Here is a 60,948-nt window from a genome sequence, read left to right on the forward strand (position 1 = left end):
TCTCCTTAGAAGGTTTTGCAAGTTAATAAACGTTGACTGTTTTTGGTGGATCAGTTTCAATTGAAACGAGCTTAAAAGCACAGAACTCACGACAAAAAACAACAAAAACATTTTTAAACTCATAACCTAGCAATATGTCAGAAAATCAGAATTTGTGAAATCATATTTCTGGTAAAATTGCACATTATTTGACAAGTGGGATCCTGGCTCTGTAAAACATATTTATACCTTAACACTGGTGTTTCGATTTGTAAGGTAAATTCCTTAAATATTTTTCAGTATCGTGTTCTCCCTTTATTTTTTCCCGTGTAACAAACATAGTTCTTATATATCGAAGAAATTATTTTATGACTTATACTTATTATCCTCATTCATTCGAATGATTGCTTAGAAATTGTCGGCTTTGTCGTGACTTATATTATGAATCCTGGCTTCACTTGTTTGAAAATAGCCTTACTCTAATTGCAAATATTTTCTTTGAAATGTCAGTTTGTAATGATGTTAAATCTTTAGATTGGCAAATTATTACGCCATCTTTGACTCCTTATCCTCTGTAACAGTGGCACCTTCCCCTTTGAAGATGTTGCTTCCGAGCCATAACTTAAACAAACAATCAGATTCTAACACTTTTATAACATTTTCATAAAACTTGTAATTTGGTAGTTGTTTAAATTAGGTTATCAATTTATGGAGATTTTAACATCAACTGTGTTAATGAACATTTACTGAATACTTGTCTTGAAGCTTTTATTATTTATGGCAACGTGCATCGCAAGGTATTATTTTACTTATTTGAAATTAGCAAATTTAACAAGATGTTACGATAAATAAGTGTGAAATACGGTTACAATGTAAAACGACTGCAGGAAAATAAACACTGCAAGCCATCGGTCGCTCGAAGTCACACGGCACTGAGTAAACATAGAAAAGTATCAGGAGAAGTATCAGTGAGCATCTAAATTGCTCAAGTCAGAATTCAGTGCTCTATGCTGGAGGCGTTTCACTTTAATGGAAAGCAATAAGAGACAAGACCATATACTTATATTTAGCTACGTTTTACGAGAGTGTAAATGTGTCTCGTTATTGTATAGTAGTAGAGTGTAGATGTTTGGTAAATACTAACAGTATTTATCAGCGTGCTGACCTTGATTTAAACACAATTACAAAAACAACAACTTTGTTATTTAACTAGTATCGTACACTAAATCTATTGTCATGTCAAATATAGAAACAACAGGAAAGATCTCCGTAAATACAGTGTTTGTTTAATAGTCGCATACATTTTTGAGGTAATTGTACTTTTTTGAATTTACTTGTTTCAGTGCAAGTAAACATAGAACTAGAGATCAGTCAATGACACAAATAAAAATTCTACCTTGTATCCATTTATGCACCTGCATGACAGCAGTTAAAAGGAACAATGGTTTAAAATTCGGCTATAAGTCATTTCATTGTAATATCACTATTCAAGGTAAATATTGAAGAGTTTTTTTCTGTTTTTTTTTCATATACGATGTGTGATGTGGTATGAGATACATGATGTCATACAACATGCATGTATTGAAAACCTTTTTAGTTGGGGATTAAGTATTTATCAAAGACTTGATAGGTAGGACTATTTGCAAGAGGTGCTACATGGAAATTCAATAATAAGTTCGGAAAATGTTACTCACATCCTTAAAATGATCAAATCAATACAGTAACTTTAGTCTCATACTTGGTCTTAAATGCTGTATATACAGGTTACAACTCAAGGTTAGTTTTTTAATTGTTCTTTTTTTTGTAAATTAAAATTTTAGGTACTATCCCTAGGTCACTGCAGGGGGCATGTTTGTTTATAACATCTGTTCAAAAACATAGAAAGTGTTATCAATAATTTTGAGTAACCAGGTATTTGTTTCAACTTAGTAACTATGTACAATTAACGTTGATCTTGTTTAGGCTTTCCATTGTTCTTCATATACATATTGTAACCCACAAACCAATCCATGTAAGATAACATTCAATGACAGCATTGTTCTGAATATATAATTTGTCACAGTGTTTAGTTTATCTTTTCTTTGCTTAGCTGCAGCTTACTTTTTTTTTACTAGTAGTTATATAACTACTTTCGTACCTCTCCGACCAGTTTAGGATTACGTATGTTGTACATATCATACTGTCGTACACCCCATGTAACCGGCACCCGAAGTATAGGAACGAGTCATCAAGGGAGATTAGGCATATCCCATTGACGTGATATTTACAACCAATTCATAAACATTATCAGCTCTTTGTTCGTATATGTTTAATTATACGTCACACAATGACAGACCGCAGGTCAGCTTTCAGTTAAATCATATTGTGTTTATTTCAATATCTGATATTGTTAAGGGTAGAAAATTCAAATACTTCTTAGAAACACTAATCATTTTGTTTACATGTAAGGAAATTGTTGATATTGACCACTCCAGCAAATTTCCAAACCGTAACGGCGGAATGTTTTATCCATTAAATTTTGGCATAAATGACTTTGCTTCCTATTATAACCTGTCAGATACTGCGACGTTCTCAACAGAAATTGATTTTGTTGACCTTTATTATTTTGTTATTGATTTCGATGCAATTTTCATTAATTGGTCAGAAATGTTAATTACTTTGTTTACCTGGTCAGTATATTGTTATTGTTTACAACTTAGCAAAGTGTACTAATCCCCAACGATAACAAGGTTCCCGCCGAAACGCAAGGACGATTCTATTTCATGATAACCGATGAAATACCAACCCATAATGCTTACACATTACCTTCTAAGTAAATATTAGTATTTCTTTCATTTTAAATATACTATGATTATATGGAAACATAGCTCAGTCGGGTAAAACGCAGATAGCAATTGAATATAACAAAATCATTTTGTGGGTTCGAATCTTCGTGAGCTTGTTTTCAATTTTTGTCTTTTTGTGATTTTTTTTCTTTTCGTTTTCATTTTTACTTCCGTATTTTTTGTTTTTTTCTTTGATGGTTTGTATTTGTATGTATGCCTTTATATAACACAACAGTATGTTTATTATTTGCATGGATTAAATGCATGCATTTAGTCAATATCATCTTTAATATAATGCTAAACTTTTCTGATCTGCCATATCAGCTTAAGATACTTCTCTGTTGTGTTGACACATAGTTTATGAAGGAATCTACATGTTTATGAGAAATAAAAGGTTATTGTCGACGCTGAGTTTCGAACCCACACGGCAAAAGATCTGTTTAACATGGACTGCATGCTTTACCACTGAGCTAATTTGCAATTGGTACAAAATCTAGAAATATTTAGATTGTAACATGTTAGAAAAATGTTGAATTCCCTATGTTCCATTTTAATCTATTTATAGTCATGTTTGTAAATATCAAGTTATCGTTGGGGCATAGTATCACAGTCGAATGTTTTGTCTACTAGATTTAACATTGAATATTTTGTTTCATTCAGTACTAGTCATTTATTTACGAAAATACCCGATCGTGATTGATTCTTTGTAATGTTGTTTACTGCAGTACCTACTACAGTAGGTAAGAGCGTTGGTCTACGGATCGCGGGGTCGCGAGTTCGATCCTCGGGCGGGGCGTATGTTCTCCGTGACTATTTGATAAACGACATTGTGTCTAAAATCATTAGTCCTCCACCTCTGATTCATGTGGGGAAGTTGGCAGTTACTTGCGGAAAACAGGTTTGTATTGGTACAGAATCCAGGAACACCGGTTAGGTTAACTGCCCGCTGTTACATGACTGAAATACTGTTGAAAAACGGCGTTAAACCCAAAAACAAACAAAACAAATAATGGACGTTTTGACTGACACATATTTAAAATTGCTATGTATGTTTTGTAATACTTGCAAACATGTTTCTGCGATGCAGTTCTTGAAAAAGGTATAAATACTCAGGAAAGACTTAAGAAGAGATAAAATTGGAGGACAGTTTTTTTTTAAGAAAATGGAGACGGATAATTGAACAACAGCTCTCTCTCTCTCTGTGTGTGTGTGTGTGTGTGTGTGTGTGTGTGTGTGTTCGTGTTTAACGTCTTTTTCAACAATTTTTCAGTCATATAAATTACGGTGTCTGCTTGTAGCAGTGAGCACAATGTCCAACTTTATAATGCTGCCTCACTGCAATATCACGCCGTAGACACGTGGCATGATACCCCACCCAGTCACATTATACTGACACCGGGCTGACCAGTCCTAGCACTATCCCTTTAATGCTGAGCACCAAGCGAGGAAGCTGCTAGTACCATTTTTTACGTATTTGGTATGACGTGGCCGGGGTTCGAACCCATGACCTCCCGCACTCGAAGCGGACGCTCTACCACTAGGCTACTGAGGCGGTGAACAACAGCAGATCGGGTTAGAGAGAGGGTATAGGAGTATAGAAGATTTGGAAAGGGTTGGAGTGGTCAGTTTAATGTAACAAAACTTTTCGGCTTAGACGTATAAATTATTTAAAAGTTTGGCGTGGGACAAAGACTGTTTAAGAAGTTGCTGTGTTTATACCTAGATCGATTCTTTGTATAGTTCATCTTGTAAATAAAAACTGCGCCGCGTGGTATTACAAACATTTCATCAATCAAAACCGTTAGATATGCTTAAAGTGTCTATAAGACTTTAATGTATTTTACTTCAAATATTTATGTAAAAAGGCTAACTAAGCTGTTTTAACTAATTCGAAAATCAGATGACTTTTGTTTAAAAAGGACACATTGAATATTTAGGTTAAAAGGATTCTTAAAGTAGTCGATGCTTATTTATTTTTAAGTAGTAGTACAAGTTAATTCTTATGTTTAAGTGTGCCATAAGAAACGTGTGTAAAAGTCGTTTTTATGACCCAAACCCCCAAGGAATAAATGCAAGCGGATAGCAGTGTAATGGCCCCCTGGCTAATCTAACAGTGATCCAAAATTCGATAAATATCTAAATATCACAGAAATAAGGATTTATCCCTATGACTTTTATGGGTTTTTTCTGACGACTATACGACCAAAAGCTACTGATACAGTGATACAGTACAAATGCTATTTCATGTGAATTTAATTTATATATATATATATATATATAATTTTCATTTGTATCACCGTAACGTAATACTATATGTACTGAGGTAAAATTTAAAAAACCTTAACCAATTTTTCATCGTTTGCTACAGTTTTTGGTTCTCATATATAATTTAGATACCAATTTCAAATTGGCCATGCACTTAATATCCGGTCCGTAACATGGCGACGTACCCTATCATTGCTTAAAATAATAAAGCACATTTTGAAGAAGATCTATGTAAAATTAGAAAATATTCTGTCCATAGAAAAAATCTAGGAAATGTGCTTAAAACCAGCAGCTATTTAAGCTTTCTGTATTTCACAATCTTTTCAATAGTAATGAAAATACTAAATATTATTGTATCACATTTTCACGATTATTAGGTTAAAGGCCATCCAAATCGAATATATTTAAATTTGTATTTTTATCAGTCTGATTAAAATAATGTCTGATTAAAGTAATCTCTAATTAACGCTATGCATAGGATCTGAGAACATCCGATAGAGGGTCACGTTAATACGACCTTTAGGCTAGCCAATCAGAACCTTGCTTTCAACATTTGAAAGTGAAAGTAGAAATTAAAAAAATCTATATATTGCCTTGGATTCAAATTTTTGACATATGATTATCACGGGTTTATAATTCTTATGACGACGACATCATAGCTCCGCCCTCGTGATTTTTAACAATAATAAAGCAAAGAGAAGATAGATATGGCGATACCGATAAATGTACATTAAAGTAATGCCATCTTTGTTAATCAACTCCGTTATTTTACATTCAAATCTTATCAGAGGCGATATCTGCTGCTTGGCCTATCTAGAGGTTGATTTTATATAACTGACTCCCTCGTGTCAAATTCTAAAAAGGAATGCTGTGTTATTGTTTGGATGTCTGAAAACATTCCTTAAATTCTGTTCACTGATGTAGGTCACATAAAACTATGTTAACGAGCGAAATTACTGAAGCACCAAGGACGCAGCAGTTTTGATAAATATTGCAGCAGACGAAATATACATAATTCACTTTAAAGTTCAAGGACAAAATAGAGTAGGTGATGTCAAGGGGATTATCAGTAGTTTGTTCTGGAAAACCGTAAAATGTAATATCGGTAATTAGAAATATATATTTTAATGAAAGATCACCACATGCTTTCATTTTTAAGCTATGCTAACTTATCAGCATTATAATCGAGTCATATCTCTTATTCCTCAAAGGGATTTAAACCTTGGATAAACGTATTTGGTGCTTCCCACCAAGATTAATTATAATGTAAAAGTATGGCTGATACAAGAAGTCGTATCCAGAATTTCACCGGTTTTCAGCCTTTCCAATTTTCTTTTATCTCAAACATGTCTTCATCATGGTCAAGAAATGCTCCTGCATGCATCATAAAAGAGCAAGCAAATATGGACGCATAGTGTAAGCATAGATATAAGGTGAACCAACTCCCTAGTTTCAACGTAAAAAAGTGTTATTTTAACTTGTTGTCTCATATAGAACTTTATAGAGATTTTATCAGACTTAACAGACTTAATATGGCATGAATTAAACAGAGGCTTGTCATAACTCATAAAGTTGAAGATTTTTGCCGCTTTTGACTTCTTTATTAAAGTACGAAATAAACCTTAGAAATATTTCAAAACTTTTGATGTGTACTATATTTCAAACGATTAGTTTAATTGTAAAAGACGACTGAAATAGATAAAATGGTTTCAAGTATGAATTCACCAGTCACAATAAAGATGGAAAAGGAAATAAATTTGCACACCAGCGAGTACTTAAGTGTCACTGTGACGAAATGATATTACACATTGCTAAGATTTGTGACATCTCAATGTCATAAATTTTCCTACAACAAAATAAGCAAAGTATTTTATATAAATCATCTACTTTTCAGACATTTATTAAAAGATTACATACTTTTTCAAATATGCAACATACAGACGGTTTATACTTTATTTTGTAAACAGATTAACGAAAAGGACAGACATACGCTTTACAGTGGTTTTTACAGTACTTGGTCTGATATATAACTTTAAACAAGTTGTTCTCTCACTAATCGTTATATGTAAATCACAAGTAAGTGTTGTTTGCCACTTGTTAGATGGATACTAACCTGAGACTTAAAAAATCGTAAGGTAAATCGAAATTAGTTTAAATATAAAACATAAGCATTTGCATAATGCAGCACAAAAATATACGGTAAACCAGAAACCAAAATGCCGTCTATAGCTCCTGCTTTGTTAAACAGACCTTTACGCAAGTACAATGTAAAACAAATTTTCTTATCTCAGAAAAGAAAGCAGAACAAAAATGCACAATTAATTACTTACTTTCAACAGTTTCTGTGCACCACTACTTCAGTATTATAATCGGTGAATTTTCAAAAAGAGTTATACAGTCATTTCCGATTTTTATCGAATTATAAAACCTTTTTAATAATTTATGACTCGTGGGAAATCTACTTTTACCTTTTATTTTTTGAGGTATGGATAAAAAAAGATGTTAAGGATTAAATTTTACGAATTTAGAATGAAATGAATTGTTGATAACAACTTCTATTAAAAGACACCCTAGAGAAACAGATGAAAAGAACTGGAAAAGTCATCTCAGTTGTATTAATATAATAAAAGAAATAAATATAGTTGGAAATACCGTGCAATGCAACGAACAGGTCTTTGGAATCATTTAAGTGACATTGTTGGAAGAATACTGATTTTATAAAGAAAACAACAAATGATTGTATTTGAAAATTAAAGTGTTTTCTTTTCCAAAAGCTTAATACATGAACATTATTAAAACTGTTTAATCCACATAATTGGTAGCATTTATTCTTTTTTGAGAATTGTGGCTTCCTTCTGCAAGATCTAGATATTAACTATACATCAATTTTAAGGCATGTAATAAGGTATTTTTAATTTTCAAAATATCTTCCATAGTGTCAATTTATGGCGAAAAAGCTTTTTCTAAGATTGTAAAAATTATGCAAAGTTTCATTGTTTTTAGAAACTTTTCAAAATTTTGGATAGAAATTCTGTTTTTATGCTCATTTAGTTATCTTGAAAGTTTTATAACAATCACTTCACATCTAGAGTCAAAATTCAATTTAAAATAAATAAATAAATAAACAAACAAATTTGATGTCAGAAATGGCTGAAATTAGAAAATACGTGCACCGAATCGAGATTTGGCGATAATCTCGAAAAAGGATGATATTACAACCTTCGGAGAGTTCAGCGTAAATACCTTGTTACGGAAAATATTGGTCAAACATTGGTTATAGGGACATTCCCCTCCTTTGTTATGACTTATTCTAACTGTTAAATTTCAAAGTAACTGAGCTACGAATTTCAACTGAATTTAAAATATAACCCATTCAGGGCTATAGAACCGCTTAAAACCACTGTCATATTGAAAATATTCATATTATTTTTCTAAGGTTTATTATTTAACATATTTTGAAATTACTTGAATCAATTCCTACAGCTTTGAAGGGTGACCTAGATCTTCTGTAATAAATCTCTTTACTTGGAACTACAGAGAACCACCATAGGTATCTACTGGATATGCAAATGTACACTTTTATACCATAGAGTAATGATAAATAAACTATGAAAGTAAAAAAAATCACTGACTGGCAATTCTTTTAACCAAGTTTAGAAATAAGATGACACAAGCGTCAAAACTCAAAACCCAGTAGTTATAGTTTTGAATAGGACTCTCAGACATTGAGTTTCAAATGGTGCAAGGAAATATACACGATAACAGAACAATAACAAATTACTTGAAAATAAGTCAAGATACATTTTTTATCAGAAAATTTATCTCTTCATGTCAGACCGAAGACGAAATGAACTGAAAATAACAAAAATTCTAAATAATACTGACTTAGTCTTGCAAATAACATAGCATTCGCATCACTACTGTCAAACAATTATTTTTTATCTTCTAAGAATATTGTCCTTAGTTGTGAGCTTATAGAGGCTTATATATTTCCCAACTGGTTTATGTGCATTATTACAGAAATGAGTATCGCAATGGCCTATCTTGTGACACTTGTGATTCCCTATATGTGTTACGTTAGGTAATATACTGATCAATAAATAAATCAGTGTTCACCAGTTTAACCCCGCCTACTGTAGATATGCCAATGCTCATATTATCCTGGATACAGTAACATGACAGGGAAGAATACGGCGTATTGCATTTGCATTATGTATTTCATTGACAGGATAAACAAATTATTGAAATTGAAAAGAAAAGAAATAAAATAGGTAGGACACTATGTTTCTTAAAAACATAGAGATTACAAATGAATCTGGTAATGGAAATATATTAAACATAGAGCTGAACTTTTGGATGTTACCAACGATACATTATATGGAGATTATACATACTTTTATGCCATGAATAACACAAATACGTCATGTTTTATGAACGGAAACAACTTGTATGGAGATTATTATGAAAGTAATTTGGAAGAAACAGCGCTTAAAATAATCGAACATGGTTCTTTATTGATTTGGATAGGCTCGTTGTTGAATATTCTTATTATTTATGTTTTGATTAAAAACAGAAATTGCAATTTCTCTACATCAGTATATTTGATCGCTCTTGCCTTTGCAGACTTGGCTAACGGCTTTCACGCACTCTTAATATGGCTAGAAAGAATGGACTTTATTGAGAGGGCCTACTCAAAATTGGACTGTGTTATTCGTACAATTGCTGGAATAGGATTCATTATTGTTTCAAATTGGTTAGTGGCTGTAGTCTCGGTTGAAAGACTTATCTGTGTGGTTAGTCCGTTCCGTGTAAAAAGAATATGTACAGTCACATTATCGAGAATTATAGTCATCATTGTATGGGTAGTTGGCATGTCCGTAGAGGGCATCATTTTGAATCAAGTGTATTCAATCGAATTTGGCCAAACATTTGATTACTTACATTGCTTAGAAGGTATAGTGCTCGAACAGTCGCACACTGAATGCGATATATTCGCAATCAATGAAACGTATAGCGATTACGCTAGACTTGCAAGAAGATTTATAAGTGTCATCTTACCTTATTTTATAATTCTGTTTTCTACAGCTGGTATCATCTACGGCCTAAAGACATCAATCATGCAAAGGAAGATAAATAAAGCCTTTATGAAAATGCTGTTGATTCTAAATATTGTATATTTGTTAACAAACTTGCCTGAAATAATTGTAGACTGGATAAAAATTTGGAGTGATTGGGAAGACATTTTGTTGGAAGAAATTGCAGCACAGTTAAGGGAAATTAATTTCGTCATCAACTTTTTTGTATATTTTCTCAGTGGAACAAGGTTCAGGAACCAGCTGAACGAAGTTTGCAGAAGAAATATTCCCTGATGAATAAATGACCTGTATACCAGAAATGTATAGCGATGTTGTTTTAATATTTATTTATGTTTTTAACGGTTTATATTTTAATTTCAAGTCTGAGAAACTTTTATGGGTCAAACCAATGTATTTATTATATAATAATTTATTTCTTAGTTTTATTCATATTCCTACAAACGATAATACATGACTTTGGCCGAAATCACATACGATGAAAAATGTAAATAGGGCAAATATAAGAATACATGATATCAAACTGTTGAAAATTATCTATGACAGCTGCTACAAAGATTTCCATTTTCCTGATTTCTGTAGGAATACGCATGCTTTTCTTCGTTTTAAAATTTCTACAGAATCACAAAAAAATTGATTGCTGGGTTGAGTGTACCAACGTATACCGAGAGATTCTGCAGATGGTATAACCCGAAAAAAAAACACATATTAATATCAAAGCAGTTCTATCAAACGACATTAAAAGGCTAAACAAGAGGGCCATGATGCCCCTATATCGCTCACCTGAGTACCATTGCTCTTAATGATAAGATCAAGTTTTGACATAGATTACATAGGCATACACATTAAATATCATAAGGATATACATTTTCTTGTAACAGTTCCCTTTGACCTATATGGCTCACGTACTAGTCAGGACCAATCTTCATACCAAGTTTGAGGGTCCTAGGCTCAAATGCTGCATTTTTATACAAGCATGACTATTCCTTACCCTGGAAAACTTAAATAACATTTGAAACCAGTCTTATTAGATGCTGCTGAGGTTTATTTATTTACATAAAATTAAGGGAAATAATTTGTCATAAATTCAGTCAATAGTTATCTACTCTGATTGTCCGGGTCCATCTGATGGCATAAATGACATTTCAAATCAGTATCTTCATTGGTTACTGAGATATACCCATTTTAATTTGAAATAAAGGGAGGTAATTCGACATAAAATCAGTCCATAGTTATCTATCCTGATTGTCTCAGTCCAACAAATAACAACAATAAAGTCCTATAGATACTTACTGAGATAAATCCATTTTTATTAAAATCGGGGGAGATAAACATGCATTGGTATATGCATGTAGAAGATACAGAGTACAAGCCTTTACAACAATATATTAGAACAGTAATTAAAAGTAGCAATTTCTTACCATGGAAGACATAAATAACGTTTCAAACCAATCTCAGTAGAAGCTGCTAGGAATATTCAGTTACATAAAAATAAAGGGTGGTAATTTGTCATAAATTCAGTCAATATGTATCTTTACTGATTGTCCAAGTCCATCTGATGGCATAAATGAAAATTCAAATCAGTTTCTTCATTAGTTACGAAGATATAATTTGAAATAAAGGGAGAGGTAATTTGACATAAAATAAGTCCATAGTTTTCTACCCTGAATGTCTGACAATAATAAAATTTCAAATGAGTCCTGTAAGTACTTACTGATATAAATCCATTTTCATTAAAATCAGGGGAGGTAATCAGATTTAAAATAACTCCGGCACCTATGATTGGATCTGACAGATCCATCATGGAATCCAAGATTTATTGTTGTTGAAGATGTTTTGCAAGTTTGTATCAAATCAACCCATAAATGAAATCTCTATATGGCTGCAAAAGCTAAAATAGCAAATTCTGGACTTTAAGGGGCCATAACTCTGGAACCCATTACGAGATCTGGCCAGTTGTAGAAACGAACCGAGATATTATGCCAATACAAGTTGTGTGCAAGTTTGATTAAAGTTGACTGCAAAATGTTGTATCTATCGTGTTCACAAACCAAAAATAGCAAATTATGGCCTTTTAAGAGGCCATAACTCTTGAACCCATGATGGGATCTGGCCAGTTTTCAAAAGGAACCAAGATATTATGCCAATATAAGTTGTGTGCAAGTCTTTCTAAAGTTGATTGCAAAATGTGGTCTCTATCATGTTCACAAACCAAAAATGGCAAAGTTTGGCCCTTTAAGGGGCCATAACTCTAGAACCCATGTTGGGATTTGGCCAGTGTTCGGAAGGAATTGAGAGATTATGCCAGTACAAGTTTTGTGCAGGTTTGATTAAAATCAAATAAAAAATGCGGTCTTTATCGTGTTCACAAGGAAATTGTGGACGGACGGACGACGACGGACGAAGGGCGATCACAAAAGCTCAATCTGTCACTACATGACAGGTGAGCTTAAAAAGAATATATGGTTCATCAACGTCATTAAATGAAGTGAAATACTGTAGAACGTCACCGTTGTTTGATCACTTTGTCAACGTTGTTTCCGTTTTCACATAGTCACGGAACGCCAATATGTAACAATGAGTGTTAATATATGAAGAGCACGAGGACTCTGTTAACACACGTTTACTGTCTTGTTATAAACGGCCAATGAAAACGACAACAGCTTTATTAAAGTTATTTCAAGTTATAATCATTAAGGCACGACTTGGCCAGAGTTTTATGTAAATCTAACCATAATATGTAAAGAACTGTTTTAGCATTTCCTTTGCTACATATGCTTTTGAGACAACATATTTGAAGTCGAATTTGAAAAAAAAGGTTGCAGATTTCATACTATGTAATTTAGAAAATTGTTCAAACTCTAATACAATATTCGCTAGCCAAACAATAAAAGATGTTAGCTTTATTAAACATTTCGCTGAACGTATATGAAATTAAATCTGTAGAAAGATTGAAGTTGTAACTGATATGTTTATGACATGATTGTCAAGTTGGTTTAAGTCATGTTACTTGTTATCTCTCTTATTCTTATCATTTGAATTTCTTGAATTGACTTTTACATGTTGTGTACAGGATATCGTTAGCATTAATACTTTGTGTTTGCCCATATCTTGTATGACATGATGTGGGTGATTTATTTTGATTTGTATTTGTCAGCTTTACCATGAATTTGTATTAATTGAATGTTAAACAGGATATCTGTTTGTTTTTCGTGAATGGGGATATTATATCACCGAGGAGTGAGACAATATCAATATTTACATGAGCGCGTGGCGAGAGTGCAAATGTGAAACTTTTCTCACTTCGAGTGAGATATTTCCAATATTTACGAAAAACATCAAATGACTTTATCATTATTATACTATGCTATATGGTGCTAAATAAGAACACTTTATCATTCATGGTGTGTTAGTGATACATCTTGTAATATTATGGATATTTCTCTAATAAAACAGATTATTATTACAGACATATTCGTAGTCATTCTCATTGTTCCAAACTAAGTCACGCGACTGATGATTTTGGGTTTTGTCAAATACACAATGTCATGTTGATCACCAGCAGTGACACAACTGCGATTTGACCTTAAAGTATTTTAGGTTTGGCCGATGTAAGGATTTATGGACTTTGATAAAGTGATGTCAACTTCAAGCAACGCCTGCGATCAATATCACCTTTTGCATGTAGATAAATCCTCTGTATAGTATTGCATCATCTTGCATATAAGAAATGTCTATTTTTAATCAAATTTATATACTAATATTTGGCTGAATATGTTTTCATTACGCGTGCAAATGTTGAAAACTATAAGATATTTGAAAATTCTTTTGATATGCTGGATTTCATTTTCATCCACAGTGCAGTCAATAGAATTCATTTCTTTAGAAGCTGTCTATCTAAAATGAAATTTCCAGTTGAACAACCAAGACATCACAAATGGTAACACTATTACTTTGAATACATTTGCTTACTGTGGGATAAAATTTCACGATTTCCAAATAACTTACAAATAAACATTTCGTCAGCTCTTAATTTTCAAAACGTTTGGGAAATTCGCTCCAGTAACTGCTTGTGGATAAAAGTCATGAATCGGATTGTTTTAAAGTGATTGATCAAGGAAGAGCTACATTCCTTATCACATGCAGACAACTCATAATTATTTTCTTTGGAACACCAACGTACACAATTTTGTATAATTTAGGTCAAAAGGAAGCAACTCAAAGGGCCTCTGATTAATTGAAAATGTAAAGGGAATTCCGCGACAATTTCGGAGCTTTGAATTCGCGAGTAGTGTATTGTAAAAACGGCCGGACATTGTCGGTGACCATGACGCGATATTGTAAAATCAGATTGAACCATCAGCAATATTTCCTAATTCATAACAAATATTTTTGGATTTTGTTATAATACAGTGGAGTAATCTGTTCACTTTATTGAACTGTCAGATGGAAAAAATATATAATTTCTGATGTATAAGCTTTCAGTTATGCCGGAACAGCCAACTACAGAAAGTGACGGAAAGTGGAGATAAATACTCACAATTTACGTATGAAAAGTATTCGCGAAAATTGAAACACCGCGTACATTTTCCAATTTACAGTAAGTTGTTAAGAGACATTTGTGTCCAGTTTCTTTGAAATCCTTCAAGGGGTTCAAGAGTTACAAAGCGAACACGAAATTGCTTACGGACGGACATCGGCGTCATAACATGTTTGATAGGGATTTTCTTGATTTAAATCAATATGAAAATAATGAAATATTTGAGCATAGTACATCTTTAAAGGAACTTGTAATAAATAAAAATGTTTTGATGAAGCTATTTCTATGCCGTGTAGTAGTTAATTATAATTCAAATACAGAAACCCGTTGATATCTTAAAATAATACAATGTAATATTTTCGGACTGAAAATAATAATAAAAAAAATACTTAAAACCAAAAACACAATCACCTCGTCGGGATTTTAACGCAGACCCTTCGAAACATTGTAAATTATGATATTTTGATAATTTTCTACAAGGGGACTATTTAACGAATATTTCTGAAAGAGTAAACTTTCTCTCGTGTGAAATCTTGTCATTTTATTCAGCGCAAATGGACTCAACTATAGAATAAAAAGAATAATTAGTGTATTTTCATATGATTTCATTTTCACATTAACAGTTACTTTATACATTTGTTCCTGTTGTTGTAATATTGATATATCGGCGATACTTACCCATTTAATTTGATGTGTCGCGAAACACCTTAACAATGAAATATCGCTGTTACGTAAAATATACATTGTATCTACTGAAAAAACTGACATGATGTCTGTGGAGCAATTACAATCATTTCAGAAATGTTTAAGCCTCTGTATGAAAAATATCCGTAAATTGATTATAACATTTTATTGAAAATGTTTAATCTTCACTTGTAAAAATCTTCCTGATAATGTTGTTAGAAATAGTTTTGTTTTATATCTATAAAGATGTAGCAATATGTCTGATCACCCAAATTATAAGCCCCAGTTGCAAAACTTAGCACGGTATAGAAACTATGTATGCATATATTGATATGTTAAACGCACGGTGGCTAAATGTGTCATAGCGATTTTATACTACACTCTTTTCAACTATTCGTGAACGTATTTAATGTCATGATCATGATTTCACTGACATGGACAGACTTTGTAAAGAGATTGTGATAGAGCCGTGGGTGAAAAGTTACAAACGGTAACCGAAAAGTCTTGCATCTTAACATTTTAATATGTTTAAATTCGACAATAAAAACGCAAAATATGCCAATGCAAGTAATATCATCTACAGCTATATTCTTATAGGAAAAATGATACTCAGCCCTTACACTTACAGGATCAGTAGCAGCTACTGCTGAATATGAAGACACTCTTGTTAAGTCCATACCTATTTCTTTGCACGTTTTCTACGTTGGTTGATTCTGGGTCATTTCGCGGAAAGCAAACATGTCATGGACAGTCCCGTTCTCAACTCGCCACAGAATCATAGTACTTGACCCTTACATGCACGCAAGCATCCACAATTATACTGCAGCTGTAAGTGGTCATAGCTTTTACAAGTTGCAGTCGGTGTATCAACATTAAGAAGCACAGAGCTAAAAGACTTCTTACACGGATAATATATTAAAGTGAAGTATAACTTACCTTACAGCCCATAAAAACACCAATATATATCCAAAAACTTGTGAATGTATCTCTACAAATCTTTGATTGTATCGATCCAGAGAACTCCAAATTTTAAAATGTTGTGACAGCCTGACTTTAACGTTAGAAAAATATCCTTTTGGCAAATTGCTTGCCACAGACTGGGCAAAAATAACCGACATTATCTAAATTGATGGTAAAAAGGAAGCTATGGACAATAGAAAGTTTATTGCTCGAAAACATTATTGTTCAGTGTATTAGTTTTGAAATCCTGAAAACTATTAATCCTAACTTTTTTAAAGCCTTCTAACAAAACAAAATATATCTTCCGGGACCGAAACATTAGAAGAAAGGTAGAGGCTTATTTGCATTAATGCTAATCATTACATTTAATTAAGTGCAGATATTTGAAATCACTGTGCAGTTCAACGCGATACAAATGCTGGGCCAGCAAATTGCAATTTGGTATAGGATAATGAGGTTTGTTCAATTACAGGCTACATATATATCAAAACTGACATGTTTACATCCTTCACAGATAGTCTAAATCACACGTAAAAACTATAAACTATAACACTTTTGAAATATCATATATTTTAATCGTACATAATGTATAGTTTATACGAAACAAATATATTCAACAAGATAATAATCTGTTAAAATCAAGTGGGTGGGGAAGGTATATTTTGATTATTTCACATCATTTAATTGTTTATATACTTCCATATTGTTAATACAATACATTACAAATATTCCAGGACTGAATATCAAAGATAATGATATTACATGTAAATGTTGCTGTGTAATTTAAGTAAATTTTAAGTTAGGCAAAGTTACATTTTCAAATTTGACCACCATTTTAATGACGTCTTAGATCAATCCTGTCGCGGAACTCGTACTGGCGACATGTCTTTTCGAGACCTGCAGACATTGTCTAACAGTTCAGTATATGTCGCCATTAATCTTTTTTTCCGATCGCACAGAATTCTCGTTCTTCGTACACTAATTAAGCAATTCAAGTCTATGCGTTTTTGTAACATATATGCAGAAAGAGCATTTATTTTGGGAATGCCAATATGCTCAACATATGTGGAATAGATTAACTTAGTTCCTAAGTTTCTTAAACATTTCAATATACTTTAATTTAGAAAGAATCAGTTTCGGTCTTTTAGTAAGCGGACAAAATAGAAAGGTAATAAATTGTCTGGTCGTTTTAATGAAATATTATACTTTTTCAGGTGAAAAATAGCGAACTGTTGCCTGTCTTTGACAATTTTATTTCATATTCAAAACTAAGAAATAAAACAAGAGCTGAAACTATTGGTTACAAATCCCCCCGAAGTAGGCCCAAGAATGCCACAGTTGTATTCGCAAAAATCTAAGAGGCCTCGGTCATAAGTGTTACACATCTTCTCAATTTCTCAATATGGTTAACATTTGTGTCAAATTATTTTTAAATCCCTTGATAAATAGCAGAGTTATGGACCAGATAAGAAACACCTTTGACTTCTAAGTGTAACCTTGATCTTGGAGCTAGGGGTCTGGGACTTGCACATGACACCTCATCTCATTATAGGGAACATTTATGCCAAGTAATTTCAAAATCCCTTCATAAATGGCAGAGTTATGGACCGGACAAGAAACAGACCATGTTAACTTTTGACCTCTAAGTGTGACCTTGACCTTGGAGCTAGGGGTCTGAGTCTTGCACAAGACACGTCGTCTCATTATGGTGAACATTTATGTCAAGTAATTTCAAAATCCCTTAATGAATGGCAGAGTTATGGACCGGACACGAAACATACCCTGTTAACCTTTGACTTGTAAGTGTGACCTTGACCTTGGAGCTAGGGGTTTGGGACTTGCGCATGACACGTTGTCTCATTATGGTAAACATTTATGCCAAGTTCTTTCAAAATCCCGTCATGGATGGCAGAGTTATGGACCGGACCGGACACGAAACGGACCATGTTAACCTTTGACCTCTAAGTGTAACATTGACCTTGGAGCTACAGGTCTGGGTCTTGCTCATGACACTTTGTCTCATTATGGTGGACATTTATGCCAAGTAATTTCACAATCCTTTTATTAATGGAAGAGTTACAGCCCGGACAAGAATTTACCGAAAGCACGCACGGACGCACGCACTCACTCACGACGGACGGACAGACGGACGGACAGTGCGATTTTAATATGCCCACCTTCGGGGGCATAATAGAACAGGAAATAGCCACAATGCAAAACAAATTAAAACAGTACAGGCATAAATGGTCAGCTTTTGGGCAAAAACATTGCATTTCCCATCATTCTAGCATAAAACTGCTACTATTGTCACTTTTCGGGGATGTTTTAACAGGAGAGAAAACGTGTGTCAACAGAGAGATTCTCGAGCTCAAGTGCTGTTAAAACACCATTTTATATATGCATGTTACGTTGCAAAGCATAAACGTATTACGGCCCCAAAACGGATAATTCAAAAGGAAATGACGTCAACGTGAAAAAAACAACATAGACTTTACCGCGTATATCATGGAAATTTAATGACGCCGAGGGACAATATATAGAGAATATTAGGTTACTGTCTTATAAATTTAAATTTATTAAGTGAGTCGGAGAAAATATAAAAGTCGAAGCTCTGCCGAGACTTTTATTTTTTCGTAGACGAACTTAATAAATTTAAATTTATAAGACAGTAACCTAATGTTCTATTTATCCTACCTTCCGATCTAAATTCATTCTTTAATTAAAATTCAAAATTTACCAACTAGATCTGAGTCTGTCTTGCACAGAAATTAATATGCCCCACCATTACACAAACAGGTCTTTAAAATAAAAATATTACAAAATAAGAGCCGAAAAACAAAGGCTCACCTTGTTTTGCTTTGTGTCCGACTTCTCTGTTCTGCTGAACATTAAAGAATAATTTTAATTTGCTGCCAAGTGAAGTTTTGTCAAAAGTTCAGTTGAATGCCGGATTACCCATCTTCACCAAGCAAACGATTGACGAGACTTATATACACGCCATATCGCCGCTTGACAGAACAAATAGACAAAACGTTTCCTCGATGATTTTATTCAATAAGACTCCATTCCAGATGCAATATATTCCTAGATTAAAGTGTAGAAAGCTAAAATTCTGAACAAACGCTAGATACATGAGTCACTTTCCGTTTCTCCGAGCGTTTCCGTTATAAAAACTTTTTGTAGTAATTGCAAATACGGTATGCATACACTATACATTTGTGACATGGTCTCACGTACCTAATAAAAGCGCGTTTATGAAAATAATTGCATAAATATGTCTTTTAGCAGTTATTCTCAAAAACAAGATGGCGTCGTTTTAAAAAAAAATACAAAAAGTAGTCCGCCAAGCTTTATCTAGTCACTGACCAGATAAAGCAAAATTTATCTGACCCCTTGATTTTTGCCTTTATTTTGCATGAAGGTAGGATAAATTCATTTACATGGTTTTTACTCGTTTAATCCTAGAATAGCGTTAGCGCATGTCCTTTTCATGTGTGTCAACATGGTCCGTACTTGATTTTCAGTGTTTTATTGTTTCTAGCGTAACATAATATAGTTCATACATACCGGTGATATATTATAGCCATATTTACATTCATTCACGATAAATTTCATTGATATTTGTCTACTTACCGTGATTTATATTAGGAACCCTGGCTTCCGGCACTAAGAGCCTTATTCGTATTGCGAACATTGTATTTGAAATGTCAAAGGGAATGTTGTTTAATCTTCCAATCATTAAATTAGAATGCCGTCTATAACTCCTTATCATCTGTACCAGAGACACACTTTCGTTTGAAGATGCTGCCTCCGATCTAAACAAACAATCAGATTGTCTAACATAAACAATATAATTTGGTCGTACTTTAAATGAAACTTTAAGAACTCTGTTATAGTGGCAGTCTTAAGAATCAAAGTGTTCTCAATTTACTGAATACTTGTCTTAGAACTTTCATTTTGTAGCAACGAGCATCTTAAGTTATCATTTTATTAATTTTGAAACCAGTAAATATAATAATACAAGCTAATAGATAAATCTGCAAAATATACAACAAGAGTTAATCAGCGTGCTGGCCTTGATTTTACCACAGTAACAAAAATAACACCTTGTCATTTAACTAATTTCGTACATTAAAACTTGTGTCATGTCAAATATGGAAATAACAGGTTTACTTGTCACATACAGTTTGAGGTAAGTGTTATATACATTTAGTTGTTTCAGTGCAAGTAGACATAGTACTAGAGATCAATCAATTACACAAATAATGATCCTACTTGCATTTATCTATGCACTTGTATGACACAGGATAAACGGAACAGTAAACTAACTGTATGGTTAAAAAACTTGGTGATAAATCATTTCATTGTAATGTCAATTTTCAAGGTAAATATTGAAGAGTTTTTTCTTGTTTTTATATATGATGTGTGATATGGTATAACCTACATTTTGTCTACATTTCAGCTGAAATAGTGAATCTGAATTTATTTTATTACACTTAAAATGGCGTATACCTCGTCCGATACTATCACCTAAACATAAAATATCACGTTATAGCCTTATTGAACCCCGCCCCCAAGATTTCGCTTGAAAAAAAAACAGTGTAGAATATGTTTATTCTACTATCCCTAATGTATTGAGAATGACTTATATTTCTTATATCAAAGTAAATATTTGTGACTAAATTCGTCTTTACAGAATCATTATCCACTTTTAAAAGTGTTTTTCATTTTCAATTTCAATAAAGAAAACAACAATCGATTAGAAATGAGCGTATCCTATTGTTTTGATGTCTCCGACATTGGCATTTTAAAGTCATGATAGAAACTCTAAGCTTTTTTTTGTATTTTCACAATCCAAGATATACTTGAACTGTCTATCAATTTTGTAAGGATACGGACATCACTATATGACTGTAAAATATATAACATGTGCTTTTGTGTCTGGTGTTTACCGTATGAAGTTCTTTTGTGAACTTACACTTACAGTGAACTTACACTTACCATAGCTGTTATTGACGAAACAGGTACATATGATGCATGTTACATAATATACGAAACTTTATTTTTTTGTCAAATACTATACGTTGGTAACAGGATACGGGATATACGCTGTCGAGGAAATTTATATTAGGCGAGAGAGATATGGATAACGATTTTATCTTACCGACTACCGTTTAACTTCCATGCTATTGTCACGGTACGGACTTTGTTACGCTAAAGGAGAAGATGTGTCAGGTAGCCGGTTAGCTCGGTCGAAAGACCGAGCCACGTCAGCAAGAGGTCTGAAATGGAGAATGAAATCGCTAGAAAACACTAATTTACTCTCAGAAACAATGGCTAAAGCTGGAGCTTATAATCTGACTTGATTTAATTATGCCAGCGATGTGGCAGCCATTTTGTTTTAATCAAAATTCATATCGGAAAATTACTAGCAGGATATGGAATATCATATCTGCACGCGACGTCTACTGACCAATAGAAATGTAGGAAACTTATAGAAGGAGAGATAAAGGTCAAACTCCAACACAGTGTTACTTATCGGTACAGTAGACACTGCCACCACGTATAAATTGGGCTGAATTTCAGCCGAGTTATATTTTTAAAGTTGTACAACGTTTTGATGTCAGTAGTTGAATATTATATATTTTGTTTGTAAAACGAGCAAAAAACCCTAAAATAATGGGGTAATACTAAAATTACTTCTTTTCTGGAGTTGTGACGCGCACCTGCTAAAATATAAACAATGAAATTAGTTTACGGTATTTTGAGTTCAATAAGAGAATTTTACGAATGGCATACTGCAAAATATAGATAAATTAAATACTTGCATTATGTTCCTAAAGGTTGTGACATAAATGTCAATTTGCCTTCAGATTAGGGCAAACATTTGATTTACCAGGCGTTGCCAAGCTTGTCGACATTGCAGGGTCACATGGTTGAACCATCATCACGTGATTTGCTTGGAGGCAGGGAAAATTGTTTGAAAATATTCCTGTGCGGAGGTTGGATAAAGGTATGTGCACTGTCACCAGACTCCAAAGAAAAAAAGCCGCTGTACATGTTACACCACCCTTAGATAGACTATACCACTTGCTAAAAATGCATAGTACACATTTACCAAATTGCTCGTTTAAGGTGAAAAATATGCACGATTGAAATGGGAAAATATATTTTCCTTTCATGACCATGGCTCTTAAATTATACCTAGGGGAAGGGTATAACATGTGCGGTGGCATTTTCTTTCTGGTAGGTGCCTGTGATGTGTACCTTGTAAATTTTAGGGGCACGTATCTACTGTATATATCCTACGACTTCTAACATACGATTCCTTGTTTTTGTAGGGTCGTCATGACAACTCCAACAAGCGTTCCATCCGGTATGCTAAATGCCAGCCGAGATATTTGGAAGGTATATTCTGTGATTGACCTAAAAATGAAAAACAGAATGTATGTTTGTTTTTGCGAACTAAGAGGATTGGACGAAATAATATTACACATTGCTAAGATTTGTAACATTTTGTTTTGCTTGAGGGCATTAACCAGTGGTGTTTGATTAGTTCAGTGTTCTGAGATTTTTGGTTATAAAGTTGTTTTATTAGTAAAAATGCTTATCAAATTCTGCTGAAAGAAGTGACTATTAGTATGATCTATGTTCTATGAAAATGATTTTGTAAAATCAAGAGTATATTAGAAAATATATGGAAAAAATGTTTTCTAAAGCTCAAACAAAGAATATTTACACACCTAATATACTAACTTTTCACAACTTCGAGATTACCCCAAATAGAGAATAGGATATAAGTACAGTTATTGCTTGGCAATTACCTATACAAACTGATTGTGTGTAATCAAATACAGATCAGAAAAAAGGCAAGAAAGAAGCTCAAGCTGCAGTCAACAAAAACAGTTTAATTAAGACATCATCTAACAAAAGGCTCAACTCTTAAATGTGTAACACTAGAGCTGAAGTAGAGTTATCCCTAATGCAGAGTACATTAAATGATATGTCTATGGAAATCAAAGAAGTTAGAAGGTGTCTAAACACCCTCATGAAAAAAGGAGACATTGAATCTTCAGTAAGGAATTCCGTCAAAGATATTCTAAATGACTTTTAAATAAAAAATTTGGAATTTACAGTGAATGCCAAGGTTGAAGAACAAAGTAAAGACATTATGAAAAAGCTAGACATGATAGAAAATGAAAATGAGAGACTTAAAAAGAGCATGGTCTACAAAAAACATCAGTGGAGAAATTAAAACAATCTATTATGGAACCCTGCAACAATCGCTCAAAGCTTGAAGACCAAAAGGCCAACTACAACGAGAAATACAGCAGGAAAAATAATATAAAGTTTTATATGGACATTCCTGTACTCCTCTCAGAGAATGAACAATCATTGACAGCTAAAATCTATGAACTTGTCGAAGAGAAGGATATTACTCCGGAACCTCCAAAAATACTGGCAATCCGTAGGATACCAGGCAAACCAGGACACACAAAACCAATACCAGTTAACCTTCAGAACAACTCTGAAAAACACAAAATTATGCAAAAAAAGTTCCCTGTTCAAGGCAACACGTACCCGTTTGGTTGATGATGTGACTAATGGTCAGTTAACATCCCGGCTACTCAAACATGTTGCCATAGGCTCGGCATGGGTCTTCAACGGATCAGTGTATGTAAGAATCAATACAGGCGGGAAATTCAAGTTTGATATCCATGATGTGATCTATGGGTTATATCTGCATAGACTATGAGATTATCTTTACAAATTTAGGAGTACAAAGTTAGTTTCATTACATACAGTTTCTTGCCTCAAAGGATTATGAACAGTGACTATTATGTGTGCCTTCTTAGGAAAACAATATTATTGACATGCAATAATTGTCTGAATTTTGTGTGCTCTGTTGTGTCTTTTTGAGGATGAATTTATCTATTCTAAGTAACTGAAACTTGTGTTCAGAGCGGTGTTATATCTTTATATTATGACATGTTCATACATGCCTTATTTATCAACTGTTTGTGCATCATAAGACAACTAAATTCCATTACAGCTGATAGCATCTCACAATGGAAAATAGCTTGTAATACCTATTTATGGAAGATTATTTATGCAAAAATTCTATCATTGCATTTGGTCAAACGCTTTATGATTCATGACAAACAATATTGCATTTGGTCAAATGCTTTATGATTCATGACAAACATTCAATTGCATTTTGTCAAATGCTTTATGATTCATGACAAACATTATTGCATTTGGTCAAACGCTTTATGATTCATGACAACTATTATTGCATTTGGTAAAGTGCTTTATTGTTGATGACAAACGCATGCTACATGTTGCAATTTAGATCACTTATATATGGATATAAGTAAACCAATTAATGCTTTAAATGTCCAAATCCTAAGTATCTTATGTATAGCTTCATGATAAATGTTCAAAGTATTTTTCTAACGCCAAGTGTCAAAAGAGAAATGGTAGTCATTTACTTGATTTGGGTTATTGGAGACTAGTTAAATGTTAGCAAATACGTTCTCTCATTGTTAATCAATTGTTTTTATTACAGTTATTACATGCATACACTGTAATGTCATTAAGTACTTGTGTAATGACAAGAGAGCAACGATTTCTGTATTGCGCTTTATGCTTATTCATATACGTAATTTAATGTCTTAATATTTTGTTAGCTGGGTCCATTTTCGTTCAAATGAAGAACGATAACTCCAGCTTACTTATTCGAGAATACAGTTAATAGCTGATCCCTTCAAGAAACTCTCCTAAAAAGAGGTAGCCGGTGTCATAGTAAATAATTGCTATAGAAAACTAAAATTCTGACAAAAGTTATTATTATAAATGAAATGCTTTCGATTAGCAGAGGAAACGATGATATCGTAGCAATAAGAAGAGGTATACGTGACAAACTAATCCAAGTTGCTGTAAGTGTAGAAAATGGTTCCGTAGATAACGTTGACTGCGAGTATGACCTGGAGACGGTTATTTTCTATTTAACAGAATTATCTTATTACGAAGATGTAAATGGTATTATTGACCAAGTGAAAGAGCCTTTTGGGCTGCTAACATCTTTAGATGACAATGTGCTGGTCTCAAATAAACCTAACCTGCTTTATACACACAGGAAAGGCAGGCCATCATTTAACATTCCAAAAGAAACATTGTGCTATTACATAGATAACAAATTTACAATAAAACAAATGTCAGGAATACTGTCAGTTAGTGAAAGAACAATAGCAAATAAAATGTATGAACATGGTCTCTCCATACGACAGTCTTACACTCAAATTGATGATGAAGAACTGGATGCTGAAGTGAAAAAGAAAGTGTCACTTTTCCCTACAGTGGGATACAGAACAATAAAAGCCCATTTATTGGCTGATGGTGTGCGCATTACTGACAAACGGATTCAGAAGTCAATGAGACGGGTGGATCCACTTGGTGTTACGATTCGAAATTTATTCCTAAGAACATACAGAGTAAGGAGGAGGTCATACAATGTACCTGCACCACTGTCTTTATGGCATGTAGATACAAACCACAAATTAATCAGGTAAGCTTTGCATGATTATATGATATAATATGTTTTTAGCTCACACAGTGCTGTAGTGAGTTTTTCTTATCAACAAGTATATGTCATCCCCATCCATCCTACGTCAACAATTTCTTCAATTCACGTCTCCTAAAGTTTAAACAACTGGTCCAGTTTCAACCAAACTTCACAGAAATAATCCTGGGGTGGTTCCCTTTCAAAGTTGTTGAATTCCATACAGAACTTTGGTTGCCATAGTAGGAAAAACTTGAAAAATCTTCTCTAATACCGCAAGGCCTAGAAATTGCCTAGTGGTCCTCTGTTAAGACTGTTATATAATCATGGCCCGGGGGTTTCTTAGATTTACATTTATGTAAAATATTTAAGAAATAATAAATATGTTCCTATATTTTATCAGTTAATAAAATATGGGCAGAAGTTCGGATGCGTAATAATTAAATCACGAGTGCGTATTTTATTAACTGATAAAATATAGGAACATATTTATTATTTCGATTCTAACCACGCAAATTCCTCGCATTTTACAGCACTACATTTTAGCGGATATGTCATTCGGCACTCAAATGCTGTTATAAACACCTCCCCGCCATTCGAAAGCGTTGCTTAACAAAAATTACCGATGTTTTGTAATTTTTAATTAAAGTAGTTTCAACTATGAAAATGTATTTTTCAAAAACATATTAAGTCTGACATATATAAAAGAAATCAGTTGTAAATACTTAATTCAAAGATTTGATGTGTGTGCCGTTTCTAAAAAATAGTACATGTCACTTATGACAGCACACAACGAATAAACAGACAGTGAAATACACACGAGGACATTGCGGGGTACAAGCACACATATGTAGTCTCAGAAAGGTTTATGTATACTCAGCGTCACTGAAAAGTTACCACCTAATATATACCTCTTTATTATTTTATACAATATCGACGTCCCTTTTTCATAGCCTGTGCGCGGTCTACTACTCATAGACCCTGTCTGATCATGTCTCCTAACCCATTTCATGACTGTCAGGTGAGAACAGCACATACGACGTGCAATTTCGCGACATGAATGTTCGGCGTCAACCATGCCAATGGCCTGATGGCGTTGATCGTGCCTTAAACGTGGCATTCTTAGCAAGGATATTCTGTTTTTTTTTAACGTATTCCTTTTAGTCTGTCGACTAACTTTCAAGTGCGATGAATGATTTGCGATAGAAAATTCGTACATGTCGACATTGCTGGAAAAAGTCATTTTGCAAGTGCAGCCCGTGCCTCAAATGGAGTTAATCGAATTTGACAAATCTTTACACCAGTGACGTCTCAGCTGCGTCAGAAATGTAGTCGTGTTATGCTTTTAACACAGTCCAATGCGATTTTTAAAATGTAAGGGCCATAAGGATGGTAACTTTTCAGTGACTCCGAGTATATTTTATTACTTACATTTTACACTGGAAAAAATGAGTATACAAACAGCAAATAATGGAAGCAGTGTAGAATATCTCTTATGCTACAACCGTAGGGTAAAATGGAACAGCTATATTTTATCGCAGATTCATGCATAGGCGATTTCGCTATATGTATATATAGCAATTGCTGCAGATCGTGATAGAATTTTTGTTAATGTATTACAGATTTTGAAACCTGGTCCTGTGAGCTCAAAAACCAGGTCATTAGACCCAATCAAAAGAAAATCTCGTTTTACACCCTGATCCAAATTTAATTTAAAAAGTAATGAATGCTGTTTTTTTTCATAGATGGCGTTTCGTTTTCCATGGTGGAATAGATGGATATTCCAGGATGCCAATGTATATAGTAGTTGCTTCCGACAATAAAGCAGACACTGCACTTCAAGCTTTTCTGAAAGGTGTAGCAGAATATGGAGTCCCACAGAGAGTAAGAACAGATAAGGGAAAGGAAAACGTGAAGATAGCAGAATACATGTTGACAGTACATGGCATTCAAAGCCAGAGTCATATAACAGGACGAAGTGTACACAATCAAAGGTAAATTTTGATGTTAATTGTATATTAAAAATGTGTTGGTAAAACACCATGCTGAAAGAGTGAAATAAAAGTCAAAAATGTTCTATGTACCCAATATGGGCTCTATAGTGGTTGTAGATAATAGTATGTGGTAAAATACACTTTTATTAGTTTTAAGCACATCAGGCATTTGTGAGGTTTCCTGGTATAATGGAATGACTTTATTTCATACAGTTTTTGACAAAAAAAAAGGAAATCAGCTGAGAACAGGAAAACTCACATCCCTGATATATTCTATGATAAAACAGCTTTTCGTCTTTTACTAATGACTGGTTTTTGTTAATAGAATCGAGAGATTTTGGCGAGAAATGTGGCAGGGGTGTACCTGTACCTTCTACAACTTATTTTGGAGCTTGGAAGGGCAAGGGATATTAGATGTGGACAATGAAATGCACATTTTGGCATTGCATTTAGTGTATTTACCCAGAATACAGAGATGTTTAGACAAGTTCTGTGCAGCTGTTGCAAGACGTCCTCTGCGAACAGAAAACCAGAGAACGCCTATGCAGATGTGGATAAGTGGACAAGTACTTAATCCGGCTGTTCAACTTACAAATCAGGTAATCCTTAAGATATTTAGAATTCAGAATTATGAAAATGCAGTAATAAGTGACTTATCTACTAATTGACAATTGGCAGTACATTTTCTTAAGGTGTTTCATGCATGGATATAACTGTAGTAGGTTTTTCACATAGTTCTTTTCTTAATCAGGATGAACCTTAGAAAACACACTTTTTAATAGCGGGAGTTTTGCTGTGAAGTTGTTAGAATATCAGCCACAACATTATAAGCGTAAACTACAGGCCACCTATATACATTTAATATCTGAAATATTGGCATATGCATTATGTCATTTTCTTCTACAGGAATTAGACTTATATGGACTCGACTTCAGTGGACCAGTAGATACAAATCCAGACCAAGACATTGTTGTTCCACCTCTGTATGAACTTGATGACAATATTATGAATGAACTTGAAGTTGTGAGATGCATGAATGCTGATGATCCATATGAGTTTCAAACCTTCTTAGAGGTTTGTTCTCGTTTACCAGCAAGATAAGGGTTCTACAGACATTGAAAGACAATGATTCCAAGTATTGCATCATGTGTTTTTATTTCATATATGGCAATAGGACTTTGGGACACAGTTTTGACTTTAAACACAGTTTTCAAATTAGTACTTACTTTACCACAAAATACACCAGTGACTTGTTTATTGTAAACCTGAATATGTTTCTGATATAAAATAAATTCACACCTCACGAGATGTGTTGAAAGACGAGGCTTATTCAGTTTTTCGTAGACCGAATTCATTTGAACTTTCTCAATACACAGCTGTTCAGTCAGTTTTCATGAATTTTATGCAGTATTTATCAGCTTAAGAAACAATTCAGTTTTCCGATTGATTTTTCGTTCCTGTGAATCCACAGAAAGTATCGCAAACCCACCGAAGATAAATATATACAACATTAGCATTGCAATTTGCAATTTTGTGCAACACCTCAAATATTTTTAAAGTACATTGATTTATTGCTTTCATACACTCCACACTTGTTTACCATCATGTTCCCAACCCATATACAGTAGATAACTCTTCTAAGCATTTTGTCAAATTTGTCTGCCCCTTTTGACTTATCCCTGTCCATGTTTGCATACCACCACATGTTTTCAATCTGGAAATTTGGAGTGTATTGTTTGCTGTTAGCCTAACCAGAGGTTGATTCAGAGACAGTTTGGTAAATTCTTCCATGGCATACTTGGACATACTATAGTTACCAGGCTGTTCCGAATTAGTCTGTGCTCATCTGATGGTTTTCAAACTTGAGAACTATGTTTAAATAATGACACAATATAAATACAAAAACAACACTAAATTTAATAAAATGTTTAATAAATCGATCAATCAATCAACAGTTTAAGCGGACAGTCATTTCTGACCATACATCTCATCATTGATTTATAAGACTTTAAAAGATTTATTTCTTGAACTAATTTAATGAATAAAACCCGAAAGAAATTGAAAATTTAAATTGAACAAGAAATGTGTTTAGACCAAAAACAAGAGCTGTCCGTAAGACAGCGCGCTCCACTATTCGGGGATTTGACAGTAAAATGAATATATGTCTGAATAAGAGACCTACTTCAAAAGGAAGATACACCAAGGAGCACAATTCCATCAAATACACAAATCTGAGTTATTAGGATTGTTACAACACATGCAGATGATGATGATGATAAAAACATATTTCGAGTTTCAAGTCATTATCTTATATTGTACCAAAGTTATGTCCAGAAAACAAAGTTTGTAAAAAATTTAAGTGTAAAAGGGGCATAATCCGGTCAAAAATACAAATCTGAGTTATGTGGATTGTTACCACACATGCAGATGATGATAATAAAGATACATTTTAAGTTTCAAGTTTTATCTTATATTGCATTAAAGTTATATCCAGAAAGCGAAGATTGCAAAAAAGTTTAAGTACAAAAGGGGCATAATTCTGTCAAAAACACAATTAGAGTTACGGGGTATGTAGCCACACATGCAGATGATGATGATAAAGATACATTTTAAGTTTCAAGTTTTTATCTTATATTGCATTAAAGTTATATCCAGAAAGCGAAGATTGCAAAAAAGTTTAAGTATAAAAGGGGCATAATTCTGTCAAAAAAACAAAAACAATTAGAGTTATGGGGTATGTAGCCACACATGCAGATGATTATAAACAAATATTTTTAATTTCAAGTCATATTTTAAAGTACCAAAGATATGTTTATAAACGAAGCTCTCGAAAAAATTTAACAAGAAAATAATTCAAAGTATAACTTCTTGGTAACCTTGACCTTGGGTATAATGGGCTCAGCCAATGCACATATTTTGTTTGTATGTTGGGCAATGTATATGTGAACTTACAGTATGATATAAGCAAAAGTAACAAAGAATTGACAGAAAAACAAAGGTTGCTGAAAAACTTTAACCTTTAAAATAACCTAAGTACAAGACCTTGGTGACCTTGACCTTGGGTATGATGGGCCCAGTCCCTAAACATATTTTGTTTGTATGCTGGACAATGTTTATGTAAAGTTACAGTAAGATATAAGCAATAGTAACAAAGATATGACAGAAAAACAAAGGTTGCCAAAAATCTTTAACTTTAAAAATAACCTATGTATAAGACCTTGGTGACCTTGACCTTGGGTATAATAAGCTCAGCTGCTATACATATATTGTCTGTATACTGGACAATGTTTATGTGAAGTTACAGTAAGATATAAGCAATAGCAACAAAGATATGACAGAAAAACAAAGGTTGCAGAAAAACTTTAACCTTAAAAATAACCTAAGTATAACGGCCTGGTGACCTTGACCTTGGGTATAATGGGCTCAGCCCCTAGTTAAACTTCGTTTGTATACTGGACAACTTTTATTTGAAGTTAAAGTAAGATATAAGCAATAGTACCACAGTTATTACAAAAAAACAAAGGTAACCGAAAAACTTTAACCTTAAAAATAACAAGTATAACTGCCTGGTGACCTTGACCTTGGGTACAATGGGCTCAGTCCCTACGTATACTTTGTTTGTATACTGGACAATGTTTATGTGAAGTAACAGTAAGATATAAGCAATAGTAACAAAGATATGACAGAAAAACAAAGGTTGCCGAAAAACCAAGAAGGGTCACGCCAACGCCGACGCCAGGGCGAGTAGTATAGCCCCCCTATTCTCCGAATAGTGCAGCTAAAAATATGCCCAACCACCATCATTTGATCAGGGGGCATAATAGGCTGTGTTATGAACATAACTAAATTGTGAATGCATGATGCTGACACAAGCTCAGTTCTGATGCCCTGTCCTTGTTAAACAAGAGGGGCATGAAGGCCCTTTATCGCTCACTTGAGTTTAAATCATTCATAATAATTCAATATAACAAGAGCTGTCTGTAAGACAGCGCGCTCCACTATTCGGCAATTTGACAATTAAATAGATATATTTCTCAATGATAAGATCTTTTATATATCTAAGAGGGAGAAACACACAGATGTCAAAACTAGTACTCAGGGGTTAAAGTCAAGTAAGGAAGAGTTAAAATTCTGTCAAAAAATAAGATCAATAGTTTTGAATATTATTTCACAACCTTATATAGTCCTGAAACTTCAACATAAATTTTGTCAAAATAATTTTTTTTTTCAAAATGCAAGCCAGAGTTATAGGACTTGGGTGTGTGACCTTAGCTATTGACCCCGAAGAAGTGTGTGAAGTTTCAATGCAATATCTTATGTGGTGTACTGAATAAGTACCATCAGCATGTGAAGTTTGAAGGTCCTGGGTGCAGTGGTTCTTTAGTGAAGTCCTTTCATGCAGAAAATTAACATTGGGACATGTGACGTTGACTTTTGATATGGTTACCCAAAATTCAGTCAGCACAGGTGATGATGATAAAGACAAATATTGCGTTTCAAGTAAATATCTTTAAAAGTGCTAAAGGTATATCAAGAAAATAAAGTTTGCTAAAATATTTTATGTATGGGTGTAATTCTGTTGAAAATATAAAGTAGAGTTATGGGGAATGTTACCACACATGTAAATAATGACGATTAAGAAACTTTTCAAGTTTCAAGTAATTATATTTTTAAGTACCAAAATATGTCCATAAAACTAAGCTTGCCAAAACATTTTACCTGAAAATGTGTAAAACCTTCATGACCTTGACCTTTCGTAAAATCGGTATATCCCAATGTTTATGTGAAGTCACAATAAGATATACATGTAAGCATTAGTAACAGAGGTATGACATAAAACAAAGGTTACCAAAAAACTTTAACCTTAAAAATAACCCTAGTACAATACCTTGGTGACTTTGACCTTCAGTATAATGGGCACAGCCCCTGCTTATGCTTTGTATGCATGCTGCCAAATGTTTATGTGAAGTCACAGTAAGATCTCGTGACCCCCCGGATGGGGCCACTTTTGACCCCAGGGGCATAATTTGAACAATCTTGGTAATGAAAATGAAGGGGTCCTGTAGAGGTTGTCATATATAATCTACACCTAAAATTAAAATGAATATTAAATATCTGCCCTCAACATGTGACCTTGACCTTTTAACTAATAATAAAGGGTTCTTAAAATGGTTGTCATGTAGTATCTACATATAAATTGTGATGTATGTGGTTGAAAGCGTTTAAGATTTATAGGTTATTTTAAATTAGATGTTCGCCCTCTACGTGTGACCTTGACCTTTGACCTGAAAATGAAATGGTCTTCTAGAGGTTGTAATGAGGTACATACATACGAAATTTCATGACTGTAAGTGAAGATTTTATAAGCAATATTAAATTTCACATTTGCCCTGTACGTGTGACCTTGACCTTTCACCTTTTGACCTAAAAATGACGGGATCTTGTAGAGGTTGCCATGAGGTACCTATATGAAGTCTCATGATTGTAGGTGTAAGGCGTTTAAATTTCATAAGGAATGTTAAAATTTTGTGACAGACAGACAAACGGACTAAAAACAATATGCCCCTGATCATTCGATCTGGGGGCATTAACAATGCATTTTTACTCCTGTGACCTAGTTGTTCAATGGACCGGAACCATTTGAATAAATTTGAAAACACCACCCAAAATCATTTCTGTAAAGTTTGGTCAAAATACGAACAGTGGTTAAGGAGGAGATGTCGTTTAAACATTGTTGTTGCACACACCCACTGACGGATGGACAATGGACATTGACCGATCACAATACTTCACCTTGGGCACTTTGTACTCAGGTGAGCTAAAAAACAATAAACAAAATCTTGGATTAGACGGTTTACAATGCATAACACATAACAGATTATTATTACTCAAGACTCCCTAGTGTGAATGTGTGATGCTGATACAAGCCTTGTCAATGTCTTACTTTGTTCTTGTCATGTAAACAATAAATTTGATATTGGATAAGGCAGTCCTAAGCATAACAAATTACTTGTAACATCATTGCCCTTAGATCAGAATAAAATTTAGTATTAAAACTGTGATGTCAACACATGGGGTTAGTAGAAATTTTCACTCAATTCCAAAGCCTGCACTTTCAACAATTACGCGCATAAACTGAATTTCGAAATTCTCATACTCCTGAATCTTATCTGTCTGAGAGAATGTTATAGATGGTGCACAAGTGTTAACGATCGTCAGATCTGACCCATTATGATTGAATAACAGGAGCCCACTGGATATTCTAGGAAGCGTCTCACACCCAACTAAAGCTTGCAGTACATGTCCTGTGGTGATGGTCACTTCTGATTCAGTCTCATCAAGTATGTTTATCCATGGAGTGGATATTTTCCCACCTGAAATAAGAGACAGTAATGTCACAGTATACAATTATGAATGTGTGTTTGGGTATCAGGGAAGATATTTCGAACTGTTACCCTTGGCCTATCAGCCTCGCGCAAAAGTTCAAAAGTCTTCCATGATACCTCCGAGGGGCAATAGTTTTGACTGTTTCAAGAAATGCATATGAAATAATTGTTTCATTACCTACCTATTGAATAATTTAAATTAAATGTCACTGTCAAGGTGTTTTTTTTTCTGTGCAACTGCGTCACGCATATAACAGTTCGCTAGAGTGGCTGTACTGGCACCATTCAAAACTATTGCCTTGCTCAAAAACGCTGAGGACTGTTTCACATCATATGGAAACAGTTAAAAATGACATATTAACAAACATATAAAGCACTAGCGTTATGCCATTATGTAATAATAACTGCAAAACCAATATAGATTTCCAAAGACTTATGACCTGTTCTTGAGAAAGTATTATTTATCACTGTGTGTGTTCATTATTTCAAACGAACTTAGTTATTTAAAAGATTTTTGACAACAGACAAAGATTTGATTTGGTTCAACAGTTTTCCAACTATTCCTGTACTAATTATGCCAGTAACTTGAATCAGAGAGAATGGCAGTAGAAATGGTTTCATGACCACAAGTTGTGTAGCTGGGCTGGGACTCAAACTCACGACCCATTATTGGCAGTTTGAAGCTCTATCAACTGAGCAAACCTGGCTCCAGAAATAACAATAAAATAGGCTTGCTAAATGTTATAAAATGAAAATATTTACGTTCTGCTTTTTTCAGAAACTTTCTAAAGTTGTACACTATCAGTTCTTCAATTTTCTTTAACTCTTGATTGTCGTCAGTGTAAGATGGCTTGAAGAACTCCTGGATATCAGCAGCAGTGGCTGTGGTTTCTGTGAAGAATGTGATGCTTTCAGGATAGCTCTGGAGTACAGGCAACACTCCAAGGAGCTGCAAACCTATAACAGAAAGTCAACTGAGCATAATACATGTTATGTTAAGAAGTATAACCAAGTAAGACATCGCATTAGTGCTAAACATTCAGGCTTTCAAACCAACACTTACAAACAACAGCTGTCAGTACAGCCGTGCTTGGCTATTCTCAGTGCTGGATAGTAAACTATGTATTTCATCAATCATGATTTTTCTAAGTACAAAAAGAAGCATAATTCAATTAAAATGAATAACAAAGTTGTGGCCTTAGACAAGTGACTTTTCATTTTGACCCCAAAAAAGCGCCTAAGTTTCAAATGAGTATCTTTAGTAGTTACATTCAGCTACAAAGTTGCATGCAAATTTCCAAAAGGGGGGATAACCCAAGAATGAGTTATGTCTCTTGGTCAATGACCTCGAATGATGACCCCAAACACATACGCAAGGTTTGAAGTGAAAAGCTTTGATAGTGTTAGAGATATATGCCAGGTTTTGCAGAAAGTGTTAAGCCTACGACGCTTAGGTGACAGGGCTAGCTCTCCTTATTCTTCAAATAGTCAAGCTAACCTTGACCGTCGAGACCTAGGTCTGGTATTGTCTGGTATTAACTGGATATTGTCATGATACAGTTAAGCAATTCCAAAAATCTATCCAAGTATGTCAGAGTTACAATCATCAAATGTTTTATGTGCTTACCTTCTCTGAACTGCATCAGAGCTCCTGTGACATGATAGAATGTGAAATGTCTCTTCAATGCTTCTACAGCTTCCGTCACTGTGTTGGATGTCAAACGTTTTCTGAATCCTGCCTGTTCTAGAAGTGCACCATGGTCTTCCATTAGGTTGCCTAGGTCACAATTGTCAGAGGTTATCTGTAAGTATAGATCAGGGCATTGTTTATTGGTTTTAGAATCCCTGGAGGAAGCAACGTCAAAAAGTGTCTTGCACTACTATTTTTCATTGTAAATACATACACCAAGTTTTAAAGAATAACCTTGAGCAGACAGGCAAAAATAAAGCTTCACATGTATAAAATTTTCAACAAATCTGTTTTCATTTCTTTATAGAGTCCCTAATGCTATTAAAGTCCTATATTAAGACTCCAGCCTGTCTCCCTTCAAATCCCAAACCTCTACAGATAATGCAGTTATCTTCTTTTTTATCACATATTACAATAAAATCCAAACCTCTTCAATGGCGTTCAATACATCTGCTCTACCAACATCCTGGTATGATATATCATCAAAATCTGGCTCTTGACCAAAGCAAATGAACTTTGCCAAAAATGAGTGGAAGCACTTTGGCCCAGGGTGTCCCATGATTAGTGCCCGTGCAGCTGCTTTGCCCATTGTCTTATAAACTTTTTTCTCCAGCAGTTCACTATCAATGTGAAATGACATGTTCTCAAAAATGTCACCATTCTTAAACAGAAGAGTAAAAAACTCCCTGCTCAATCCTCCTACATCAATTCCTTCTTCTCCTACAAATTCTATTTTTATGGTTTTGTCCCAGTCACCATCAACAGCTTCCATTAACTCTTCAAGAGCTGTTTCATAGAAACGGCTTCTCACTACATTGATCGCCCAGGTGTCAGTTCTGATTTTTGCTGCTAGCCCATCTTTGCTTTCCTCCAAAGTGCTGAAAGTAAATAGAAACAGTCACATTCATTTAAGAAACTGTTTCACAATTGGTGGGCTGAGCGCAAAATGGTCGTAACTACATACATGTATAATGAAAAAGGGGAGTTACGACCATTTTGCATTTGGTCCATGACATAAGCCTTACGTAACAAGAGCTGTCCACGGACTATTCTCAGTGCTGGATAGTACAATGTAAGCCTTTCAGTCTGTTCAAATGCATGAGCAGCATGATAATAAGTTAACCTGAAATTTTAAGAACAAAAAAAAAATCATAATTGAATCAGGATACATAACACCTTTGCCAACAACCTAACATTATGATCCCAAAGACATTTGTGAAGTTTCAATTACCTGCAGTTATCTTTATCAATTTTATAGTTTAACCAAGATTTTCTCAGTCCAAAAAGGGGAGTAATTCAGTCAAACCCCCAGACACAGTTATGGCTCTTGGTCATTGACCTCAAATGATGACCCGAAATACATATGCAAGGTTTCAAGAGAAAAGCTTTAATAGTGTTTGAGATATTTGCCAGCTGAAGTTTTTCAACAAGAGGGCCATGATTGCCCTATATCGCTCACCCGTTATCATTGCACTTGAGGACAAGAAGGTCCTCAGAAAAAATATCTAAGTCCAAAGGACAGGAACAACAAAGGAAAGAAATTAAACCAAAAAGAAAACAACAAATTCTTACAAGGTACAGATATGTCAAAATACACCTAAAAATTGGAGGTACCATCCATGTTGTACCACAGAAAAGTGGTCTCGGTTTTTCTCTACAGCCAATAATAAAAAAGTTTCAAAATAAGCTATATATAGTTACAAAAAAGGGAAGTAATTAAAAAAAATTATTGTAAGAGAACAACAAGGAATCTGCCAAATAAAAACAAGAGCACTGCAGTGCATAGCAATATATACAAAGCAAAGTCATATATGACCTTTGACCCCTAAGTGTGACCTTGACCTTGAAATGAGACATCCAAAACATGCGCTCTGCACGCCGTCTCAGTGTGGTGAACATTTGTGTCAAGTTTCTTTGAAATCCTTCAAGCAGTTCAAGAGTTACAGAGCAGACACGAAACACACTCATATGACCTTTGACCCCTAAGTGTGACCTTGACCTTGATCTTGAAATGACCTAGATAGTTACTAAAATGAGCTATTTATAGTAACGTAAAAGGGAAGTAATTAAAAAGAAAATTATTGTAAGTGAACAAAAGAAGGATCTGCCAAATAAATCTGTTGTGAAATTTCAGATCAGTATTTTCATTAGTTACCGAGATATACCCATTTTAATTTGAAATAAAGGGAGGTAATTTGACATAAAATCAGTCCGTAGTTATCTACCCTGATTGGCTCAGTCCAACTAATGACAATAATGAAATTTTAAATAAGTCCTATAAGTACTTACTGATGTAAATCCATTTTGACTACAATCAAGGGAGGTAATCAGATATAAAATAACTTTATCACATATCACTTTGTTGTAAGGGAGAGTCAATCAAATAATTACAGCAAATTTTTATATAATAGACATCACATTTATGTTTATTATACGGTTTTGTTGTGTTGAATATTATGTTTTGTTCACCTGCAAAAAAGTCATACAGATTGAGGAGGAGGTCCATAGTCAATCATCACTATTTTGAATATCAACTAAACTTCATATTCATCATAACATAAGTCAACAATTGTTATATAATACACATCACCCGAAGTCAAGAAAATAAAACATACTGACTCTTTGATAAACTTTGAAGATAAAATGATATTGAAGTTGATTAGAATTTTAGATTTTGACAAAGGTCTGAGGTCCATATCACTTATCTGCAGGGCCAATACCACTACCCTCAGACAAATAACTGGGCAAATATCAAATCTCTTATTCTATAATGTATGAGTGAAAATTGAAACCCACTGTTTGTATCTGATATTTGTTTGTTTGATTTGGGTTTAACGCCGTTTTTCAGCAGTATTTCAGTCATGTAACGGCGGTCAGCTAACCTAACCAGTGTTCCTGGATTCAGTACCAGTACAAACCTGTTCTCTGCAAGTCACTGCCAACTTCCCCACATGAATCAGAGGTGGAGGACTAATGATATCAGACACAATGTCGTTTATCAAATAGTCACGGAGAACATACGCCCGGCCCGAGGATCGAACTCGCGACCCCGAGATCCACAGACCAACGCTCTTACCTATTGAGCTAAGCGGGCAGACTGTATCTGATATAGTTCACAGACTGGTACTGGTAATATGATACACACCCCTTTTCATTACTGGCCTGTTGTCCATCTGCAGTACTCTTACCACAAACAGAATTGCTCTCAATGGAAGTGGAAGCACTCTCTCCACAAGTTGATGCATGGAACTCGATGTCTCCTTTTGGGAGTTTCAGCCCACACACTGGGCAAGGAACTTCATCATCACTACAAAAATTAGAAGTCCTATACATGTACATATAAAGAGAAAATTTCAAAATGATATAAATTGTATTCAAAACATGTATGATGTAAAATAAATTGTTAAAAGCTTTAAGAAAAGTAATTGAGGAATATTTGTTGGCCAATTTGTATCATCTGTCATTTTCTATCATCTATTCTTTGTTTTAATTGCCCTGGCGGGACGGAGTTTGGCGATGGTCCACTGCATTATTGTGCAGTATATGTAGTATGATCGGCAACCTCCGCAGATTATTCCAAACACATCTACATTATGCACTTGTCACACATTCACGGTATGGGTTTATGAATCATACACGGATGCCTACAAAGCAATAAACGGTTAAATACGATTAAAATAAACATACATGGATGTTCCCTATGTCAATGATACTTTTACAAATTGATAAGGCCGTCCACAAGTGGTAGAGTATCCCTCCATATCAACTTCGGGAACTGATCACTGAATGTGTGACAAAGGCTTTAAATTGAAATCAACGTATCATTAAATTTCAGTCGCCAGTTTGTTGGTTACGGAACTATTACGGAATTAAACAGTGAAACTGTTCTAACTAAATGTATTTTGCTCGTTTTTTTTTGAGATTACAGTTATTTGTATAAGTCAAAGGTCAACTCTGCCCTGCCAGGTGAAATAAAATGCACTATACATGAATGTCTATGAGGGTCAAACTAAAAAGTCCTACATTCATTTGCATTTTCGTTTCAAAGCTTTTAATCTAGCAATTGGTCAAATGATATATGAATCCAGGAAAAACTTCAGTCCCTGGTGCTTGTGTATACAATGTACGCCTAATATCAGAAAAAAAATTGAACTAATATAAACAATCCTTTCATTGAAGAGGTAATGTGTTGTAACTTTTCAGGATTCAGATTAGCGTTATATTTTCAATAAACTTTTAAGACTAAAATGAATATATAATACAAAGTTTGTTTGTGAAACATAAGAACAATCTCTGGCAGCTGCTTTTATGTATGTGGCAGGTAGTACAGAATAACAAACAAGAGAGACAAACTGGCTAAAAATAGCTTCTATATTTTAAAATTTGTCAAACTTTGATTATTTTAGATGGTGTTTTCTTTTTGACTGGCATTTAAGAAATGTGGTTCAATATACCGGTATGCCTTTGGATTTAGGCAAATCATCTGTTATAAAATGGCATAAAAACAGCTGTCTGCTGAAATTCCTTTATGCAAACTTTTAAAAACAAAATACCAACAAGGATATCTGGATAGCTAACCTGGGAAACTAGAATTCATTTCAATATATTGAACAAGAGGGCCATGATGGCCCTATATGGCTCACCTGAGAATCATGGCTCTATGTGTTCAAAAGAACACAATGGCCCCGTTTGATGAATTTGGTTGAAAGCATTTAAGATTTTAAGGCAATGTTAAATTAGATGTTTGCCCTATACATGTGACCTCAGGGGGCAAAAAGAAAAGTAGGTCATTTGGTCACTGTAAAGGTCAACAAAGGTCAAAATTCAATTCACTAAGCTACATACCAAATATCAAGGCTCTAGACCTTGTGGTTTTGGAGAAGATTTTTAAAGTTTTTCTTTTCGGTTGCCATGGCAACCAGAGTTCTGTATGGAATTCAATTCTTTGAACAATTTTGGTAGAGCTTCATCTATGGAACATTCCTGCTAAGTTTGAAGTAAATCTGCCCAGTGGTTTTGGAGAAGAAGATTTTTTTAGAAATTGTTGACGGACAGACAGACAGACGACGGACATCAACCGATCACAATAGCTCACCTTGTCACTTTGTGACAGGTGAACTAAAAATGTATTAAGATTTAGCATAGCTCTGGTTCTAAAATCAACTGTGTGACTTCCTGATAATACAATGTAATGTGTTAAAACAACCGTCCTTAACTTGTGAAGATTTGCCATAATTTGACATTAATTTTGTTGGGCTTTCTTAGTTGTATAACAGGGGCCATTATAGGGTGTCCTCCCCAAAGAAAACTTCTTTCAAGTTCTTTGAAATAATTCCTTTTCCCAAAATCAATGTTAACGTCAGGAAGAGCCCCCCAAAGCTTAAATACAATGCTATTTTCCGTATCATATATGATAGGGCTAGGACCCATTTACTATTATCTGAAAAAGCTGAAACCTGAATAATATAAATTATTTCTTTAAAATAATTTCATTTATTCCTCGAGACTTAAAATGTTTGTTAGTTGCTAAGGGTTCGGGAATAATCGGCCTTTATTATTCAGTTGAACTGGTTCTCGTTTTATCAATACAGTACTGATGTGCATGTTCAGCGAGCCGAGAACACAGCCAGTTGTTCGATATAAAAGCAAAAAGCCCGTGCAGATTTCTCACATTGCGTCTGAAAGGGCGAATAGACCGTTATTATACATTGACTGACAGAATCTACTGTTCTTCTACATGTCCTTCAGTAAAGATAAACTTAAAGTAATCTTAAATTGAGATGCCGCATAAACGTGTTAGACCTAAACGACAAGGCCGGGAAAGGAAGGACGAAGGTCACAGGCAAAATGTAAGAGCAAAATCGTCAAACAACAGGAATATCACCATAGGACGAGAGGAGAGAAACAAAAGGCCGGCCAGGAACGAGGTTGCAAATCAGATACCACCACATGACCTTGGAGCACGAGGGACCGGTAATTGTACAAACGAAATCGAGAAAGGAAGAAACAGACAGTTACAAGATAATGCTGGTGGTGTATTAATAATATATTGATTTTTAAGTATTTTATATGGTTCGGGTATTTCACAAGACTATGTCATGGTTAGAGGTAAAAAATCAAGGAGGGTGTGGCGATGTAAGTGTATAGTCATTTTAACTAGGCTCGTCTGTATGGTCAGCATGTCTAATAGTGAACAAAAAGTTACAGTCTGTGGGAAGATGCGCAAATCAAATCATACCTTCGTGTTAGTCTTACCAGTGTCTTATTGGCGGCACATCTGCTTTCCTCCCTTGAACAGATTTTCAGAGATGAATATATCAATTTGGCATTATTGCCAGTCAAAGGGGGCATTTCAGTTATCAAAACGTTTTTTGTAAGAAAGACATTTTAGATTGTCTACCGACGGTCAGACTGAAAACACCCGGGCAAGATTAATTCTATATGCAGTGGTCGAAAGCGTTCATTATTTATGCGGCGACATATCTAACCAATCAGTGATAAAGTTCAGAAAATGCTTTGTTACATGTACAAGTTTTAGCATGGCGTGTGCACGGTGGGCAGTTTCAGTTGCGTCGGGTGATATCGCCCGCATCCTGGTCTTAAAACATAACAGACTTGTGGTGGCGATGTGTGCAGGTTAATGACGCAGCGGAAACGGTTCGGGCGAGTACACGTCACTGCATGTGCAATTACTTCATTAATATTCAAATTTTCCATATATAGCACATACTTCGCTCCACATTCGGGAGTGTCCTGCAGTCAGTATAATTTTTCAGTGAAGTATCAAAACCCACCTCTCGGGATAATTTGCAAGTAGAACATTTCAGAGACATTTTAGGGGTAAAGATTGGGGTCGCGCCCGGAGATAAAGTTCAAATGAAATTTCGTCTCAAAATCTCAAAAAAAAAAAAAATATCGATATAGTTAACTTAGCAAATTCACCGGTCAAAGTAGACTATATCGACCCAGAAATTTTAAAATAGGTCAAGATCTAGGTCAAGGGACTTGTCATCAAAAAACGCAAAACGCATACCGTTTAGTACGCTTAATAGTCTTCTCTGCTAATACAAACACTGGACTGACACAGAAAGTTTTTATTTTGATACAACACTTCCTTTTGAGGAATCGATAACATTGCAAAATTTGCTAGGATTTAAAGATACGCCACAAAATACCTGTATTCTTTTATATTTCCATGACGGTAGTTTTACATTTGCATGAAAAGATTGAAATATACAAGTATTTAGTAACAAGTTGACGGTGACATAGATTAGGCCAAAACAAGGTGTTTAATGACTTAATACTATATTTAATCAATGTAACAGTATATACAGAAATTAGTGTATTAAGTTAAATTTCGAACACATTTGGTTTCTTCAGTGTAAAGTAGTCATTCTATGCTATGCTCCTTAAAACTATGATGATAAGAGATTGATTGAATAAGTTTGCATATAAAGCTGTAAAACTCATTTATTTTAGGAAGGGCCTTAATTATCCATCATGGCTGTATATCACTTGTAATTTGAGAATGATTTTCATGAAGTTTCCGTGGTTTAAAAAAGAAAAAAAAAAGGTTAGATCTACTAGGTCGTGGTGGGCATTTAAGAATTTTGTGTTGAAATCAAACATGAAATCAGGCAAACAGCAGAACTATCTAGAACGATTTACTGGAGGTGGTTTTGCGGCTTTAAATGTATTTAAGGATTTGATAGCAGTTGGCAAACGAAAGAACAAAGGCAATAATGATTGAAATTTTGGGGTTCAGAGCTTGATTTGTAGACCTACAGATGGTGATCCGAATTCTGACCACTACACTTCAGAAAGTAAATTTAAAAAAAAAAAAAAAAAACATCGATTGTTTCACAGAATAATTTTTATTCAGGACTGCAGATGTGTGTGGTTTGTTTCGTCTCTGCTGCATCCGACTCATTCTGTTGATTTAGCAAGCCTATCACCACATAAGGGTTGAGATTTGTTTAGATTTAACAATACTAGGATTTTTGCGATATTACAGTCGGTATAACCCGTTTTTTTTTTTTTTAGGACCTTTTTTGGATTACCAATCAGGGTAAACAGTTGTTTTTTCTGCAAATGCTTGGGGTGAAGGTTTGGATTAAAGGTCATTGGTGTCACGCAAACTGTTGCCAGACACGTGGCATAAATGTGGCATAACTTCCGATAGAATTGTTCTAGAACTATTATAATTATTCCCCATTTATCTGGGGTACCGACTTGTCGAATAAAGAGAAATCAAATTCAGTGGCGATTATATGTTGGTGCCTTCATATAAATTTTTTTATTCAAAACCAATCACGTGCCTGGTCGTTTTAATGGCATTTGAAATGCCTTGCTTCGCCTTCGAATTGAAAAGTTCAAGACATTCTTTATTTAGAACAAAGAAGTATAAAATACACATTTTATTTTATTGGTCAGAAATCTCTACCGATTCTCTGATAATGTGTATAGCACTGCTTTTAAAAGCATTTGAAATATTTCGAACGACAATTATAACCGGTAAAAGTATAGCCTATACTTAGTGAATACGTCATCATGTTTATTCATGACGTATGGTTTAGTGTAAGGGTTCTCATCAAAGTTTATCATACCTTACGAGCATTATTTTTTCATTAGTTTTTATATGAGAGTGTTTTTAAGTAATCTATTACAGGGTTGTCTACGGAATCAATTCATTTTGCGGCGGTAGATATAAACCTGTTTTAATTGCAGATTTATTTTAATTACGAATAAAGGATGTTACAATTGTTTTCACATTAGCCTATTTTGGCAGGCCACCTATTCAGATTAATTAAGTGTACTGGTAGATTCAAGCATCGGTGGGATCCGGTATTTAGAGAAGAGGCTGACCTGTCTTTTACGGACAGTATTTGGTTATACTTTAATAAATTCTAAGACAAATCAGAAAGGGGATTTTATTTTGTTGAAAATACAAAACGAAACCAGTGTAGCTTGCCCATAGTCCAATTAATTTAACGCGATTCTATGAAATATTAAGATACTATTTTCTTATGGGCAATTACCCCCGAGTCAAACATCAAAAGACCAAATAGTTCAAGCAATTTCTGAGAAATATGTCATCGCTACCGACGCGTTTTACATGCTAGAAGAGGTTTATATTTATGACAATTATTTCACAATTTGTACACAAATCAATAAAAACTTGTGTGTGCCAAAAAGTTGATACAATTCTTCATTGATTTTAGGTAAAATATTAAGCAATATCCGAAATTACGAATTTTGGTGATTTGAAACTATGTATGTATTTTACCATGTATACACGCGAATAAAACAAATAACTTTTCATGACTACTTACTGTGATTCAGAAGTTCTGACGTCACAAATAACCTAACATCGAATTATTTGTTAAGATCTAGTTTGCCCAAGATTTTTACGGTTAAACCAAATCACACATATAATTTGTTATGCCACAGCAACTTTTTCCCGGTAAAATGTGGTTCAGATTTATGCTATAGGGATAAGTTGCATCAATACGCTAATTAGTTTGTCCTGTACGTACTGATCATTCGTATTAGAAATATTACAGTATCTTTCGGTAACACCGCATGATATTTTCGACTCCAGCAATTGGCTGGCCGTGTGGATTGAATGTTTACCTATATTTTATGCGTTCGCTATAATTTCTTTCGCGCGGATTCATTGCATTTACTTGAGATTTGCCGCGGTCACAGAGATGCTTTAATAGACATTGTAAATGTCTAATTTTTCTTTGTGTTGATTTTTTGGGGAATAAATTTTTGCAAAATTTATTGTGGCGGAAAAAATCAATAAATCGAGAGGAGACGGGACGCATGGTGTTTGTTAAACAGCTTTCTAGCACTGAGTGTTTGGTAGCAGCCCTTGATTGCTTCGTGGCATCGTTTTTGGTGCGGAGCCGGGTGAGCTGAGGTCTACTGTCATACATTCGGGTGTGGTCCGTGTGCTGGGTGCCGTCTGCGGTTTTTTAGGGGTCATCGCATCGCGTGTTGTCTCATGCTTGCGCCTGGTCTCCTCTCGCTAGAAGATAGAGCGGCCAAAAACATGCCAACTAACTTTTCAATGTTTTCTCAGATCTATTGATGCATTTACCTTAGCAGATGTAGAATACATTAATTTAGGAATCAAGTATTTTAAGTCATTTGTTCGTCATAATGCGTTATATGATCTTAAAACATTTAACATATAACAATGAGATAAATAAAAGACAAAGAATGGTACATGTTCTTATTTTATGTCGAGTAATATATGGAATAATATAAATTATTTCTTTAAAATAATTTCATTTATTCCTCGAGACTTAAAATGTTTTGTTAGTTGCTAAGGGTTCGGGAATAATCGGCCTTATTATTCAGTTGAACTGGTTCTCGTTTTATCAATACAGTACTGTGTCATGTTCAGCGAGCCGAGAACACAGCCAGTTGTTCGATATAAAAGCAAAAAGCCCGTGCAGATTTCTCACATTGCGTCTGAAGGGCGAATAGACCGTTATTATACATTGACTGACAGAATCTACTGTTCTTCTACATGTCCTTCAGTAAAGAAACTTACCCTCCCGCCCACACCCAAAAAGTTGCTAATGCAGTAATTTTTTATGGTTAACTTAGTTTTTGGTGAAAGACCTGACATTCGGAGAAATTTTGTGTCAGATTTGCTGCGTTTTGTATTATACTTTCAGGTACAGATTTCTTATATGGCATTTATTGAAGATGTCAGTGAGCTGTTAGTGCAACGTACACTGTGAAGTCTCCGATATCCCAATTATAATCATATTCAAAGAAGTTACGAATGAATGTTCTGTGATAGAAGCCAAGTCGAAAGAACTTCAAAGTACCGTAGATACTTCCTGGAAATTAACTTTTGGATAGTTCCCGATTTATGGAATTCAGGTGTATTGTGTTGATAAATAACATCATTCGTTAGAATGTTTTTAATTGGAACTGTGTGCTTTTTTAGGATATCGGAAATTAAATTAATGTTTAAGACATTTTCTGTAAAAGAATATATAGGAAAAGAAATTACATGAACTTGTGTATTACTTTAGCTTAGGTATTTTCATTTATATCTTAGCTTCTGGATAAAAGATAAGGCTCACTGGCAGTTATTTCTGTGTTATGTAATTTTTATGAATCGGTAATTATACCTTAAATGTTAGGACTGTCGCTCAAATAATGTTGAATTGAGGGGATCAGGCGAGATATCGAGTTAATTAGATTGCTAAACAATAACCGCTTGGGTGTTTGTTTTGTGGCGATTTATACGGTAGACGCGGAACTAGAGATATATCTATGCGTTTGATGTGATGAATTTTATTCGGAACAGTTTAGTGTAATTAGCGTTGTCGTCTGTCAGTTATGGACACGGTCCGCTCAGTTTGGTGAAACTATGTTTGCCTTTATCGGCCTATCACAAAGGCATTATTGTCCTTAAACAGTGCACCAAAGGTTGTTCATTGCAAAAGATGCACCTTGCTATTTAAGGTTGGTTGACCTGAAGTTGCTCGGTCACTAGGATTTCGTCCTTATAGTACTGGCGAGTCCTAGATTGCATTGCGTTGCGTTGCGTTGCTTGCTTGTGAAGGGTTGTAGTGCACCACTATAGATTCTGGTGATGCCTAGGTTGCTTTGCTTTTTTGCGTAGTGAAGCTTCTATAGTGAATAATTACAGTATTGGCGAAACCTAGGTTGTGTCTGTAATGTATCACTATGGTACTGGTGAGGCCCAAGTTGCATTCCGTTGTCCGTAGTGCTTCAATATAGTGTTGGTAATGCCTATGTTGCGTTGTTTCTTGCGATATGAAGTGTCTGTAATGCATCACAATGGTACTGGTGAGGCCCTGGTTGCATTCCGTTGTCTGTATTGCTTCACTATAATGTTGTGTGGTGCCTATGTTGCGTTGCTTCTTGCAAGGTGAAGTGTGTCTGGGGTGCATCAGTTGGTGTTTTGTGTGGTAGGCCCGGTCAGTCCGTATTTTAGTTTTACTAGCTGAAGAACTGGGCTGTCTCATTAATATTTAACGCGTGCCGTTTTCGTGGACAATAATGCCAATATTGTCGTCCTTGTTTTAGCACAGACATGTATCAGACAGCTTTCTAGCACTGGGTGTTTGATAGCAGCCCTTGACTTGCTTCGTGGCATCGTTTTGGTGCGGAGCCGTGGTGAGCTGAGGTCTACTGTCATACATTCGGGTGTGGTCCGTGTGCTGGGTGCCGTCTGCGGTTTTTAGGGGTCATCGCATCGCGTGTTGTCTCATGCTTGCGCCTGGTCTCCTCTCGCTAGAAGATAGAGCGGCCAAAAACATGCCAACTTAACTTTTCAATGTTTTCTCAGATCTATTGATGCATTTACCTTAGCAGATGTAGAATACATTAATTTAGAAATCAAGTATTTTAAGTCATTTGTTCGTCATAATGCGTTATATGATCTTAAAACATTTAACAGTATAACAATGAGATAAATAAAAGACAAAGAATGGTACATGTTCTTATTTTATGTCGAGTAATATGGAATAAATTCTTTTTCTTGTAAATGACTGGAATTAAGACTTACTGTAGAAGGTTATTCTGAGAATAAGAATGGCCAAACATGGGGGAAATCAAAATCATCAATGTAAACGGCAGAACAAAAATTATAAAACAAAAATAACTATTATAACAGAAGAAACAGTATGGAAAACATTTTCGGTGTGGATGCCTCATCTTTTCCACCAGGAACCTAAATTTTGAACAAATTATGAGCAATTGAAATTCCACACGAATTTATTAAAAGCAACATCTGTTGTAAATCAACTGTATTTACATTTTCCATCAATGAACAAGAGCTCGTCAAACACGAAATGCCCCCTTGATGCATTCAGTAATTGCAAAACAAACAGAAATTATATGCTCACTGTAAACAAACGTTCTACTGTTCTGGTTCAATCTGACCTTGACCTTTAACCTATTGACCTAAAAATCAACAGGTGTCATCTGCTGGTCATGATCAACCTCCCTATCAAGTTTCGTGATCCTAGGCCAAAGCGTTCTCAAGGTATCGTCCCGAAAAGGTTTAACTGTTCCTGGTCAATGTGACCTTCATCTTTGGCCTACTGACCTTAAAGTCTACAGGGGTCATCTATTGGTCATGACCAACCTCCCTATCAAGTTTCATGACCCTAGGCTCAAGCGTTCTTTAGTTATTATCCGGAAACCGTTTTAACTATTCAGGGTCACTGTGACCTTGAGGTTTAACATACTGACCTCAAAATCAATAGGGGTCGTCTGTTGAGCATGACCAACCTCCCTATCAACTTTCATGATCCTAGGCCCAAGTGTTATTGAGTTTTCATCCGGAAACCGTTTAACTGTTCAGGATCACTGTGACCTTTGACCTGATGACCTAAAAATCAATTGGGGTCATCTGCTGGTCATGGCAAACCTCACTATCAACTTTCATGATCATAGGCCCAATTGTTATTGAGACATCATCCGGAAACCGCTTAACTGTTCTGGGTCACTGTGACCTTGACCTTTGACATACAGACCTCAAAATCAATAGGGGTCATCTGCTGGTGATGATCAACCTTCCTATCAACTTTCATGAGCTAAGGCCCAAGCATTCTTGAGTTATCCTCCCGAAACGGATTTGTCTACATTCCGACCGACCGACAGACATCTGCAAAACAATATACCCCTCCTTCTTCGAAGCGGGGCATAATTACTAACATACGATTGATTTAATGGTCGGAGGACTGCCTCAAGGGAAGTTGTTTAAGCATCAACACTTGTTCAATAGCAATCCCATCAATCAGATCTGTCAATAATTTCATTCAAATTCATCACATTAATAACAAGAGATCCCAGAGGGATCTTGCCGCCCACCATTGAATGATCGAAATCGAATGATGGAAATAATTTTTTCACAACTGAACTCCATATAAAATTTATTATAGAATCTTAATGTTTTATCAATGAAATATGAAAATATATCAACCATTTGCTTTTAAAATGTTATTTTGTTAGTCACTACATCAGATACTTACACAGGCATACTGGCATATTGGAGCCTGTTGTGGGTCTGTCTTCGCCCTTTTTATAGATGGTATATCATCCTGTAAAAAGAATGTGAACATTAACGATTGTTTCAGATACTGTCTGATCAGTAATTATTATTTTATCAAAAATGGGTAACGAGGTAACAGTTGCAAATTGAAACAGCCATCTTGGATTGTTTTCATAAAATAATATGAATATGTACAAGGCTAAGTCATCTGTTAGTATTTTCATAATTTCATTAATATTTTTTACTGACAAATGTGCCAGAGTCGAAAGAATAACATATACAAACAAGAGCCATGTTACACATGGCTAATCCCCCCGCCGGGCATATTATAATTGAAGGCTAAAGTTCCTGGCAAGTTAGTGTCTGAAAGTATTAATTTTGGGGAAAGCTTTGAAGAACCGTTTAGTTGTGGTCCGCATCAGGGGTTTTAAAGATGTGGAAGAAAGAATAAGTCAGTAGTGAGGTGGTTTACTGCTAAATTTTATTAATTTTCATGAAGAGTATAGCTATGATGTTTTTCTATATGGCTACTGTAAAAAGAAGGAATGGAAAGCTAACAGGGGACAAGAGTGCCAGAATGTCACAATATATGCCCGTCGCAGCAATTTCTTTACTCTAGCAGCTGTATTTGCAAATAGAATGTTAATTTTGTGGTTGTTTAGTAATCATTGTAAGTCTTTTGTTTATTTAAGTCCACAAAAAAACTCCTTACCAGGTAGAGATACCTTATATATAATAAAATACACCTAAAATTGGAGAGTAACATCTATGTTGTACCACAGAAAAGTGGTCTTGTTTTTTCCCTACAGTCAATTATAAAAATGTTACAATATAAGTTATTTACAGTAACAACTAAGGGAAGTTAATTTAAAAAAAAAAAAAAAAAAAAAAAAAAAGTGGTCTCAATTTTTCCCTACGACTAGTAATGAAAAAGTTACAATAAAAGCTATTTAAAGTAACAACAAAGGGAAGTTATTCTAAAGAAGGGAACTGCGCATGACACTTCGTCTCATGATGGTGTATAAATGTGCCAAGTTACAAATCAAAATCCCTCCATGCATGAAGAAGAAATGCTTCGGACAAAGTCATTCTTGTATCTGACCTTTGGCCTCTAAGTGTGACCTTGAACTTAGACCTAGTGACCTGGATCTTGCGCACGACACTCCGTCTCGTGGTGGTGAACATTAGCGCCAAGTTATATCAAAATCCCTCTATGCATGAAGAAGAAATGCTCCGGACAAAGTTTTCATTCTTGTATCCTTTGACCTCTAAGTGTGACCTTGACCTTAGACCTAGGGACCTGGTTCGTGCACATGACACTTCACCTCGTGGTGGTAAACATTTGTGTTAAGATATATCAAAATCCCTTCCATGCATGAAGAAGATATGCTCCGGACAATTTTTTTAAGAAAATATGATAAAGGGGAATAACTAAAAAATAGGCAAGGTAGAGTTATTGTTCTTGCACACTGCACTTCCTCCCAATGTATTCTATCAGTTTATGAAGTTTGAAGAAAATCCCTCCAGTTCTTTCGGAGTTATGCTCCGGACAAAGATCGTTGCGGACGGACGGACGGGGAGCATTGCTAATATCTCCTTCGCCTTTGGCGGGGGGATAAAAAATTTACTTTAACACATACTTTAGTATCTCCTTGACATTCTAGGGTGTGTTCTCGTAGCTGCCTCAGAGGAAAACTCCCACCACAACACAAACAAACTTCTAACAGTCCATCGTCAGCAACCTGATGTAAAAAGAATAGATTTATTTTTGTAAAAGAAAAGGAATTGTGTCACACTGTCTACATTACCTATTCACAAACCAAGTTCACCCATCAAGTTTGTAAAATTACTGAGATCACAGAGTAGATCAATCTTAAAAGAAATGCATTACCTCTAAACTACATAGCCAACTACTCACAAACTACTCACAATTCTGAATGTGAGTGGCAGAGCTGAGGTCAGAAGCTGTTGTATGCACAGATGCCTTCAAATTGATTATGTTTGAAACATTCAAGTTTCATTCAAATGACTAATTTGACTGACAGTCTGGGATGAGACTGCCTAGTGGTAGTGTCCTCATCCAAGAGGTACCAGGTTATAACAGCCGGGGATTATTCTCGAAGTCTCTGAACAGGACACAAGGTTCTGCTGTATGACCAAGGAAACAGACTCCAGAGTGATTCTGTAAGCTGTCAGCTTGTATTACAAGCAAACTCAAACATCTAGGCCATAAAAACTCTAGGGTCGCACCATTTTTCATAGGTAGGGTCGGGTTACCCAAAAGTTTACCGAAACACAGAATATTTTTGGCCTAATAGGTAGCCATTCAGTTCTTGCACTACACACCATCTCAATTTTATCAACATTTGTGCCAGGTTATTTTGAAATCCTTCAATGCATAGTAAAGAAGAAAGCCCAGACAAACAATAAAATGCTCCATTTGAACTTTGACCTTAATGAATGACCTTGACCTTAAAGGCAGCCATCAGGTTCTTGCGTGTGAATGCCATAGATTAACATTTTGTGCCAAGTTATTTCAAAGTGCCTGGACAAGTTTTGGGACAAAAGGACGGACGGACAGACAAAATTATTCCTATATAATACCCCCACACACCTCTGGTAGTAGGGGTATAATAATTCTACACAAGTTAGTTAAAACTGTTAACAACATCTTACCTTAACACTCATTTCATTCAGCACTATATCCTGCTGAATAGGTCTTATATAACAAAGGGCCTGGAATAGGCCACTGCAGTCACTAAGGAAATCAGTGTTGTACCCTCCAGAAGGGATTTCAATCACCTCCAGACTGAGTCTGCTTTTTGGCGATGACCTTAATAGTTCGAAACCACCACAATTTTTAAGACTTGGAAAACTTTCTTCCAGTTTCAATTTGAATGCTGTTGGGTCCGAATTCTTCACAAAAGTTATTTTCTTTTCCCCCAAACCACTTTTTTGAAGTAGGTGCTTTTGCTCTCTGCTTGGGGCTAAATCCTGTAACAAACATATTTCATGTTAAATAATTGTAAAATGATAAAATCACTGTGAAATAAACTGACAGTACCTTTTTAATGCTTAAACTGCATAAAGTATGGTCATTTGGCATTTTCTGTAGCCTGCAGGTGAAGCTGCTGCATCATAGAAACATTAACTCTTCTTTAAAATGATTGGCATGCACTATTTGAACTATTTCTCTGATAATCTTCAAATGAAATGCTGTTATGTCAAAAATGCCATGAATACATTATACCTAATGTCTGGTGCCTTGTTTAAACTCAAGGGGTGGAACAAAAGTTTAGGGCTTAGAGACATGATGGCATATTATAAGTTGAATTTTGACAAAATGCTTGACAGAGTTATCTACTCCTGTGTATGAGTTGGGGACATGATGGTTAACAAGGCGTGGAAAGTATGGAAGAAATATGATAATGGACTTAGAAAATATTTAAGGGTGTATGCAAACTTGGACAGAGATTTTCAAGTCTTACAGTTTGTTCTAGTTTATTATCCAACCAGAGAGGCGGATTTTTTTTAAATATTTAAAAAATAGATCACATAAAATATGTCTTGGCCGTTTTATGGCATTAAATAACGTTATCAACTTTACAGTGTATCAGACATGGTGCAAGTGTCCTTTTTACATAGGCAAACTTTAAATTAGATATTGGTCATATCAAATTTTATAGAACTTATTGCTGCGCTTTGCTACGCTTGCAATAAATTCCATAAAATTTGATAGTTGACCCATAACTAATACATAAAGGGCAGATTATTTTGACAAAATGCTTGATAGAGTTATCTTCTTATGTCTGTGGGTTGGGGACATACATTGTAATGGTATCTATACAAGTGTGGGAAGTATGAAAGCAATTTGTCAATGGACTTAGAAAATATTGGAGGGTGTATGCAAACTTGGACATTGCAACCCTAATACTAACGAAAGGGCGAGTACAATAGCTCGGACTATTTGTTTGAAGAGTCGTGCTAATAACAAAATTATGCTCCTGGAAGCATGTGCTTGATATTACAGTTCTGCTCAATATCTTTGATCATTCTGTTAAGTTTCAATTAAATATCTTAAAACATTTTTGAAATTGTGCTCAGGAAAAGCATTATTTTGAATTTTAAAGAGAGAGAATCCAAACTTCATGTAAAGAAGAGTTATGAATACTTGACACTGCATTTCCTCTCATGATTACAGGTTAAATCCTGTATATTAGTCTCAGAGTAACAATACGTGTACTAAAAATTATATGTTCATTGTACATTTACAGCTTTATTGGAAATTATTGTTAATGTACTCAAATGTTTAACTTGGTGCAGATGAATGTATGCACACAATAGCTTGCACTATGCCACAAAAATTGAAATTAAATAATTTCAAGCTTGTAACAATCTTCAAACCTATGTAGAACTTGATAATGCACAGAATCTGTGGGTCCAATAGCTCAAAGTTTGTGGAGCCAGTACAGTCTGAGCTCTCCGCCTGGTCGTGACAGGGTGTCTGTATGGGGCAAAAAGGGTCCTTGTTGCAGCTGTTACAGCTGTACTGGTAGCAGATGCTGCTGCATTGGCATTACTCATGTTACTATTAGTAGTATCCTGCAGCAAGGCATCTGCTGCCTGCCGCAATAATTCTGCTGCTCTGCTCTTACTCATTCTGAAAAGCATGATAAAATACAATGTATTTAGCCTAAATTACAATAGAAATTGAGGCAGAAGGGGAGGTTAATTTCAAACACTGATGTGCAGTATTTTAGTTTTTTTCACTTCATTTGCTACCTACTGCCAACTATTACAATAGCAAAAAATTATTATAATAGACTATTTCAAGTAGTATTTGTCACTGACATTCTAAAATTATGACAAATACTTAAAATACAATACAGTTATAAAGCATCACAAGAGAATTCAACTTGGTCTGAACTTAATTCAGCATTTTTTCCTTCTTTAATATAAAGTACCGGAAAAAGGACCTTTTCCCACTTCAAAAATGTTCCCAATTTCCATAAAAAAAAAATCTCGAAAGGACAAAGATAAACGGTCAGTTTGTTCAGTGGCTTAGTATTTTATTAGTCCAAATAATTGGACTTTGGAGAATATGTGATATTTGGGCACACTAAAGTAAACCAAGGAGGAAAAGTGCATCCGACATGGGACCTGAACCCACGACCCCCAGGATACTAGTCCGTAGCTCCACATTATCGTGGAAGTAGTACAATTTGTTGGACTAGGTATTTTATTAACTTGTAGTCTTGTATGCAAAACAGATCTTTATTTTGCCAATCACTGATAAAGTATTAAACAAAGGGGGAAAAGTGGGTTATAGATAAAACCCGGCCCCGCCCAAATGCCTGAAATAGCCGTAGGTAAGGAGAATAAATATATAACAATATCGAGAAATGCCTTTGTATGTTGAACAGAGAGACAAAAGTTTGAATCCATGTTTGTACCGATAGAGCGAAAACGGCAGTTTCGCCTTTTTTACAGTGCATTTCACTTGAACTGCCAACTGTATGTAATGATAGCATAGTATTTGATACATTTACGTGTAGATAAAGGACATAAATGCGCAACCATATCCATAAAAGTGAGATATGCCTTGACACACTGAACAAAAGTTCGATCACAACGTGTGCGGCGATAGAGCGAAACGGCAATTTTCGCTTTTAAAAGTGTATTTCACTTGAATTGCAAACTGTATGATAGTGATAGTATACTATATGATACATGGAGCAATGATTCCCAGATGATACATATCCATGTTGGTAAGGGACGTTAATACACAATCACACCCCAAAATGCGAGATATGCCTTGTTACGTTGAACAGAGAGACAGAAGTTCGACCTATGTGCAGTAAAGAGTGAAAATGGCAAATTTAGCCTTTTACAGTGAATAGCCTGTATACCTATATAATCATTTTACATTTATTGATATTTTTACCTTCTTATTACTTATGTGAATGCCTTTTATTTATTTCTAATTGATATTTTAAAAATAGTTCTGTCATGTATTTTATTTTCTTTTGAAGTGCATAACCTCCCATCTTTATGTGTTTATTAGAAATTGTAGAAATGCTGATCAATCATGTTATTTGCTTAAGATAGGCCTTCACCTTTTACAATAATGAATGACTGGGTAAAAAAACCCACACATGATGACGGTAAAACCATTCGTCACACATGATGACATTAAAACCATTTGTAATTTTATTAGCCTATCATAAGTTTTCGGTGGTTTCCGTACGATCGAAATCAGCTTTTTCCGTCGTTTGGGCCGGGCCGGGTTTTATCCATAGGAAACGTGCAACCAACGTGGGACTTGAACCATCGACCCTCGGGATACCAGTTCGTAGCTCTATCGAGCTAGCTGATGCCTGAACTAGGCCGATCCCAACGTCATTACACTATTCAACCTTTTTCTTCTGAGACAGAGCCAAACTTGTCTCCTCAACCAGAACATTTTTCCCGTTTTCGGTCAAAAACTATCACAAATTATCTATCATGAACGAGTCTCCTGTCCAGCGAGGCTCAAACTTGGTACCTCCCGGGTGCTAGGCAGACACTCTAGCATGATACCTCTCTAAAAAAAATTATACAGCAATGCTTCAAAAGTAAATATGTAAATTGCATTAGCCTACCTGCTCTGTCCGCCAACTACGACCCGGGACTTTTCTGTGTTAACACCGGGGGCGCATTCGATTCACTGTTCTGTTTAATCGAACGATAGCCTTCAAACACGACTGATGATCCGACTCTAAATATATTCTCTAAATGTATTTTACGATTTTTTTCACAAATAATAATAAAAGTCACAGACCCTGTTCGCGAGATAGATTACAGTTTATGCAAAGAACACTTGCCAAACTGTTAACGAACATGACTTGTGATTATTTTATAAGAACTTGTTCGTTTTTGTTCCTTAATTGCAACTGAACAAGCCTGGGGATCAGTCCTTATAATTATAAGACATGTGGCGCCCCTAGCGTTAAAATTTATCAAAATTTGCCGGTTCCCGGCTCCGTTGAAGTCATAGGAACTTAGTGTATGGTGGATAGTGCCAAGTTTCGAAATTTCTTTTTTCCTATTTAAAACTGTAATTAATGCAAACGCATATGGAAGAGCTACTTTACAAAATCAAAGAATGGTCATACATGCAAACAGTTGATTTATTCTTAGCATCAAACTAATTGAAGTATATGCATGAGGACATTTGATATAGAGCTATGCAGGAAGCATGTTATCAAACACCAAGCATATAGCGTTTATAATCATCAAAATTGCGTTACATAACATACATTTGTTTACAATCATAAAGCATTTGATAAAACGCTATTGAATGTTTGTCATGAATCATACAGCGTTTGACCAAATGCAATAATGTTTGTCATGAATCATGAAGCATTTGACAAAATGCAGTTGAATGTTTGTCATGAATCATAAAGCGTTTGACCAAATGCAATAATGTTTGTCATGAATCATAAAGCATTTGACAAAATGCAATTGAATGCTTGTCATGAATCATAAAGCATTTGACCAAATGCAATAATGTTTGTCATGAATCATAAAGCGTTTGACCAAATGCAATGATAGAATTTTTGCATAAATAATCTTCCATAGTTATCCTTGCGCTTTATCATACAACTTTTCAAAGGAAGTTACAAGCTATTGTTCCTCATTTTATAAGTTAATAAATTATGAAATAAATAACTTCTTAATAAAATTTTAAAATATTAACGAAGTATAGCGGTGATTTAATATTTCTTTATAAAACACTTGATATCTTGTAATTCGAGATACTAAGTTTCAAAGGCATATAGCCTGAACTTTATATCATCATTTAATAAAAAAAATATAGCAAAGAGTGTTTTAATACTATGTATGTATGATGGCCGGTTATATGTCAGGCGTAATAATTTCACGAGGACGCAGCTGTCAAACAATTAACATTTATCTTCTAAGAATATTGTCTTTAGTTGTGAGCTTACAGAGGCTTATATCTTTCCTAATTGGTTTGTTTTCATTATTACAGAAACGAGTATCGCAATGGCCTATATTGTGACAGTTGTGATTTACTATATTACTTGCTAATTTATTGTATAAAAACACGTTGAGAAAAAAAGACGGAGGTAATATATGATCAATCAACTAACCAATGTTCGCCAGTTTAACCCCGCCTACTGTAGATATGTAAATGCACGTATTATCCAGGATATAGTTACAAGGAAGGGAGGAGTACAATTGAGATCAAAGAATCTGTAATAATGTTAACTGACACTAAAATTTTCTCAGAAATCCATTTTCTCAATAGGCTCATTCAACGTTAGAGTCAGAGAGAGGTGATATTATAAATGTTTTACGAAAGAGGACGTTATGGTAGAGACATTTGTTTTGAAGGACTCTAACGACTGATGCCAGTTTAGGAAGAGAACGGCGAATTGCATTTGCATTATGTATTTCGTCCAGAACATAAACACAATATTGAAGTAAAAAATGTTTCTTAAAAACACAGAGATAACAAATGAATCTGGTAATGGCAACATGGAGCTAGACATTCGGAATGTTACCAACGATACATTGTATGGAGATTATATATACTTTAATGTCGTGAATAACACAAATACATCATGTTTTATGAACGGACACGACGAGTATGGAGATTATTATGAAAGTATTTTGGAAGAAACAGCACTTAAGATAATGCAACATGTTTCTTTGTTGATTTGGATAGGCTCGTTGTTGAATATTCTTATTATTCATGTTCTGATTAAAAACAGAAATCGCAATTTTTCTATATCAGTATATTTGACCTCTCTTGCCTTTTCAGACTAAGCTAACGGGTTTTACGCACTCTTAGTGTGGCTAGAAAATATGAACTTTATTGAGAGAGCATACTCAAAATTAGACTGTGTTATTTGTAATATCGCTGGCATAGGATTCATCGTTGTTTCAAATTGGTTAGTGGCTGTAGTCTCAGTTGAAAGACTTATCTGTGTGGTTAGTCCGTTCCGTGTAAAAAGAATATGTACGGTCACATAATCGAGAATTATTGATCGCGGCCGATGAGGCCGCGATCATTTTGAATAGGACAAGTATATGTGCGCTGGGGAAATTATTTCATGATGGACCTGTGAATTCTTTACTTGTGGGTGAAACAGGTCTCATAAGCGTAAACACGACTAGCTTCTACTGATTATAAAACATACCGTACAATTTGTTGTGAATTAACTGTTGTTGTACTTTTAGTAGTTCAACCGCCAACCTTGTTTAAGAGCAACATTTAAAAAACACGTTTTTTTCATCCTCAAGTATTAAGTAAGTAGACTCGCCCAGTTTAATCAATCCAGACGCATACATAGAGCGCTTACTTCACCCGATTTACATTCGGAACATTTTCACGCGTTTCGGGCTTTATCGTATGTTTAACATGGGATTTTTGAACCGTCCAAAGATGTTGGAAATGTTTGTCTCATTGTTTATTTTTTTTTATAAAAATGTTACTGCTTTCATTTTCTACCACTTTTTTTCCACCCTTGCCTGAAAAAACAGTAATGAGTTTGTACACTGTTCAGACAATTGTGCTCTGTTGAAATTTAACCAAACACAAGTTTACCTGCATAAACAGAAAGCATGATATGTCACCATGCAATCTTTTAAAAGGAAAGAAGACAAGAAGGAAAGAAAATGTTTTTCGAAAAAGGCAACATTAGGACCGCATGTAAAGTATACTGCTGCTACATACGACCCCGACATAATTCATATTAGATCTATTTATCTAAAAGAAACTAAGAATTATACCTTCAAGAAAGCTTGATTTTATCATTTTTCCCACATTTAACAGGTTAGTCCATAAAACTGTCCCAGAATGCAAAAAATGAAGTGCTAAATTTCAAAATTTCCAGGGGGGGGGGATCGGACCCCCTCTGAGAAAATTGGCTGTGCCCGTGCATGGTCACTATACCTGTCCAGTACTGGACATTATGGTAAACGCTTCTTTCCTGCACAAATGACAATTTCGCAACTTCTGTCCGGTTTGTACAAATTTCTGGCCGCGATAAACCATTTGACTTGTAGTTATTATTGTATGGATAGTTGGCATGTCCGTAGAGGGCATCATGTTGAATCAAGTGTATTCAATCGAATTTGGCCAAACATTTGATTACATACGTACATTGCTTAGAAGGTATGGTGTTCGAAGAGTTGCAGACTGAATGCGATATATTCGCAATCAATGAAACGTACGGTGATTACGCTGGACTTGCAAGAACATTTATAAGTGTCATCTTGCCTTATTTTATAATTCTGTTTTGTACAGCTGGTATCATCTACGGCCTAAAGACATCAAGCATGCAAAGGAAGACAAATAAAGCCGTAGTAAAAATGCTGTTGATTCTAAATATTGTATTTTTGCTAACAAATTTGCCTGAAATAATTATGGGCTGGAGTGGTTGGGAGCACATTTTGTTGGAAGAAATTGCAGCATATATTAGGGAGATTAATTTCGTCACCAACTTTTTTGTATATTTTTTCAGTGGATCAAGGTTCAGGAACGAGCTGAATGTAGTTTGCAGAGTTTAGAAGAAATATGCCCGGGTGAATCAATTACCTGAGCATGCCTAGTAACCAGAAATGTATACCGATATATTAATATTCATTTGCGTTTTTAACGGTTCATATTTGAATTTTAAATCTGAAAAGCTTTTTTTTTAATGGATCGAGCCAATGTATCAAACAACGCCTTTGCTTAATTTATTTCTTAGTAAAAATAAAACTACAGGATATCAAACTGTTGATAATTATCTGACAACTGCTGCAAAGATTTGTAACCAATATATAGTTCTCTTTTCCTGATTTCTGTATGAATACGCTTTATAAAACCTGCAGAATCATGAAAAATTGAGTGCTGCCCGAATAAAG

At 34.8% G+C, this 60,948-nt stretch overlaps 3 protein-coding genes across 3 annotated transcripts; 1 reads left to right on the top strand and 2 right to left on the bottom strand.

Annotated features, from left to right (window-relative positions):
* The first annotated feature begins 20,401 nt into the window (after positions 1-20,401).
* On the top strand, positions 20,402-29,193 carry LOC123555860 (uncharacterized). The gene is made up of 5 exons (XM_045346449.2): positions 20,402-20,538; positions 22,688-25,914; positions 27,654-27,902; positions 28,228-28,501; positions 28,809-29,193. The coding sequence occupies exons 2-5, from the start codon at positions 25,208-25,210 to the stop codon at positions 29,001-29,003; spliced, it is 1,425 nt and encodes a 474-aa protein (XP_045202384.2). The 5' UTR covers positions 20,402-20,538; positions 22,688-25,207; the 3' UTR covers positions 29,004-29,193.
* A 1,413-nt stretch (positions 29,194-30,606) lies between these two features.
* Positions 30,607-50,080, bottom strand: LOC123555418 (G2/M phase-specific E3 ubiquitin-protein ligase-like). The gene is made up of 6 exons (XM_053548386.1): positions 50,012-50,080; positions 39,124-39,285; positions 36,406-36,856; positions 35,916-36,090; positions 35,051-35,245; positions 30,607-34,276 (listed from the first exon to the last, which is right to left on the bottom strand). The coding sequence occupies exons 1-6, from the start codon at positions 50,017-50,019 to the stop codon at positions 33,993-33,995; spliced, it is 1,275 nt and encodes a 424-aa protein (XP_053404361.1). The 5' UTR covers positions 50,020-50,080; the 3' UTR covers positions 30,607-33,992.
* A 1,537-nt stretch (positions 50,081-51,617) lies between these two features.
* LOC123558277 (uncharacterized) lies at positions 51,618-54,690 on the bottom strand. Its single transcript, XM_045350157.2, has 3 exons — positions 54,502-54,690; positions 52,708-53,025; positions 51,618-51,773 (listed from the first exon to the last, which is right to left on the bottom strand). Exons 1-3 carry the CDS (start codon positions 54,688-54,690, stop codon positions 51,618-51,620), a joined length of 663 nt encoding a protein of 220 aa, XP_045206092.2.
* Between the last annotated feature and the right edge of the window lie 6,258 nt (positions 54,691-60,948).

The sequence above is a fragment of the Mercenaria mercenaria genome, chromosome 7, assembly GCF_021730395.1.
Source record: "Mercenaria mercenaria strain notata chromosome 7, MADL_Memer_1, whole genome shotgun sequence".
Lineage (NCBI taxonomy): Eukaryota > Metazoa > Mollusca > Bivalvia > Venerida > Veneridae > Mercenaria > Mercenaria mercenaria.

What these genes read in the sequence shown, in the direction of transcription:
- LOC123555860 (XM_045346449.2), top strand. Translation starts at nt 25,208, where the DNA reads ATGCTTTCGATTAGCAGAGGAAACGATGATATCGTAGCAATAAGAAGA. An exon ending in CGAAGTGTACACAATCAAAG is followed by an intron (nt 27,903 to 28,227) that starts GTAAATTTTGAT and finishes TTTTGTTAATAG; the next exon opens with AATCGAGAGATTTTGGCGAG. An exon ending in CTGTTCAACTTACAAATCAG is followed by an intron (nt 28,502 to 28,808) that starts GTAATCCTTAAG and finishes TTTCTTCTACAG; the next exon opens with GAATTAGACTTATATGGACT.
- LOC123555418 (XM_053548386.1), bottom strand. An exon ending in TATTGAACGCCATTGAAGAG is followed by an intron (nt 36,091 to 36,405) that starts GTTTGGATTTTA and finishes CTATACTTACAG; the next exon opens with ATAACCTCTGACAATTGTGA. An exon ending in GTTTCTGAAAAAAGCAGAAC is followed by an intron (nt 34,277 to 35,050) that starts GTAAATATTTTC and finishes CTCTTATTTCAG; the next exon opens with GTGGGAAAATATCCACTCCA.
- LOC123558277 (XM_045350157.2), bottom strand. Translation starts at nt 54,690, where the DNA reads ATGAGTAAGAGCAGAGCAGCAGAATTATTGCGGCAGGCAGCAGATGCC. An exon ending in CCAGGCGGAGAGCTCAGACT is followed by an intron (nt 53,026 to 54,501) that starts GTACTGGCTCCA and finishes TGTTTGTTACAG; the next exon opens with GATTTAGCCCCAAGCAGAGA. An exon ending in TGAATGAAATGAGTGTTAAG is followed by an intron (nt 51,774 to 52,707) that starts GTAAGATGTTGT and finishes TTTTTACATCAG; the next exon opens with GTTGCTGACGATGGACTGTT.